Consider the following 71,712-nt stretch of genomic DNA (forward strand, 5'->3'; position numbering starts at 1 on the left):
GTGGAGAGCCACTAGAGAACGACATCTCATTAACTTACATTTTTTTTTAAATAAGTTCATAAGTTCCCAAAATTTGTTGTATCAAAATAAAAGTTTTAAATTTCCATAGCTTGTTTAAGTTCACAATACATTAACTTAAAATGTTTTATAATATTTTTTTTTTGGCAATTCTTCATACTTGATAGAAACCTTTTTTTCTCAAAAAGTAAATTATCGATACTATATATAATGCACCATATATGGGCAAATTAAGACACTTAATTTTAAATAATTCACAATTTTTTAAACACATGGTACAACTTAAAATAGGGGTATAGTAGTTATTTTAACACTAAATTTAATGTTTCTTTCATATTTCTTCAAATTATTTACAATATTGCCCCCTCAACTTTAATCAACATTTGGAAATTTAAAGAATAGTTACAACTTTGATCCCCCATCTTTTAACTATATATTATTTATAATTTCACTTTTAATCCAAATTTCCCCACAATTTTTAAACGGTCATAACTTTTTCATACGTTAATATTTTTTTAAAAAAATTGCACCATAAAAACGAGTATTTAATTCTCTTTAATTTGAGTATGATATTGTCATAGTTTGTTTTCAATTAAAAAAATATCTTACGTATAGGCATTTATGGTCCGGTTTTGATGGTTTTAAACTAAGCCATGAGCCAAGCCGTTTTTTGTCATCGAAAACTGAAACCAGACCGTTGAAAATTAAAACCCAACAAATACAAATTAACCATTAACAATGGTTAGATTTCGGTTTCATTTGTAATTCGCTACTAAATTGAGTTTAAAATAAGAATTCTTAATCCGCGGTTTCAAATGGAACGATGAGCATCCAAAAATCTCTTACGTAATTATTAAGGCTTGTATTTTCCGCTGCATCGCGTGGGCACTCGTCTAGTTGACAAAGATGGGTTGACACTGATAGCAAGTACTCATAATTAGAGAATGGCTTTTGTTACATCAAACTAAAGATATACATACATTAACCTCCCCATGTGCTTTTCTAAAGTAGTCACTCACCCTAGGGTTTCATATCACTTACTATTGGAGAAAAAGGTGAACTAAAATCACTTCTATCAAATCTTAAGTGGTTCCTTTAGTATCATTCTAACACGCTTTGGATTGAGGATAACTTATACTCAACTTTTTAAGTTTTTGTTTTCTTTTCAGAAACAATAAGAGTTAGGTTCATGATTTGAAAACAATTTTTATTAAATATTTCCAATCATTTTGATTATATTGTATTAAGCCTGATAAAACGGCCGGGCATGCCAAGGCATAGCGGGTTCAGGTTAAAGTGTACCTTTAAACAATAGTAGTTTATCAAAACAACTTCTAACTAATTAGAAAAAAAAAGTAGCAAATGACTTAATTTATTTGTTTGGTTGGGGGTGACAAAGGTGACTTTACGATTCGATCACTCTCTCATGTATGAGATCGACCACAATATGTCGATTCAAAGAGATGAAGCCTTCGTTAGTCAAAATGGGTATTACATTAGTGGAATTAAATTTCTTTGTTTGAGAAGCCTTGATGAGTTGATGAACAAAAAAACGATATTGAATCACTATCTAAAATAGGGGTCGTCGTTCTTTCAACCAAGTGTGTCCTTTGATACAGATCCATAAAATTTTGATCATCTTATAGCTAAATGTGACTTTGCCAAGCAGATACGGATTTTCATTTGTTCATGATGCAATCTTCCTACGGTCAAAGGCGTAATCAAGGTCCCAAATCTACCGGAAATTCCAAGATCTCACAAGGTGTTGCATGTTATTGTTACCTGTATGCTTGTTGGTTTATGTGCGTGGAATGATATATAAAGTTTTCACTGGGAAGGAATATTTCAATTGCAAGAACATGTGGGTAAAGAATAGGGCAAATGCTCCCACATCAGATTTGAACAACTAGGTGTAATTCTATTTTGTTCACTTTTATCATGAAAGTCTTTGTAATCCTTAATTTTAGATGGTCATATGGTATATGTCATATGTTTCGGAGGGACGCCAACTGATGCATCAAGAAACCACAAGGACTCAAACATAAATTCTCTCTAATGATTTATAACGTGCCAAAAAAGTTTAACTTTATCACTTTTAAAAAAATCAAATATCACACTTTCATATAATAGCAGTACAACTTATATAAAAAAAAAATAATAAACAGCATGTTCGCAAAACCATACCTTCCTCCTTTTTTTAAAAAAGAAAAATATATATGTTCGACTAGGAATAATACTTTTGACACAAATTAGGTCATAATCTTATATTAATTATTCAAGTGAAGCTAAATTTAGAATTTAGATCTTAAAATCAGAATATTTAGAAACGGATTTTAATTTATTAATATTTTTTCAATAAATATCTAAGTAAGTTTATTATATTTTAATAAGATCATCAATATCCAGTAAAACTGTGATTGAGCTTTCGCTCAACTGGTATTAAAGAGAAAATAAAGATTTAAGCTAGAGGTTGTACGTCTTAAAGTCATCCAACATATTATCTTAGTAGGCTTTCAGGATGTGGGTTTTTCTCAAAACATGATATGGTGGGTTTATACCACCCAACGCTGTCTATGATCGCCAACGTGTAAGATCACATTTTGTTATTGGGTTGAGATGTATGGGATAATTCCCAAAATGATCCAAAACAAGAAAGAGAAAAATAAAAAGATCCTAAATGGGTCCAAGTTCTTAAACTAACCCATCAAATATGTACTGAGGAGACGCTCTGGTAAAATAAACGACGGGATTTTAAAACCAATCAAAAGGTGACATGTGTAAAGGATCTGACACACCAGACGAGATTTTTAAAAATCTCGTCTGTTCCGACCATATTTTTTAGTTAAATCACTTTTTTTTAAAACAGTCTATTCAGACGGTTTTTTTTTATGTTTGTTGTCTAGTCTGTTCAAAATATTATTAATCCTACCTTCTTCTTCATCTTCATCTTCTTCTTCATCTTCATCTTCATCTTCATCTTCTCCGACACCCTCAACCTCACCACCGTCTGACAGCACCTCACCGCCACCCGACACAAACTCACCGCCACCTGCTGCCGCCGCATCATCACCGCCAACCACCAATTCCCCACCTTTGGCACCAATTCCCCACCAATTATCCACCGAACCGAAGGTGGGGAATTGGTGGTTGGCGGTGGTGATGCGGCGACAGCGGGTGGCGGTGAGTTGGTGTCGGGTGGCGGTGAGGTGGTGAGGTTGAGGGTGTCGGAGAAGATGAAGATGAAGAAGAAGAAGATGTAGATGAAGAAGAAGGTAGGATTAATAATAATTTGAACGGACTAGACAACAAACATAAAAAAACCGTATAGATAAACTGTTTTTTAAAAAGTGAATTAACTAAAAAATATGGTCGAAACAGACGAGATTTTTAAAAATCCCGTCTGGTGTGTCAGATCCTTTACACATGTCACCTTTTGATTGGTTTTAAAATCCCGTCATTTATTTTACCAAAGCGTCTCATCAGTACATATTTGATGGGTTAGTTTGAGAACTTGGACGCATTTAAGATCTTTTTATTTTTCTCTCTCTTGTTTTGAATATTTTGAGAATTATCCCGAGATTTATTCGTATGTCATTATAAAAATCAATATTCCAGTAAGGCCATCGGGAAGTGTATTCAGAAAATGATGATCAGGATGGCTTTAGATTCAAATATTGCGGCTGTTGTCCTTTTAGATCCCTTTTGTCTCTCTTTCACTTTCACTTTCACATTAGTTATTTATCACTCACTCATTTTTGGCATGCTACTTCGACAGTGTTTTCACTTTCTGTTTTTTTTTTTAACGGTCAACTAAGTAACGTCGGGTATTTCGTACTAGGCCCCCATTGGTTAAAGGTAGCCCGAGCTGGCCACTAGTCCGGACGGACGGAGCCCCTAGTGGTCCACCTGTTGAGGGATTCACCGGATAAAACCCGACCCCCTCGCCCGCCAAACGGCACGATAGCGAGGAGCCGGTAAACCCGGGTGAGATCAGGACTCGAACCCTGGCAAGCCATGGTCATCCCTCATATCTTCTATATAAGTTGGTGGTAGTGAGGTTTGATCCCCTACCTCTCACTTGTAAATGTAAAGTGAGTGTTCTACCATTGAGCCACAACCAACTTATTGTTTTCACTTTTCGTAAGGCCTCAATTTATAGCATCAATTCGGGTTTGGATTTAAATTAAAAAAAAACAAAGAAAAAAAAAGAAGAAAAAAGGTTCGATTTTGGGTCAAATATACGAACACGTTTTGCTGAGTGGCTGTTCGCATTTAATTGGTTTGTTTATTATTTTTAATATTATAAAAAGAATTTGCTAACGGGTTAGTATGGTTCATATGAAACTCGTTCGCACCCAAACAAAAAATTAGTGTATATGTGATTTAATCCAAGCGACCCCAAGAAACTTTGAAATAGCGCTTTATGACTTTAAATTCATAAAGTCATTTAATTGGGTCAGTTTGGGTTAAATTTAAAACCTTTTGGGTTGAAATGGGTTGGGTAATTTAATTGTAAGGGTTGAAATGGGTTAAATATGAAAAATCGTTTAAGAATGACGGGTCAAATTGGGTTGATAGTTTTATTAGAATGGGTTGTTTAGGGTTAGGGAATAGATCTCCAGTGAAAACCATGGGTTCGTGACTTCATCAGTTCATCAGTTCATCTTCGCCTCAGCAGATTCAATCACCGTCAGCCCCGCCGTCGCCGCCATTCGACGTCCAATCACCACCGCCGTGGGTAAATTCTTCCGGTATGGATTCATGTTCGGCAGAGAAACCTCACGGAAGGAATTAGGCGATCTTATCGCAGATCTTCGCCGATCAAATCCTGATTCATCGTCTTCTAATCCTCCACACTCCTGATTCGGTAACCTTTTCGATTTCAATTCGGTAACTTATAATATCCTATTGTTATACTAAAGCAGCAGGTGCAACTGCTCATTTATTGAATTAGATTAGTAGTATTTAACTTACTAATTGATTTATTTAATTGCAATGTACCTTTATAACTGTATTATTGTGGTCTACTTTAACTTAGATTGTTCAAATTGCCACTTTTTTTTTCTGTCAGGGATTAGAGCACACATGAAAACCGAACCAAAAACCGAAATGTTGACTTTTGTTAATATTTTTTACATGACTTTTGGTAGGTCAAGATTCAAGAATATTTGGCGATATGTCAAGCAACACTGGTTTTGATCAACATAGTATAGGTGAGGAACGAGATGATGAAGTTAATTCAAATGATTCAAGTAAACGTTCTTATGTTTGGGACTACTTTGGTTGCGTAATGGTTGAACCTGATGGGACGAAGAAAGTAAGTTGTAAAGCGTGTGGACAGAAGTACAAGGTTGGTTCAAATTTGGGAACATCGAACTTAAAACGACATATCCCTAAGTGTTTTGATATTGATGAGCTAGGTCCACCAATAAAGCGCGCCCCTTTAGATCTAGAAATGTATAAAGAGAAGATAGCAATTTCAATCATCAAACATAACTACCCTTTTAGTTATGTTGAACATGAGGGAACACGAGATTTGCATAAATTCTTACATCCTGATGTGAAGGACATGACAAGAAACACTGCAAAGTCGCATATCTTAAGAGTATATGATCGGGAGAAGATGATTCTTAAAGATAAATTACAAAGCATAACTAGTAGGATATGTTTGACTTCTGACTTATGGACTTCTCTCACGACGGACGGATATATGGCATTGACAGCTCATTATGTTGATGAGGATTGGGTTCTAAGAAAAAAGGTACTAAATTTTAGATTTATACCTCCTCCACACACTGGTTTCATCATAGCAGAGCACATGATCAACTTTTTAGCAGAATGGGGTATTGAGAAAAAGATTTTCACAGTAACACTAGATAATGCAAAGTATAATGATGTTTTGGTATCTTCTTTGAAAAGTCATTTGCGTTTGAATAACGTATTAGTGTGTGATGGTGATTATACTCATGTGCGTTGTTCTGCCCATGTATTAAATCTTGTTGTTCAAGCTGGAATTAAAGTAATTGAAGGAGCCATTGAAAAGGTTCGAGATTCGGTTAAGTATGTGAGAGGAAGTGCTGCTAGGAAGTGTAAGTTCGCAGAATGCATCGAATTACTTTCATTACGGTGCGGTAAACATGTTCGTCAAGATATCGTAACGAGATGGAATTCTACGTATCTTATGCTTGATTGTGCATTGGCTTATCGTCGGGCTTATTCTCAGTTAGCACTAGTTGATTCCAATTTTAAGAGTAATCCATCAGAAGAGGAATGGGAAAGGGTGGAAGTAATCACAAAATTTTTGAAACCTTTCTATGATATCACTACTTTGTTTTCTGGAAGCTTATATCCGACTTCCAACTTATATTTTCATCAAGTGTGGAAAATTCAATTGCATATTGAAGAAGCAATTCGCAATACAAATGATATTATTAGTAACATGGCAAAAGACATGAAAAAAAAGTTTGATAAATATTGGGAAAGTTATAGTATGGTGTTATCTTTTGCGGTTATTTTAGATCCACGGTACAAGGTTAAGCTTGTTGAGTATTGTTTCTCAAAACTTGACATGAAAGTTGAAGAGCGAAAAACGAAATTGAAGAGTATCGTTGATGGCATTCATAAGCTATTTATGGAGTATGATATTCAATCGGAGACAATGCCCGATTCTTCAAGACCCGAGAGTTCAAATGTTGGTGACAACACGTTGGACGAGTTGGAGGGATTTGACTCATTTGAAAGCCAATATAGAAATGATGTTAACGAAAAGTCTCAGTTAACATTGTACTTAGATGAACCTCAACTAGACAGAAAACAACCACTTGATGTTTTACGGTATTGGAAGGATAATCAAGGAAGGTATCCAAAAGTGGCTCTAATGGCTCGTGATCTATTGAGCATCCCAATTACTACCGTCGCTTCCGAATCATCTTTTAGTATTGGAGGTCGGGTTTTGAGCAAGTATCGAACTTCACTTCTACCATCCAATGTCGAGGCGTTGCTATGCGCTCAAGATTGGTTGGATGTTTTACAAGGTATTAAAAGTTCATTCTTTTGCAACTAAATTTTATGAAATATCTTTATTAATATAGCACCTTTCATTTTTCACATATTTAGATGAAAACGAGATCGAGATGGAGGAACAACTTGCTGAAGACATTGAAGCGTTGATTCCGAGTTATAATAGTAGCAATTTTAGATTGACCGAGAGGTATTAAAAACTGAATTCTCTTTGCAATTTAATTTTATATTTGTATATGTTTATTAATATAACAACTTTCCTTTTTTACATATTTAGATGAAACGAGATCGAGATGGAGGAACAACTTGTGTTGACCAAGAATGCAACTTGTAGTAGGGTTTCTAGTTGTTTTGAATTGTTTAATGTCATCATTGTTATTTTGGATAAAGACATTGTGCAAATATGTGATCTTAAAGTACTTAAATGATGTTTTGATTAGGAAATGTCATCATTGTTTACCTTGTTTGAAGTATTGGTTATGTAACTTGATATGCGAGCTGTTACGCGCTGAAACGAGCTGAAAAATCGCTTAAACAAACTGTTACGCGCTGAAACGAGCTGAAAAACCGCTTAAACGAACTGTTACGCGCTGAAACGAGCTGAAAAACCGCTTAAACGAGCTGTTACGCGCTGAAACGAACTAAAAAACCGCTTAAACGAACTGTTACACCGCTTAAGCGAGCTGTTACGCGCTGAAACGAACTGAAAAACCGCTTAAGCGAGCTGTTACGCGCTGAAACGAACTGAAAAAACCGCTTAAACGAGCTGTTACGCGCTGAAACGAACTGAAAAACCGCTTAAGCGAGCTGTTACGCGCTGAAACGAACTGAAAAACCGCTTAAGCGAGCTGTTACGCGCTGAAACGAACTGAAAACCGCTTAAGCGAGCTCTTACGCGCTGAAACGAACTGAAAAACCGCTTAAACGAGCTGTTACGCGCTGAAACGACTGAAAAACCGCTTAAGCGAGCTGTTACGCGCTGAAACGAACTGAAAAACCGATTAAACGAGCTGTTACGCGCTGAAACGAACTGAAAAACCGCTTAAGCGAGCTGTTACGCGCTGAAACGAACTGAAAAACCGCTTAAACGAGCTGTTACGCGCTGAAACGACTGAAAAACCGCTTAAGCGAGCTGTTACGCGCTGAAACGAACTGAAAAACCGATTAAACGAGCTGTTACGCGCTGAAACGAACTGAAAAAACCGCTTAAGCGAGCTGTTACGCGCTGAAACGAACTGAAAAACCGCTTAAACGAGCTGTTACGCGCTGAAACGAACTGAAAAACCGCTTAAGCGAGCTGTTACGCGCTGAAACGAACTGAAAAACCGCTTAAGCGAGCTGTTACGCGCTGAAACGAACTGAAAAACCGCTTAAGCGAGCTGTTACGCGCTGAAACGAACTGAAAAACCGCTTAAGCGAGCTGTTACGCGCTGAAACGAACTGAAAAACCGCTTAAGCGAGCTGTTACGCGCTGAAACGAACTGAAAAACCGCTTAAACGAGCTGTTACGCGCTGAAACGAACTGAAAAACCGCTTAAGCGAGCTGTTACGCGCTGAAACGAACTGAAAAACCGATTAAACGAGCTGTTACGCGCTGAAACGAACTGAAAAACCGCTTAAGCGAGCTGTTACGCGCTGAAACGAACTGAAAAACCGCTTAAACGAGCTGTTACGCGCTGAAACGAACTGAAAAACCGCTTAAGCGAGCTCTTACGCGCTGAAACGAACTGAAAAACCGCTTAAGCGAGCTGTTACGCGCTGAAACGAACTGAAAAACCGCTTAAGCGAGCTGTTACGCGCTGAAACGAACTGAAAAACCGCTTAAACGAGCTTTTGCTGTTAAAAAGATCTGTAACGTGTTGGAAACACGCTTATTCGTTGGTAAAAAAAAAATTAAGCGAAACCCGTTTTGACCTGTTCATACATTGACTCGTTCTAACCCGAACCTGTTGACCCTAACCCGTTCCGACCCGAACCGAAACAACCCTTCTTTTAAGTGACCCGTTTCGACCCTAACCCGTTTCGACCCTAACCCGTTTCAACCCTAACCCGTTCCGACCCATGACCCGTTTCGACCCAACCCAACCCAATTGCCACCTCTACCTTTTAAAGTGAATGAGAAAAAATGGAGATGGAAGAAATTGTTCTGTTAAGAAATCCTAACTTAAATTTCTTAAATGTGCATACTTGTTGCTTTTCAAATCCGCATGTGTGGGTGTTTAGAGAAACCGGTCAAGGAGAAATCGATCGTCTCGTGACGTTCATAAATTACAGAACACTATTAGTTTTGCCAAGGAGTGACAATAATAAGTATAAGTGGCGGATTGAAGACCAGCCCAGCAGGGGTTAGTCACCTACTCAAATTTAGTGAACCTATGTAACAATTAAGTTTTGTAGTGGTAATTTGGATTAAAAAATCAATTAAGAACCCTTCTGTTTTTTTTTTAATTAGCCTCATATTATGTATTTCTTCCAACCCAATAAAGTGATAAACAAGCCCTTTCTTACTTTTTTAATTGATCAATTAAAAAAGATGTTAATTGTTATATGAAGAAGAGTTAGAAGACAGACATGCAGACGATTCATGAATATCAAGTTCCTTTGGAGAATTAGTTTTACCCGTTAGAATTGCAATGGTGAAAGTTTTTTTTCAGCGATGAAAATGTTAACGAAAAATTTGCATAATCGAATTGGCAATGACTTTTTGAATGCTTGTGTAATTATATAATAAAAAAGAAGCACTTTAAAGTGTTTTAAATTAAGCAGTATCTGACCGTTTTCAAACAATGAAATCACGTATAGAACGACTATAATATGTATTTTGTTTTGCTATATTTAATGTAGTTCGCTTTATATTTTTATGTAGTTCATTTTTATTGATTATTTTTTTCCCCACTGAATTAAATGTCCGGATCCGTCGCTGAATTAAGTATCTATACAGGAAGAGGCTTAAAGATAAGAGTAATTGGAGAAGATTTAAGTTCTTGAAGGAGAATGAATTTAAAGTCTATGGAATGGAGCTTATATAACTAAAAATGCATTTGTGAATTTAATTATTTTCATTATGGTGTTTTGGTTGTTTATGCTTCCTTAGAGCATGTCTATATCATTATTGTTGGACATATGTCTTATTCGGAGGCGGTTTGGGTGTTATCCTTTTGGATAACGAGCGTAGAAGAGGATTTCCCTGTGCCTAAGATGTCTTAGTGGCACATTCATTAAATGTTAGTCGTATTGCATTAGTTGTGATGCATACTTGGACGAGTCTTATATGTGAAAAATACTTTGTCCCATGGATCAATATCCATAGAAGTATGGTTGATATATTATGAACTAAATGCATTTGACTAACGAGGCATGCTGCATTAATTACGAAGTCTGTCAACAATTAAAGTTTTCCCTTGCATTGGAACTATGAAAGTTGGGTCGTAATTGGATCCTCTTAGTTAGGCTGAGGGGTGCGGAGCGCTAGTCAGGGCGCGAGAGGACGTTCGCTCGCGCCCCGGGGCGCGAGAGCCACACCACCGGGGCGCGAGAGGGGCGCGAGAGGGGCGCGAGAGCGGAAAACGAGGCAGGCGCCAGGAGGCTCGCGCGCGTGAATGGACTGTGGGAAATGGGAAAGAGCCGTTGGAGGCTTTAATAATGAATAAAAAAATTTCTGATGGATTAATAAACAACTTTCGAAAGGATTAAAACCCTAACCAACTTTCTGATGGATTAATAAACAACTTGGTAAAGAGAGAAAAGAAAACCTGAATTATTGGTCGCCATGGCAGTTAAGGGAGAGATGATTCCGGTGAAGAAACAAACCCCACCACCAGATTATTATTAAGATATAAAAGGTTAGGTTCGGAGGCTGCTTTGAAAATATTATTATTAAAATCCTGGTTATCATGTAACAATTATTGATGTTCAAAGTTCGTTTGAAATCTTGAAAACGTTTAAACCAATCGCCACTTTTGATTAGCTGGTTTATGAATGTTCAAACCATAGAAAACAGTTCGGTTTATGGTTTATATCAAAAATAGGCCATATAAAACCGGACCGGACTGTAAACTTATTATTGAAACTCAATGCGTGAAACCAAACCATTAATTTTTTTTTATATATTAATGTGTTTTTTTAATTAATGTGTGTTTGTTTAAATAATTACTTGTTTTTTTAATAATACGTTTTTTAATACATTTATAAAAAAATAAAAAAATAAACCGCTCGCGCCCCCTCTCGCGCCCCTCCACACCATGCCCCGGGGCGCTATCACCACTACCAATACCCATCTTATCAAGTTTCTCTCTCTGCCACACGTCACAATATTATTGGATGGCGCCCCCACTCACGCCCCCTCTCGCGCCCCCCACACCCCTCAGCCTTATTTGTTCTTAGAGTGGAGGGGCGTCGTTTGGGTATCCCTTTAGTACTTGTTCATTAGTGAGTACACCACCCGCACTACTTAGGGTAGTGCTTGAAAGTAAGGGTTGGCAATAACTGAAACCAATAAAACTGAAGTGAAATTAGCTGATATATACCAATATAATATCTTCTTTAATGAGATTTGTGAAGGTTTGGTATTGTGAAAAAAAGTTGAGGTTTTCGAAAATATTTTGAAATATAATGTGACGGTTTATGGAAGTTTAGCGTTGTAGACACTCTAAGTATAGCTGAGACCTTTTTATTAGAGGTGCACAAATAGGGTTTTTCAAATACCCGGGTCCGGGTATGACCGGGTATTGGAAAATCAGGTATTGGTAATACCAGGGTCGGGTTCGGATCCGGGTATTGTCTCTAAAAACATACCCTATGCATCGTATTCGGGTCGGGTATAGAACCAGGTATTCGAATACCCTATTTTCCAGGTATTGAAAAAACCCTATTTTTGGGTTTTTTCGGGCTTTTTTCCGGGTATTTTTCGGGTATAGATTGAATTTTTTAAAAGTTTGCACTTTTTATGGGTATTTTTAAGGTATTTTCAAGGTATTTTCCGGGTATACATCGGGTATTTGAAAAAACCCGGTTTCAGGTATTAGAAAAACCCAGTTCCTGATATGGAACCGGTTCGGGTTTTCAGGTATTACCCGATACAAATCGGGTCCGGTTCGGGTTTTAGTACCGAAATGCATATCCTATTCGTATCCTATGGGTAGGGTCGGATACGGGTTCGCGTATTATAAACCCAGGTATTAATAAAATCGGCTCCGGGTTTTTATTTCGGGTTCGGTTTTTTTTTTCACCTCTACTTATTATTCACTTATTTGCCCGAATAATCATATTGGGTCGAAGAGTGGGTTACCTCTTTAATACTTATTGGGTGGCAAAAGTGAGAGCCCATCTGAGCTCATCTTTTTCACAAGTAAAATGGACTTTTAGATTTTCAAAAGTGTGTGTGTTGCTTACTTGCTTACTATTTTCCAACTAATTTTGTAGTATTTTTTATTTACAAAGTTTCAAATTTAAAGTAGTTTTTTTTTAATATTTATTAATATCAAGAAACGCAACTAAAGTTATTAATTTAGATAATATATAACATAATTTGAAACGGTGTAACTTTTACTAATATTATTTCAATATTTTTTCTAATTTAGTATTAGTAAATATTGTTTTCAGTAAAACTGTAAAAAAACCGGAGAGATTATTTTCATGATAAGAATTTGAGCGATATTTGTATTTTTGTTATATTAAAAAACAGGTTTTTATAAATGTGTCTCATAGTGATAAATTGACTTGGTTTTAAAAGGTTAAAACTCAGTAAAAAGCAACTATAGAAATATGGTATTTATATTTTAGATTTTTAATGGCGATTGAAGTCTTTTTAACATGCATTTGAAGTTTAATATAGTTTTACTTTTTGTTATGCAACCCGACACATATCAGAAAATAATTATTATTTAATAATAGACAATATCCCCAAATAACTTCCGGCCCCCATAAAAAACTCATGGGTTCGCCACTTGCGTCCAGGCGTTCCACATGTTAACGTTTAATACAATATCTTTTTTTTTTCATTAGTAAATTCGTAAACTTCAAAGTATTTTATTTCTGTCAACCCGTGAATATTTGTTTCGTGTCTAGATTAACATGCCTGACATGATCTTTGGGCTCATAACATATTCAGCTCATGTCAAGTTCAACCAGCCAACTCAAAAACCTTTTATTATTAACTATTCTTCAAACAATATTGTAAACTTTTATTCTATATAGACATCACTTAAGAAATGTAGATGACCCTTTTTCATACTTTTGTTCAATTTCTATTTCATATACACAAGTATAAATGTATAATGTCAAGAAATAGTTCAAAGCTAAAATTACAAACCTCTGGCTCTAGATGAAATGAATGCCATTTAAGTTGTATTAAAGTTAAATAAATCCTATTTGTATAAAAAAAATAAATCAAGTCAAAATGGACTCCACCCAATCAGATGTATATTCATAAGCAACAAATGTTACAGCACCAGCAGGTGCAGCCTTCACAATAGATGGCACAATCCCCTTATAAAGCCCGGCCCAACCCTCGGTTTGTGAGATGCGCTTAAGTGCATCATACATGTTCCTATAAGCACGCGTCTCAACCCGGGCCCCGTATCTTGGGTGTCTTTGCAACCCTTCAATCTGTATACAATTTCGTTATATCAGAACAAACTGAAACAAGATTTGACAACATGAAGATGTAACAATTAAAACTACAAAAGTTTTACCTGAAACCGCTTCTTCACGACATCAAGTGGATGACAAACAGCCTTTGCACATGATCCAGCAGCAAGCCCGCAAACCAAAAGCTGAAAACTTGATAAAGATTCTTCAGTTGGTGTTAAATCTGAAGACCAGCGTGCATTCCAGGCCTAAAAGATGTATAATTTCATAGTCAATCTAAGGTGTGTAACGGATAAAAACGGGAAGATGATGTAATACCATGGTCCAGCGTTTGAAGGTGTCGTAAGTACCAAACTGCAAGCCAGCATAAGGAATAATTTCAACTAGAGTGGGCGATAATCCAGCATACAGCCCGCGAAAACCACGGGTTTTCATAATGTCAACAAACGCAGACCTCATGTTTGGATATATCTACATGTATAAGATATCTCTGGTAAGAAAAAGATTATAAAAGAAATTCAATATCTTGAGAAAGATGTAACTGCAAAAGATATGATGAGATTCAATTAGTTGGAGGCTCGTTAACTGTACGAAAAACATGTTCATTTGATTAAAAGAACAAACATGAATACATGTTTCGTTCATTCATTTACGTAACATTCAGTTATGTTCGTTCATACATGGTCGTTTAACCCATTTAACTATGTAAGTTTATAACTTGTTTAAAATAACTAAAAAGATTAGTGATCCCAGCAGCATCTTCCAGACTTGCACCTCATTCCAATTGGCAACTTCCATCGACGATTCGAATCAGCTCTCGCTCGTTCCATCCATGTTTCATGCTTCATTTAATGGATTAAACCCTGGGTAATCAAACTTCAGCCGTTGGTGTATAATCAAACGTATATGTTTTCAAACTGCTACTCTAATTATGTTCATGAATAGCAGGTGTATAATTAATTAATTATGAATCATGATGTGTTTGTTAGCTACTTAGCCATTGACATTATTGAATACTTAGTGTATTAGACTTGTTTGTTTGTGTTTATTGACGTTTGTTCAATAATGTTGATTAAAGTTTGCTTATGTTCGTTTACGTTCATTAAATGTTCATTTAATTTTTTTACAAATTAACATGAAGACAAACATTTGTTCATTTAATTGTTCGTGTTCGTGTTTGATTAAAATTAAATGAACGAACATGAACATATCACCGTTCGTGTTCGCTCGGTTCGATATCAAAAAATATATAATGTTCATGCTTTGAGTTTGAGCTTAAACAAATGTGAATCAAACAAAGCTACAATACAAAAGGCTCAAAACTATACTGCATATAACTGGCAACTTATGTTTTATAAGTGAATATCGGAATTTACTAAAGTGCATATGCCATGCCCATTAATAGTTGACTAAAACTGACTATTCCACATCCAATCTATATGACCTTTAGCAGTAAATAGACTCAAAATTATATCAACGTGTTTCTCATATAAAGTTCTCATATGTTCTTTAATCAAACACTAAAATCTGAGCAGGCAATACATTGCAATGCAAGGTTAAACAAAGCATGAAAGTGTGCCCTGTCAACTAGTAAAAAGATCAAAGTAACATAACAAAAATATAAAGAAATTATTTAGATATTACTAAAAAAGAGCATATACTAATAAATCCATTGAACTCATGAGTTTCAGTCTCGTATGCACCTTGAGCACATTCATTATGCTAATTGCTAAAAGTAATGAAACATGTCATAAAAAGTTTCAGAAGTCGGTGTAAATGTATTATTTCTATGATCATACCTTTGGTTCCCCTTGTGAAGCTAAAATGGTCCGTATTAAGTCAAACGGGTAAGACCCAACTGTAGCAGCACACCCAGCAAGGGCCCCACTCATGAAGGATAAATATGGACTTAAATGGATATGATCTTCTGCATCACACACAGATCCAAAATTGAGAAGTGTGAAATATAAAATAGATCTAAAACATGTGCACTATTATAAAGATCCAAATTCATACAGACCCGACTTGGACGACCCGGAAGCAAAAGTCTTCACTTTATGCAACACCATAAACTGTATAGCTGTGTATGGCATGACCATAAGAAGTGCAGGGACATTACCACGCCAAAAGCCCTAAAATATAAATAATATTATAATAAACACAAGTAAGAATGACATAAATGATTAAAAAACCTCCCTGTAAGATACAAAAAGTAGAACTCAAAAATGAGTGGCATGAGCTATGGCCTTTATCTAGCTAGGGTCATTGATGGTCAAAATAAAGTCCAGTGCATGTAAGTGGGCACAGTCGAATGAACAATTGGAAGTCGTGTTGTAAACAATCATATAACACCAAACTTCCTAAAAATAAATGTTAACTATAAAACTATGTATATGAAAAAAGCATCAAATATTAGATATCATGGCATTCATAGCGTAACTATATGTTGGCTGGTGTAACCAGTAACAAATAATAAGAGAGAATATATTACTTGACAAATAAAAAAAATCAAACCCACCAAGAGAGAAATATTAATTTCAAAAAATATTATTTTTTGGAGTTCCCATCAGATAATACAGGCCCCAAAATTGTGGTTTCTGAAGAACTATACTTAAAAAAAGTATTCAGAATATTAGTTGATGAACTCATACGGAAAGGCCTTCTTCTCAGTTAATAAAATTGTTAACTACTCTGTACTAACTAGATTATTCTAAATGCTAATTATGTTAAGTTTTATTTAAAATTGTCATGTACAATTCAATTACAAGTAATTTTTCAATATTAGGCATCTCCCTAGGGGTGCAAATGAGCCGAGCTGCTCGCGAGCTACTCGAGATCGGCTCGTTAAAAAGCTCGTTCGAGCCGATCTTATCGAGCCCGGGCCCGAGCTCAAGCCTAAAAATAAGCTCGTTTAATAAACGAGCCTAAGCCCGAGCTTTACTTATCTAGCTCAAGCCGGCTCGCGAGCCTAAACGAGCCTGTCATTTGTATAAACTTTTTTAAATATAAATTTAATAATTATTAATTAATAAATATAATGTTATGAAAAAATAAATAAAAATAACTAAATAATATATATTCTTTTATACATAAAATTATAATAGAAAAAAATATATAAAATAATTATAATTATATAAAAAAATAATTTATAAATTGTAAACAAGCCGAGCCCGAGCCGAGCACGAGCTTCAAAATCCACTCATGAGCTGAGCTCGAGCTTTGAAAATAGAGCTCGAAACGAGCCGAGCTCGAGCTCTGTGTAAGTTAAACGAGCCGATCTCGAGCCTAGTCGAGCTCGGCTCGTTTGCACCCCTACTGATCTCCCTTACAAGTAACTAGCATCTTCGCACCTCAATTATAAGTATATTTCAATTGTCATATAGATTTCTATTATAAGTAATTTTCTAAACGACTCGTGCCTTCAAAAACCAAGGTCTCATATTAATGTACAGAAACCCTCTAGCCTCCATCCAACCATTAGTACCAACCAAAAAAATCTCTCCTTGCTAAGAATCAAGCAAAATCAAACTATTTCACTAGAAATGAAGCATTTAAGTTAAATAATAAACTTCATAATGCTAGTAGACGACTCATACCGAAAGGCCTTCTTCTCTAAGAATGTCTTTAGATGCTTGAAACATGCCAGTATATTTTGGGGTGCCATATACATTTTTGGTAAGCAATGCAAACCTAGTAGTCGGTTCCAGTTGAACCTGCAAACACAACCAACAACTTTATGTTCCAAGCTCGGCTTCATCTCATAAATCAACTAAAACTCATATAACACACATTTTTCATAAGATGTAAAACTCAACCATCAAAATACATATAATTAGAATTCGCAAATGGGTCTGGTTGGGCAGGTTCGGGACACAGGTCAAAAAGAGTTGAGGCCGGAACGGATCGATTCAAAGAGGGTTAAATTTGGTTTTGGTCAAAGGGGTCAGGCCATAGTTATTAAAAGCCCTTGTTTCTTGCTCATAAGCCCAATATGCGCGCTTCTAGTTCCTAGGCCTTAACTTCTTGAAGTTGATGACACCTCTATTGCTATTGATTACGGGTAAAAAACAATGATCATTTGAACATTTACTATATGTCTACTTATTACTTTTGAAATTTTGGTTTTCATGTTTTAAACATTTTGGCAATTCACATTGAACATTTTGTTATTCAAGTTTAGGAATTACATTTGAATCTTGACTCTTTTACAACTTTTAATATTAATTAGATGCTATTAAATGTTATACAATAGCTTTTGTTTATTTTATTTAAAGAATAGTGCTATATTCAAAATTCAAATACATAATATATTATTTATTTTTTCATTAAGTGTGCTTTTTTTTTCACAGGCCCTCGCTTATTTATGTGCCTCGCACCTAGGTCCCAGGCGAGGCCTATGCGCCTAGCGTATTTGATAACTATGCAAAACAGGTTGATTAAAAAAACCATTTTTTTAATTACTGTACATTTTACATTTTATTATTTTAACTTTGCTTCTGGTTTACGGCACCGGTTACACATACCAAAGCGGCGAAACGTGCGTCCAGCGCCACGTAACACGAGTAACAACTAGGGTTCTACAAACAAACTACTTGTTGCTGATAAACTAATAAAGCAAGGGGCTTTACAATTAGAGTTCTACAAGAAAATAAATAAATAAACTAACCTGGAAGCGGATTTTTATAACATCTAAGGGCGACGTAACGGTTCGAGATATAGCCCCGGAAATCGAACCGGCCGCGGCATCAATAACCGCCCGTTTAAGCTGACCCGGTTCTTCCATCTACCAAGACAGCACAGCTTATGCTAAACCCTAAATCTATAAAATTGATTAATAGGGTAAACAACAACGTGTAACGCATGAATGAATTAAACAGGTTCGATAATACGTATGAAGTTAAAGTTGTGTGTAAATGCAAAAGGAATGAAATGAATACCTGAAGACGACTAGAGTCTATAGTAATAATAAGTTGAGCGCCGACATTGATAATTGAAAACTCGGTGAAAATGGGAAGCTGCCGGTGTAAACGGAAAGGCGTCAATTGGGTTGCGGTATTTTAAGGAAAAAGAGTGAAAAAGAGTACTGATTGGTTGTCTTCGCGTGCCTACCATAAAATTATTATTATTATTATTATTTTTAATAGCAGACGGAAGGCCGACGATAGCTTGTCCAACCCAGTCATATAAAACCCTTAAGTGCCTCGAGTTATCTTTACCCGTCTGATGGCTCATTAACACTGTGTTTTAGAGTTTCATTTAACTGAGGAAAGGGAAGAAAAAGAAGGGATGAAAAAAATATGTTGTGTTACCGAGTTTCATTTAAGAAAAGAAAAGGAAGGAAAATTTAAAAGAGGTGTTTCCGAGTTTCATTTAAAGAAAGAAAATGATAAGTAAAATAAAAGAATTTGTATCTTTCCAAATTGGAAAGATTAGGAAGAAAAATAAGTTTAAGCAAAAGGGGAGATACCAAAAGAAAATATAAGAAGAGAAAATTTTCCTTGCCTTTCTTTTCTTAAATGAACTCGGGAACACAGCATAAGGGTAAAACCCGAACGTCTCAGGATCGAATCGAATATCACAAAGATTCTGGTCTTCCTTCATAGAGCCACCCATGTTCTCCCAAAAGAATTAATGTGGGAATCAAACCTGATTTTATATTAAAAACACACTTTTTATCACCACACCACATTAAATTTATGACTGTATTGTTATTAGCTTAACAGGAAATTATATGAGTAAGATTTTAGTTTGATGATATTGCGCGTTTTTTTATTGTTGATCATGAGTTTCTTCATGAGTTTCTTTTTTATTAAAAGTCAATTTGAGTAATTTACTTTTATTTTAGGATGTAGACTAATTTGAATAAGTAGGTGACATAGCTGGCTATGACTTATTTTACCTAACATCTTTTTGTAGAGAATTTGTGTGTTTTTGACTAAGAGCATTCTTAATGCTAAACCAAACCATTTCTCTATCATTTTTTTACTTTTTACTTTTCTCTCTCTATCTTTTTATCAATCCCTCACTTACAAACTTATACAAACTTTTCACTTTTCTCTCTCTAAACATCATACACTCTCTCTCATCCATTTCTCTCTCATTTCTCATCCAACTCATTTGCCACATAAACTGGATGACAAACTAAATATATGGTTGAAGATGCTCTAACACTATTTAGAGGACATGTTGTATGTAAAACACGTTATTTGAAAAAAGAAAACAAAAGATAGTATAGATGAAATATATTTCATGTATAAATGTTGATAGATAATTCACTTGTTAAAACGCGTCTTCCATTGATTTATTATTACACAGATGCTATTTAGACTTAACCAGATAAGTTTTAATCAAATTTGTTTAATTTATGTGTGATTTCAATGAATAAACGGAAATCTTATAGTGAATATGATTAGACGGATATGATAGTTTTGCAAATAATGTTATAGGCAACAAGAAGTTGAATAAATGGTCATAGCTGCGATCACTAAAACTTGATATATCCGCCAATTGTAAAATAGTAATTGTTTATATTCAAGTTGGGTCGCATTATGAAAAGATAAAACCGTATTAAATTTCAAATACATAACAAAAATAAACAATCATCATTATAAACCTATAATATTAATACAATATTCATATAGTTGTTATTTATAAGTTTTTATTTTTTGAAACCTAGTCAATAAATCACCATGAAAAACATATATAAACTACTTTTCGTCAAATAATAACAAAGATTCAACCGACCATAACACAGACAATTAATGAGTCATGTTTTTGTAAGCTGAGCAGCTAACGATTGGCAACAACGATGTCTATGGCTATGGTTACACTTACTTACACTTCATCTACTCTCCAACATTCCAGACTACTGACTTCATCTTCTACATACAACCGAACCCATCTTTTCAAGCTCCAAACATCCACACACAGGACACCACAACCTTCATTCAACCTTAAATGTCAAGCCGCTGGAAACGATAGTTTATTGCAACCCCCAACAGTTTATCAAGGCGTTTACGGCCCTTGGTCCGTTGATTCCTCTGATATCCGTGAGGTATTAATAATTTATAACTTCCCGGTATTCGTTAATCGGTTCGGTTTATTCGGTTACTTTTTACTTAGAAATACATGAAATTGAGATTTAAAAACATAATACGGAGGTATAAAAGATAGAAATATATGAAACTGTGCGTGATTCGGTTAAGTTAATTTCGGTTAACCAAGGGTATGAAAATAATAATCGATAACCGCTTTTCGGTTAATTCGGATTTTGGTTAATTTCGTATACAATTATTGTTAATTTCTTACCGTTTCTGTGTGCCCGGTTCGGTTTGGTTAAGAGCTTTAGCCAAATTAAACAATCGGGTTTTCGGTTAATCGGTTCGGTTTATTCGGTTTTCAGTTCGGTTTGGTTAATAACCAAATCAAAATTTAGGCTAAAATTATTACTTTGGAATGATGTTGTAAAAGTGCTAGGCGGACCCTAGGCGGCTGACTGGGGAGTTGGGTGTACTCGGAGTACTTGAAGAGTACTCGGGCATGGTATATATAAAGAAAATTAATTCTTGGATATTATATGTATGTCATATATCATGAGTTTACTGATATTTATAACAAAATATGTGAATATCAATATAAATATTAGAAATGCATTTTTAAATAATTAATTATACCAAAAGTTGTTAATCATTAATTAAAAAAATAATATTTCTTTTTTTGAATATTATAGAAATAGGAGTTATGTTTTTGTTTTTTTTAAGTCAAAATAGGCCCAAATTCGCCGACTAGATGTAATACTTGATGAGGTTGACCAACTTTGATCGGCTCTTAGTAACTAGGCGGAGTTAAAGAAACTAGCCAAGGCGATATATGTTGTACTCTTGTAGCGAGTACTCGGCCTTGTAAACCTACTTTTACAACATTGCTTAGAAATACATGAAATGAAACGGATGCATAAATACATGAAACGAATATATTAATACACGAAATTGTGATATAAATACATGAAATGTAGGTATAAAAGCTAGAAATATATGAAACGATGAATGACTCGATTCGCTTAATTTCGGTCAACCGAGGGTACAAAAAGTAACTGATCACCGCTTTTCATTTCATCAGTTTTCGGTTCGGTTCGGTTATTGTACACCTCTTCTGTTACAGGTAATATCATACAGATCTGGATTAGTGACAGCTGCAACATCTTTTGTCCTCGCCTCTTCAACAGTTTTCTTGCCTGCTGATTTCGTGTTAACTGATTTGTTGAAGCAAAATTTCGATATACTGTACTCAATCGGGGCGGCTGGATTGGGGTTATCATTGGTGCTGATTCATATTTATGTGACCGAGATTAAAAGAACTCTTCAAGCACTTTGGCTTCTTGGTGTTGTTGGATCAGTTGCAGCTAAAATATGTCTGGCTCAACCCGCAGACGTGAGTTTAGTGCAGTATGTTGTGGACATTCCGGTTGCGGTTTGGTTTGTTGGTCCTTTGTTTGCAGCATTAACTGGGCTTGTATTCAAAGAAGGTAATATTAATATAAGGATCGTATATTCAGACACCAGTCTCTGTAAGGGCCTATATGATTCGTATGCCGTGCTTAGGTGTCAAACCTACTATGTTACCTACGCCTATGCTAAGCAAATAGCCTTATACAAGGCGTATAGGCCCCAATGTCTCGTATATAGCCTCAGGTCCATACAAGTCGTATAGGGAGGATTGTATGACTTGTATATGTGCATTTTGTACGGGCGCCTACATGACTCGTATAGGCCTATACGGGCGTATATTTTACTGGTCAAGATATCCTGACACACTGCCATCTATATGACTGATATATGCTTATATGAGTCGTATATATGCCAAACAGTGTATGGATATAAGATCCTAGTGTCTGAATATCGCATGCCTTGATATATTATACATATAAGTAGGGCTGTTCACGAGCCAAGCGAAGGCTTGGCTCGTTTACAACCGAACCGAACGACTGAAATTCGAACCAGGTGAAAACCAAAACGAGCCAAAATCGAATCAAGCATTTTTCGATCGAACATCAACCGATTTCGAGCATTATTTATTTCTTTTTCACTTTAAAACTTTCAATAAGAAACAAGTTTGAAGGTTGTAATTTATATATTTTATAAATAAAATTAGTAGTTTTTAGACAAACGTGTAATAGATTGTAAATTTTTATTAAAAATAAGTTTGAACTGAGATATAATGATCATGTAAACAAACTTATAGTATTCTAAAAACTTGAAGCGAACAGATAAAACTATAAAATTGACGAAATAGGAAAAAGTTAAAAAGGTTAAAATAATTGTAAGCTTATATTTATGTGTTTTGTCTCTATATTTATATGTATGTTCATATATAATTATATAAAAAATAAATTAAAAATATTCGAGCCGAACCGAACCGAGCAGACCTTTGCTCGTTGCTTGGCTCGTTTACAAACCGAACCGAGCAGAGCGGCTCGTTTATAATCGAGGGAAAAAACGAGCGAGCATTTTCCGAGCGAGTGGCGAGTGAGTTCGAGCGACGAGCGGTTTGGACGGCCCTACATATAAGTAATTGTAGTATTTAAATGATCAATCTATTCGAATGTTTGTTGGTGAATAATGGAACAGGACTTTGTTATGGCAAGTTGGAAGCTGGTATTTTGACGTTTATCATTCCTTCGGTTCTTCTCGGGCACTTGGTACATGAGTTTTAATCCTTTAACTCAAGACAGTAATTATAAAGTATTAGTTTTCGTCATGATAATGTTTTAAACGTTATTAAGTTGTTTGTTTACTTGTGGACTAGAGTGGTTTAATGGACGATGGAGCAAAGACCGGTCTGCTTGGGGTTTGGATGGCGCTCTTTGTAATATTTGCAGCAAGAAAGTTTACTCAGCCGATTAAGGTGAGTTTTAGATGAAATTTGTAACTTAAATGTAGCGTGTTTGTGATTAGACTTATATGCGTGTCCAGGATGATATCGGAGACAAATCTGTTTTTATATTCAATGCTCTGCCTGAGGAAGAAAAGACGGCTTTGATACAGAAACTAGAGCAGCAAAATATGTAATGTATGATTGTATATCCTCAAAATTGTTACACCTACTGTATAGATATATTTGAGCTATAAATGTAGTAAAACTTGTTGCATTTGGTGTTCACATTTGAACATATTTTTGTTTTATGCGTTTAGTTAACGGGTTAGTTGTTTTTTCACTTTGGTGTAATTTTGTATCGATATAAACACTACTTTTTAATTAAATGTATAAATACTAACCCCAGTCAAAAGGTCCTTGGATAGTGATGCTGATTCACGGCTATACTCAAATGGCTCACGAAACTCATAGTTTATTCATAGACTTCATCTAACAAAAGGTTAGAGACGAACCGAAAAGTTCAAGAACAACGATCTTCACAATCTTTTAAACTCAAAAACCAACTTAACAAGAGACCTAGCAACCATATTTATAGATAACACTAAACATAACATTTTGGTTGGGCCAACTTAATGGGTCGGATGCTCCAGCATCATATAGTAGCTTTCGCTTTCAGCACCGTGTATGACTGGTTGTTTCTGCGGGAACTGGCTAATCACTTTGGCTGCCTACTGATTACCTTCAATCTTTGGTGTCTGACCATTTTTTGCTTGCATTTTATGTTTCTGCACAAGCCAAGTAGTTAATATGATTATCAGACTTTTTTGTTAAGCGCTTTAACTTGTGACTTCGAGTATACCTGATTACCTTCAATCTCTGTTCTGTTCGGTTATTGTTAATTCTGGTTAATATTTTGGTATATCGTTCGGTTTTTGCTCACCCCTGGTTCATACTTTCGTTTCATGTAGTTCTAAGTAAAAATGTTAGCCCGAGTTTGATTTTTAGTTATTAACCGAACTGAAAAAACGGCAAATTAAACGAATAAACCGAACCGAGTAGCAGAAAATCAGTAAAAACCGAGAAACTAAGCAAATAACCCAAACCGATGTAATGAAAGCCGTAAAAAGGTAAAAAATATTCGGACCATTTCTCAATTTGTGCGTGCATCCTTGCACAAGGGGGGCCATGCTAATAAACTCCCAATCGTTCCAATTTTATCGGATGTCCACGAACGAATGATGATGTACTCCAAGAAGCACTATTTAAACCAAATTGAGTTTTATATTTTGGTCGATGTGGGACGAGCTGATTTGCACAGCTTGTTACTTAACTAATTGACTATTTTAATTCTTTTATCCTCCTAATTGTTTGGAATCTGTAGATCTTTCTACATACACGTATGCCTCTATTAATTACTAAATAACCACTTGTCCTTCGGTTAATTTATATTTTATGAGCTTTAGAACTATATCAAAAGTATAGGTGAAGGTTATATATTAAGAATGGTTTTAATAAACAAATGGTAAATATAAACTTATGGATGACCTTAAGTATTGCATTCTATTGCACATGATTCTGTTTTTTTTTTATCACTACAAAACTGGTTTGCATTCAGCATGAACAATCACAACTTCAACCTGTTGTGTAGCATATAAGTTCAAGTATAGCTTCTTTAGTCGTTCTTCTATAGAACTTAAAGCACGAGACTGATCAGCTTTTGCAAGATAGAAATCCCGCTCCTTTTTAGCTGCCGACAGTTTCAGTGCTAGTTTTTGCTCTCTTGTTGCATTCTTATAAGCTGTATTACAAGTAGTCGAGTTAATATTACAAATTCTTACAAGATTTGAGTGATTGTCATTGAGAATTTGTAACAACTTCATACCAATCTCTTCAGTGAGATGATCCCATTTGAATTTACTCAAGTGTTTAATGTTCCAAAGGGACTTCTTTTTCCCACCTAAACATGCAATCAATGCAACATCATATGACAATTGGTTGTGTATTGCTTATAGGGGCGTGCAAAGTCACTTCGGTTATGGGGGGCCATAACTTAATGGTCATTTAACTATAGATCTTTTAGAATCGTCAAGGTTCATATACAAATTTGAAAACTGATCCATAGTTTTAAAAATGCAAAAAACAAAATAGGGGATGCATAAGCAGAATTGGGTGTGAAATTTTATTACAGTACAATACACTATATATAGAAAAAGATATCACAAGTTTTTAACTTCTTTTACATTTTTCTTGAATAAGTTAAATTTGAAATTTTTTGGATTATTAAAAAAATCTAAAAAGTAATAAATTGACATACGATATATTGTGATAAGATAAGATAATAAAAAATATTAAATTAAAAAACAATCTAGATAATACAAAATAATAAAATATATATTTAAAGTATATTTTTAAAAAGTAATAGATTGACATAGGGTACATTCCGCATATCACAATCATTTGCAAACTCAAGTTGTTGGATCGAACTAGTTGTTGGATTAAATTGAATTTCACATTTTTTATTGAAAACTGCTTTTGTTTTTTCACTTGAGTGTTACGAGCGTTAAAACTTAAAACCCACTCCACATCAAGCTATCCACTATCATGACTTAACGCCACAACTAGTTTGTAAGTCACGATAGTGGATAGCCTAATATAGAGTGAATTAAGTTTTAACACTCATAACACGCAATCTTATCGAAGCAGCCAAAAACACAAAGAAGTTCAGTAGTTAACCCAAAAGTAGCTACAAACACAACAATTAAGTTCATGCACTTTGGTTAGGACAAATATGAGATTTGACACCAAAATAATAATATATAACATAATCATCATGTAGTCATAACAACCATCATATAGCAATGCAATGTATCAAGAGGCACCCAAAAAACATCACAAATTCAACATCATATTGAAATATCATATGGAACAGTTTTCCAAAATTGCAACCATTAGTCTGCAACCAATCAAAACACTCCGCGTGCCTCAAGTCATCACCGCCAGCTAGCTTTAGTTAAGCCTTCCTGCTTCTAGTCCTGGCACCTGCACCTGCAGGTGAAACGCATTTCCCATCATCTTTCTTCTTCTTTGAACCTTTCTTACCTCTTTTCGCCACTTTGTCAGCCTTCAATTCTTCACTTTCAACCAATCCTGAATTTACACCAGTGTCCGTGATGGTTTGCTTGTCAGAATCATTAACAGTCTCTTCGAGCAGCTTCTCACCAGGGGCATTTTCGGTAACATCTGTCGCCTTCCTTTTCTTGTTAGCTTTAGGGGAGGAGCATTTCCCGTCATCTTTCTTCGTTGAACCTTTCTTACCTCTTTTCGCCACTTCGTCAACCTTTAATTCTTCACTTTCAACAAATCCAGAATTTACACCTATGTCCTTGATGGTTTGCTTGTCAGAATCATTAACAGTCTCTTCGAGCAGATTCTCACCAGGGGCATTTTCGGTAACATCTGCAGCCTTCCTTTTCTTGTTAGCTTTAGGTGAAGTCTTTGCAATAACAACTTCATCTTCATCGCTTTCTTTAGTATCCTCATCAGCTTCAGAACACACATCTTTAACCTCAACCTCAGACTTGTCGTCTTTCTCTTCCTCTTTAACATCAACATCGTTTTTCTCATCTTCATTCACCTTTTCCTCTTCCGAAACTGCATTTTCCTCTGATTCTTTTATCTGTCGCTGAAGTGTTTCAATCACACTCATCAATTCTCTATTCACCTGTCAAAAAAAAAACAAATTATTATGCTTATATAACTACTTAAGTCTGCTAATATTCTGTTTACCTGTGGATTCTGCAAGTATTCTGAAATGTCATTGGTACATGAAGGACATTTCATAACATTCTTTTGCGCCCTTAACGAACGTCTACCTTCACAGTTTCTCTCCCTTATAAAAGTTTGACCAGCAAAAGTATCCTGCAAACATGACTTGCAGAAATTGTGTGCACATGGAGTAGTAAGCGGGAGATTCATCACTTTATGGCAGATATGACAACAGAACTCTGCAGCATAAACACTTCATTAGACTTGATTTTTACATTAAAGTTTATGAAACTGATTTTCTTCAAAAAAAACACTCAATTTTTTTAAATAACTAACCTTTGAGAAGCCGTTCACTAACTGACATCATTTGCGTCTTGCGACGAACCACCCTTGTTTCTGTACCATCCCCGGCATCTCTTTGGTTATTTTGTTTTTTGCTTACAGGTGGAGGAATTTTCCATAACCAACAAGCCTTTTCCTCCTGCACATAAAAATTATATATTATAATTTATAAAATGCAGTGAACAGTTTCTAAAAAGTTTAATATAATAAAAAGTCGGATAATATTACATCATAATCCCAAGAAGGGGATCCCTTTCTCTCGGTTACATCACTTGCATCTTTCAGCTCTTTAATAACAGGCAAAGGCCTAGGACAGTCTCCAATTTCATCACTGCAAAATTAAAATAAAAAATGTAAATGAATGAAAATTATTAAAAAAAAAACAATTTTACAGATTTCACATGCTAAAAAATGTAACAGTTATGAGAGCAAATTGGTATACCTTGTCCAAGGAGCAGGATCATTATCACAACGAACAAACAGATACCGACACACTTTGTAACCCTATTAGGAGTGAATTATTAGTCAACAAACACTTTTAAAAATGAGTCAAACCAATATCATGTCAAAACTGAGAATATCATACTTGAATTCCAGGTTTCCTCCAGCATTTCTCAATTCTATATACACCATCATATCGGACTCCTTGCTCAGGTGCATAAGCCGATCGCTTTTCCTTGTGGGACCTACCCAAAGAAAAAAAGAAATTACTGAAACAGTGCTGCTTATTTTGACAAATAAATATCTTTCAAATAAACTGCATGTAACCATTTCATTGAAATCAAATATAATAAAGTGCAAAAAAATGAGATTATTTGTGAAATTGCGTAACTAAAATGATGTGTGTAAATACTAAATAGACTCACAATAAGATAAACATGTATAAATGTCATAAGTGCATACCTCACAACACGGACCGGGTAGCCCTTTTTACAACTAACCCGTAGAGCTTCGTTAGATTTGTTAAACTTCTGATCAAAAGACTGTGTCTTGTTAGTCCTTTTGTTTCCACTCAAATCCCTTCCACCACTGTTAAGTAAGACAAAAAAACACAAAACAACGTCAAATAAAACGCACAAAATACAGTTTTTTTATTACTTCCAATAAAAAAATACGCATATCATACCTTCCAGTGTAAAGAAACCACTCTCCATGATCTTCATCATCTTCATACCCTCCAGATAACGCAACAGATTGTGCACCATAATCAGACTGCCCACAGATCCCAGCAACATGAGGAAGATGAGCCCCCCACTGCCGACATTCCAAACGATCCTCCCATGTTTCACCAACCATAACACCCATTCCTCTTTCGGGATCATTCTCAGCAAGAATGGGCCCAAAATGATCAGGTGGGACAGTTACAAATATCTTCCCACTGCAAGCATTAGCTTTTCCAGTCTTCTTTGCTCTTTCAGTCGTGTACGCTTTGTCTGGTTTATTCTGGTTTAAAACAGAATAGTAAGGTTTCGGTGGCCCAGAAGCAGCATTTGATTTCGTCATCTTTGCCATTCTGATGGCAATGACGAGAGACGAGTTGATTCTGGGGTTGCTAGCCATTTTAGCGGGAATTGTAGTTCTACATATGGCACACGTTTTCTTCCCCTGACCGACCCATTTCTCAAAGCATTTGAGGCAAAAGTTGTGACCGCATGGAGTCTGCACCATAAACAGAAAAACTATATATTAAGCTAACTGGATTAATATGAACTAATTACTATTTAGAAGTCATTACGAAGTAAACACATTGATTCATATACATCTTTTGTACCAGTTTATAAAACAAGTGAAATATTGCCTATCAAAAATGACTCTGTTTATTTCTTCTAAAATAAGCAATTTATTAGAATTAAAAACTTCAAGGTGTTCATTAAAAACTGCTTAACATGCCTGTAAACATATGAATAACAAAACAAGCAGTTTGATTCTGCAACTTCATACACTCTTAAAAACCGTTTGTGCTCAACCTGTTCAGATTAAGCATGGGATGAGCAATAACCAAACAGGTAACCGAAAACCAACTAAACTGATACAAAATTAGCCAAAACCCAAATTAGCCCAAATCAGTTCAGTTTTATATTTATTTATTTTTTTCACTACCCTTGGTTAACTGAACCGAACTATTCATATTTTCATATATTTCTAGCTTTTATATCTCTATTTTATGTATTTATGCCTCCATTTCATTAATCTCAACTCAAATTAACAAAATTTTACCAACTAAGCCAAAAAAAACCAACAAACTAACCAAATAACCCGAACCATTAAACCAAAAACCAATCGGTTAATAACATACACTAACCAATGACTTCAGTTTAGGTTAAGACTAAATGCAAGAAACATATAAAAATATGATTTTTACCGTAACAGGCAATGCAATAAACGATATGTTTAAATGTTTAACTATTATATGCACTTAACAACCTAAAACATAAAACAACCAAATTGAAATTTGCAGTCAGAATAAAAGAACCAAACTCCAAACACTGCAAAAAAATATAAAAATTCGATTTTTACCGTAACAGGCCTCTCGGGTAACTGCATACAAAAAGAACAGTTAAAGCTTCCACTAAGAAGCTTCAACACATCATTACCACTCCCACTCTCCTTTTTCTCACCAGATCCGAGTCCGGATCCGGATCCACTCATCAACTGCTGACGTCGTCTAGCCTTGTCCACGTCAGACAATGACGTGTCAGACTCAATCGCCCTAATCGCCGCCACAAGCCCATCCGACGGCTCAGATCCAGACGCCGACGCGCCGGTGACCGACGGCGCGTTGGCGGGTACGAGATTAGTACAGTCTGGACACTCCCATTGTGCGGCGTCAGCTAGGGTTTGTGGACGAGAGGATGATGATAAGCAGTCGAGGTGCCATGGAGTGACACATGTTTTGCATGTTATCTTTTCTTCTTCCGGTGGGTTGAGTTTGCAGATCATGCACCCGCCGTCGCCGTCGCAGGGGAGGTTGCTGCTGGTATTGTTCGCCATTGGAATAATAATAATATTATTATTATTAAAATTAATGTGTGTAGTGGTGGTGATGATGATGAATGAGGAGTGTGTTGTGTTGTTATTATTATAAAGAGATTTGAAATATTTCGTTTGTTGGGGAAAATGAAAATTGAAATTTGTGAAATGGGTTTTGTTTTGGTTTTGGATTTGATTTGAATTTTTCCCTCTTTTTGAGTTTTTACTCTATTTGAGTAGTTTCAAACTCTTCATGGTTTGATTTGTCAAAACTTTTTGTATGAGCTTTTTTTTTGTTAAACTATGGATTTGGTAAGTAGTAAAGAGATATCTGGTTTGAGGATGATGTGTTGGTTAAAAGGCTTATTAAATATGTTGGCGTTAATGATTAAAAGTAGTAGATGGCATGATCAACGTTGTAATTTGAATAGACTGTGATATTATTAGTTAGTGATGGACACACGTGTTTATTTATTGATAACGGATGTGTCACGTGGTTGGTTGTTTATCTGTAAGACAATGTGACCATTGATCAATGATCATCCAACTCTACAACGAAACAACAAATGCCACAATTGTTTATTATAAATCAAGATTTGAATAGTATCATCAAAGTATATCATGGAGATCAAGAATTCAGTCCGAAACAACAAAGTATAATACGAGAGTCAATGCAAAACCAGTATGCGCACAACAATAATGGGGGGTTTGGTGTGAAAATTGAAAGCAAGGCAACAAGTGACAAAGCCATAAATCAACAAAGTCTAAAATGCTAGTAGATATAAAAGTATTACTTTAAGAAATAGATAAAGGTTGTCATAACATGGATATGTTGTAAATCAATGAAGATTAAATAAAGCAACATGTAAAATTTATAAACCTGAAAAGTTTTTTCTTATGAAAAATCATTTAATTAAATGATTTAATCTTATACTATTTGAAATTCAAATAAGTATGGAAGTTATACTTAGAGCATGTATTTTATTCAAATCATGCATACAAACTTTGACGAAACGAGATAACCCGGTTGCGGCGGTGGTGTTCAAAAACAGCAGCGGCTGAGCGGGATGATAATGACTAGTGGCCGGCTTTGGTTCCTTCGGCGGCTAGGTTCATATGCCGTAAACAATAATAATAATAATAATAATTAGGCTGTGCAACGGTTCAGAACCGCGAGAATCGAACCGGAACCGGAAACGAACCGGAACCGAAAATGAGTGAAAAATAGAACCGAAACCGGAACCTATTATAGTAAACCGGTTCGGTTCCAGAACCGCTAAAGCCGGTTCTCGCTAATCGGTTCTGGCTAGAACCGGTTCGATCATTTATTTATCAAATGAGTTATGAAAACTTTGCAAATTGCAAAATAAGTTTATACAATTGTATGTTTCCCTTTCATGGTAAAACTAATTTAGATTACAACATGAACATCCGTTATATTTTTTATTAAAACCTAAGTGTTGAAGTTAAATAAATCATTAGCAACGATAGATTAATGGAATATCATATCATTTTATATTAAATTACCTTAACAACTTCAATCAAAATTGATCATGGTTGCTAGTTCTTGAACGTTAAGAAAAAAGATTTGAATTGAAAATAATTGAATGGATGCCGGTTAATAAATTACTCTATATAAAATGGAGATTGGTAAATTTATTTAAAACGTTTTGAATATTCCGGTTTTTCGGTTCCAAGTCTAGAACCGTCGGTTTTACCCGGAACCGAACCGGGAACCGTTTAAGGCAAATTCTGAGAACCGAGAACCGGACCGGTACACACATTAGAGGTTCTGAGGCACCGGTTCGGTTCCAGTTCTAACAGTTCCGAACCGTTTTTTCTCACCCCTAATAATAATCACAGAATGTCACGAGATGTTAATATATGTTGCACGAGATGTTAATATATGTTGGCTATGGGGGCGGCTCCAATAAACTTGGAGTGTGCTCCAAGTTTTTTATTTTAAAATCTGTTAATATATGTCACGAGATCTTAATATATATTTAGTAATCTTATAATATATTACTAAACATTATTCAGGTCCATAGTCCAACTCGTTTCAACTCTTATTTAAAGCCTGAACCAGTTTATTTATCTAATAAATAAACTTAAAGATATTATTTATATTTAGTATAGATAATAATCAGTTTAGTCATTCGTCAATATCGGTTAACTAATTAAGCGGATTTTATGCTCGTTACCCAATGTGTAACTCTCACGGGTCACAACCTGGTAGGCCACGTTGACTTATCCGAACCGGTCCATAATTCCAACAGTCTCCCACTTGGACGGATTCGGTTAAGTTTCTCAACGCTGACAACCAGCGATGCTCTAGCTACACATGGCTGCCCCCAACAGGTTATGACATTTTAAATTCATTAACCAAAAGATCTTGGAATACATTATTGCAAGATAATGAAAATATAGTAATCGTTGTCATCTATCATTTCCGTATAAGACACCAACTGAACAATGAGACATGGATCAGATCAATCTCATATGGAGTTCAATCATTATCGTTTTCGTTATCGAGTCAAAGTGGTCCAATCAAACACACAATAATTTTGGGTGAGGCCTCACACTTTACCAATTTAAATTAACGACGGCGCCAAGATGTCTAACTGTTACATATCATGTAAGAGTACGGAATCCCATCTTGATTACATACAACTCCCACTGAACTTCAGAATACTCCCAACCAATGCCTTTATGACTGGCAGTTACGCGACAACGGGTGACATCGATCAAAGAATGCCTTTAGTAAACGAAAGTTCTAATATGTATCTCATGTCTAAGGATACTAAATGAGCATACCAATATCAAATGCATCTTATGACTAAGATCCATGAAGACGATTTGATGCGAGTTACATCCAACGTCATTCATAATGAGGTCTGTGAGTTTGGAAGTCAACCCTTGAGTCCAAAGACAGAATAGTCTTAATTCAGAATCGCTCCCACGAGTCTGACCGACTACGGATAATTTAGAATACAATATTCATGGATTAAACGTATTAAAATGAACACAGTTATAATATTCAACGTTTGCATTTAACCATTAAATCAAAAGTGAACTCAAAAGTATAACTGTTTAAATGTTCATACATCTAAATACTAAATCAAAACAAATTACTAGCTAATCTAAGACCGACAGCATCCCTGTGATAGTCATGCTTGTCCTGAGCCATCGGCTTAGTGAACGGGTCTGCTAGGTTTTGATCTGTGTCTACTTTGCTTATTATGATGTCACCTCGTTCCAGTATCTCCCGTATGAGGTGGAACTTCCTTAGAATGTGCTTGGCTCTGTGATGAGATATGGGCTCTTTGGCCTGAGCAATAGCACCTGTGTTATCACAGAACACCTCGATTGGTTTGCGAATACTCGGAACCACATCGAGATCGGTGATGAACTTCTTCATCCAAGCAGCCTCTTTAGCAGCATCCGATGCAGCTATGTATTCGGATTCGGTGATAGAATCCGCCACTACACTCTATTTGGAGCTCTTCCAATAAATAGCTCCTCCATTTAGAGTGAAAACGAAACCTGACTGTGAGCGAGAATCATCTTGGTCATTCTGGAAGCTAGCATCAGTGTAACACCTTATAGTGAGCTCCTCTTCCACTCCCCCAAACACCAAGAACATATATTTGGTCCTATTCAAGTACCTTAAAATGTCCTTCACAGCAGTCCAATGGGCAATGCCAGGACTCTGTTGAAAACGACTGGTCATGCTCAAGGCATACGAGACGTCTGGTCTAGTACATAACATAGTATACATGATAGAACCAACCGCTGAAGCATATGGAATTGCTTGTATATGTTTAGATTCAATGTCCGTTGCCGGAGATTGCGATTGCTTAACACGGTTCCTTTAGTCATTGGAACAGCTACTTTCTTGGAGTTTTCCATTATGAAGCGTGCCATTACTTTGTCTATGTAAGTACTTTGACTTAGCCCTAGAATCCGCTTAGATCTATCTCTATAGATCTTTATTCCCAGAATATATGCAGCTTCTCCAAGATCTTTCATTGCAAAACAAGATTCCAACCAGTGTTTAACTTCCTTAAGCATAGGAATGTTGTTTCCAATATATCATCCACATACAAGATGAGGAATGATATAGTGCTCCCACTAGCCTTTCTGTAAACACAAGGCTCATCTTCATTTTTGACAAAACCAAACTCTTTGATTTTCTCATCAAAGTGAAGATTCCAGCTTCGAGATGCTTGCTTAAGTCCATAAATGGACTTGTTCAATTTGCAAACCCTAGTAGGATACTTTTGATCGACAAAGCCTTCAGGCTGAACCATATAAACATCTTCAGAAAGACGTCCATTAAGAAAAGCGGTTTTGACATCCATTTGCCATATCTCATAGTCATAGTATGCAGCAATGGCAAGCAATATCCTTATTGACTTAGTCATAGCAACGGGCGAAAATGTTTCATCATAGTCAACACCTTGAGTTTGAGTAAAGCCTTTCGCGACTAGCCGTGCTTTATAGGTTTGCACATTTCCATGCATGTCGGTTTTTCTCTTGAAAATCCATTTGCTCCCTACTGCCCGACTATCGAGGGGTAGCTCAACCAAGTTCCAAACTTGGTTATCCTGCATGGATTGCATCTCGGCGTTCATGGCATCTTGCCATTTCTCGGATTCCGGATCCAAGATAGCAGATTTGTAGTTAGTAGGCTCTTCACCAGACTCGGCTACTAATAAGACTTCATATAGATGCCATAAGTATCTAGAATTTGGTATGGGGGTCCTACTACTTCTGCGAACGCTCGTGTTCACGTCTGATGTATCAACAACAACAACTTGTTGATCAGACGCTCCAACTTCCTCAGCGGTTGTTTGTGGTTCTTGAATTTCTTCAAGATCGACAATGTTATCTCTAGTTCCTCGATTGAGAAATTTCTTCTCAAGGAAGTGGCATTTCCTCTTGATAGAAATCGTATTTGTATCAGGATGAAAGAGGTAATAACCGCTTTGGTTATAGTATCCGACGAAAACAACTTTTACGCCACTGGGATCAAGTTTGTCATCCGACTCACTTGAGATGCAAGCATCACATCCTCATACTCTAAGGTAAGACAATTTGGGCTTATTTCCCTTATGTCATATCTCATATGGGGTTTTGTCTATCTTCTTAGTTGGAGCTAGATTGACAATGCGGGCGGCGGTCATAAGGGCATAACCCCAAAAGGAGTGAGGCAAGTTAGTTATACACATCATCAATCGAACCATGTTTAGCAAAGTTCGATTTCTCCTCTCGCTCATGCCATTATGTTTGGGTGTGCCAGGTGGAGTGAGCTGTGAAACAATTCCATGCTCTTTTAGATGAGTGAGAACTCTGAGCTGAGATATTCTCCACCTCGATCTGATCGAAGCATTTTAATGGTTTTACCAAGTTGTTTTTCCACTTCGTTTTGAAACTCTTTGAACCTTTCAAAAGTTTCGTGCTTGTGTTTCATAAGATACACATAAGCGTATCGACTATAATCGTCGATAAAAGAAACAAAGTATCTTTCATGGTTTCTAGTCATGGTTCTGAAGGGTCCACATACATCAGTATGTATGAGTCCTAACAGATCACTTGCTCGTTCACTTTTTATGAGTGAAGGAGTCTTTGGCGAGTTTGCCAGCTAAGCAAGATTCGCAATCGTCAAACGAGTCCGGTCCTGTGGATTCAATAATCCCTTCGGATTGGAGTCTTTTAAATCTTGCCTTACTTATGTAGCCAAGTCGGCAATGCCATAGAAAAGTATCATTGATGTTAGTCTTGATACGTTTTGAAATATAATATACGTTATTGTCAGTTTGAACATCAGTCTCATAAATACCATTTCGAGGTTTAGCCTCAAAATAAAAGATATCATTTAAGTAAGCAGAAAAACATACTTAAAACCTTGTTCAAGCAACAATGAAAATGAAATGATGTTTCTGGTCAAACCAGGAGCATACAAACAATTATTCAAAGGAAAAACTAGGCCGGATGGACAAGTAAAATGAAAAACTCCAGTTGCCAGAACTGGTACTCTCTTCCCATCTCCAACGATGAGTTCTATGCTGCCTTCATTCAGTTTCTTCCACTTCTCAAGCTACTGCAAGACATTAAGAATGTGGAAATCATATCCGGTATCAAATACCCATGTGTTGCTAGAGACAGTGAAAAGTTCAATAACGTATATGGAAATACCTCGAGAAGAGCCTTCACCATTGGCCTTCCTCTTTGCTAGCTCAGCTAGATGCTCGGGGCAGTTACACATCCAGTGCCCCATCTTGTTGCACTTGTAGCACTGGCGCTCCTCAGGAGGCGGCAGTGGTGCCTTTGCAACTTTCTTGTTAGTGTGGTGGCAGATTTGGCAGCAACAATAACTTTCTTCTTGCCTTTTCCCTTATAACCATGATTCTTGGTTTTAGGCTTCTTTACACCAGCAGATTGGATAATCAAAACTTGATTGATCCTAGAATGAATGTTCATCTCAGCCGTTTTGAGCATGTTGTGCAGCTCCGGCACTGTCTTTACCCAGCCATTCATGTTGAAATTCATTACGAACTGGTCGTAAGAGCTGGGGAGAGAGTTGAGGATGAAATCCGATGCCATCTCATCAAGCATGGGATAATCAAGTTTTTTAAGCTGATCGATGTGCCCATTCATCTTAAGAACATGTGCACTGACGGGAGACCCTTCTACCATCTTGCAACTTATGAGTTGTTTCATGATATCGAACCGTTCCTGACGGGCTTGTTTCTGGAACATGCCCTTGAGTTGTTCCAGCATCTCATAGGCACCAAAGTCTTCTAAGCCTTTAGCAAGCTCAGAAGTCATGGTGGCTAGCATAATACAGGAGACCTTAGCCGAGTCATCCCTATGCTTGTCAAGAGCTTTTCGAGCAACGACTGTGTTGTTTTCAGGCTCGTTTGGAACAGGTCCATCGAGAACATACAGACGCTTTGTCATTGTAAGAACTAGTCTTAAGTTGCGGTGTCATTCGATGAAGTTGGTACCGTTTAGCTTATCCTTCTCAAGGATAGTCTTAAGTGTGTAGGGTGTGTTATCGTTTGATGACATCTGATTAATAAAGCAAAAGTAAATTTAATTAGTATTTTCGATGTTGTAATCCTATTATTAATGACCCAATAACATTAATGAATTAGGAGCATGAGAATCTGGCTTCCAGTTATTAAAGGCAGCTGTAGCACACAACATTAATAAGTGGTTAGGCAAACTGACAACAATTGTCAATTGTAAATAGAGCACAACTCTCGGTTATGAGGCCTATAGGGACAACGATTGTTTGTATAGATACGTTTAGCCTCATCTTTGCCCACTTTAAGTCTCCAGACATGCTTTAGCACGTAACAGGAGAGTAAAGTAATAGTTGTCCTAGTACAGTGACGTGTGAAAGTGCCGGATGTGTCAACGAAACGCTTTCACCTTGATGGGATATGCTAGAAAACAAGTGCGGTGCTTTAGCTCCAAACACTCGAAATTTTGCAGTATGCCTCAAGTGTGACTTCTAGTAGGATTGACACAAACTATTGGTTTTAAATTGGGATTAATTTTATAACTACCAAATAGAGTAAAAGTCAAATTTTACTGTATTTATTATCGGGACAATAAATGATGAACCCTTTCATCTCTCAGGACGCTTAGTTTTAAATAACATATTAAAAACTAAGTTTGTCGCGATACGTCTAACCAATTTTAAGTTAATAGAGAACTATTAAGTTATAAGGTTTTGGAAAATCAAATTTAGTTTAATTTTGCAAAAACTTTATTGGTTAATTAAAATTTATTTTAATATATTTGATATTAGGTCGGTGGTATTATAACCTATTATAATAAAACAAGCAACCACAATAGCAAACAAGAATATGTAAATCTTAAATGACCAAAAAGGTTATTGGTCTTGCTAGAGCCTATTAGCAAGACCAATCGGGTCATAAGGTCACAACACAAACAACCACACGGATGGACTCCTGGTGCATCCGGTCATATTTGCTAACTCCCACTGACTTCAAGAACTCCACGAGCTCGTCCTCGGTTTTCCTTCGGGTCTTCTTCATTACAATTTTAAAAATACATATAATGAAAAACCAAACCCTAACTATTACAATTTTGAACCATTAAAAGTGGCCAAAAACTATAAAATAAAACCGAAAAATAAATACAACTTTTGAACTATCCATATGGCCAAAAACCAAAAACCATTCAACCAAACAAACAAGGTCGGACCAGATTTACATATTCGATAAAAATAAAATTGAACAATATTTTGGTCAAATAAAATAAATAAAAATTGACCAAACCAAGATTGCTCAAAAACTTGTCTAGATCAAAAACTTCAACTAGTTTGAAGTTTATGATGTAGATCTGGTGAAAAGACCGGATTCGACTCGTATGTTGTAACCAAGGCTCTGATACCACTGTTGGGTTCCAGTGGTGATCAGTCAACGGTTTAACCTTTAAACCCGGTTTTAATTATAAAGGTTTCATAGTTATTAATCCTATTAATAAAATATTACGCAGCGGAATATGAAACGAGTAATCACCAAAAACGGAACCATACAGGATCCGGTTACATACGATACGAGTACCTTTAAACGGTTTAACCTTTAAACCCGGTTTTAATTATAAAGGTTTCATAGTTATTAATCCTATTAATAAAATATTACGCAGCGGAATATGAAACGAGTAATCACCAAAAACGGAACCATACAGGATCCGGTTACATACGATACGAGTACAAGTCTAAACAACCAAAGTAAATAATAATATTCACGACACTATTTAATTTTACCTCGGGTAATGAATAACCGGTTGAGACACCGAGAGTTAACGAGCGACGCTAGTTGATGAAACGAGATAACCCGGTTGCAGCGGTGGTGTTCAAAAACAGCAGCGGCTGAGCGAGATGATAATGACTAGTGGCCGGCTTTGGTTCCTTCGGCGGCTAGGTTCATACACCGTAAACAATAATAATAATAATAATAATAATAATAATCATCATCACAGAATGTCACGAGATGTTAATATATGTTGCACGAGATGTTAATATATGTTGGCTATGGGGGCGGCTCCAATAAAATTGGAGTGTGCTCCAAGTTTTTTTATTTTAAAATCTGTTAATATATGTCACGAGATCTTAATATATATTTAGTAATCTTATAATATATTACTAAACATTAATCGGGCCCGTAGTCCAACTCATTTTAACTCTTGTTTAAAGCCTGAACCAGTTTATTTATCTAATAAATAAACTTAAAGATATTATTTATATTTAGTATAGATAATAATCAGTTTAGTCATTCGTTAAATCGGTTAACTAATTAAGCGGAATTTATGCTCGTTACCCAAGGTGTAACTTTCACGGGTCACAACCCGGTCGGCCACGTTGACTTATCCGAACCGGTCCATAATTCCAACAGGATCTACAGCTTGCCTACAGGGGTCGGCCGACCCCTGTGATAAAAAAAAAGAATTGGTGTTATATATACGAAAAAACTCTTATCGACCCTTGTAAAATTTTGACATCAACCCTTGTAAAACATTGAGAAGAGGAGAAAAGAAAAAACAAAAGAAAAAAGAATAAATATTATCATAAAGTTTTCCGGCGAGCTTAAGGTTGCAGGTGAAGGTAGAGAGGATATGGAGGTAGATAAGTTAATCTGTATTTTATATGTTATTGGATGCGTGTCATAATCACTTTTCATTCTTACTATTTTTCAATTTTTTTCCCATTACTAGTACATAAATAATAAATAATTTATTAAAGTATCATTTTAGTTTTACCCAAGTTACTACATTTTCTTTTTTGTTTACTTTTCCTGATTGAACTAAATAGTTTTTTTTACTTTGTTTTGTATTTTTTAACTTTATGTTTTTATTAAAATATTTTATATATATAGTTTAGGCTTTGTCGTTGTGTTTGTATAAAAACATATATAAGTTTACTAGTTTTTATTCTCCATATTACGGGGGTTGTTTTATATTATTTGTTTCTAATATTTTTTTATTTTTGAATTTTTTATTTTTTTTTATTTTATGAAAGTTAATAATATACTTATGGTTTTATGATAAATTGTTTCACAAATAAATGAGATGATATAACCCGGTTTAAAAGCTATATGGGTTTGATGAGACCCAAGACCCGTTTATTTTCTGACGATAAAATTGGTTTTTCAATTATAAATAATATATATATTTTTTCAAATAAATCAGATTTTAATTTTTAGTATATATATTTTTATAGGATTTTTATATCAAATATTTGGTGAGATTAGTTTTTAATTTAATGGGATGTTATAACCCGTTTAATAAATATTAGGGTTTGATAAGACCCTATACTCGTGAATTCGGGTCAAATGCATGAGAAGTCTCCATTTAAAAATCAAAAAAATCTGGTGACTCTAAAAAAAAGAGGAGCGACCACATCGCGACACATAAGATTTTTATATTACGGGGTTGTTTTATATTGTTTGCTCTAATATTTATTTATTTATTTTTTGAAATTATTTTTTTTTATTGTATGAAAGTTAATAATATACTTATCGTTTGATGATAAATTGTTTCACAAATAAATGAGATGTTATAACCCGGTTTAAAAACTATATGGTTTTGATGAGACCCAAGAACCGTTTATTTTTTTACTATATAATTGGTATTTTTAATTATAAATAATATTTATGAAAGTTAATAATATATCTATGGTTTGATGAGACCCAAAACCCGTTTATTTTTTTTTACTATAAAATAGGTTTTTAATTTAAATAATATATATATTTTTTAAAATAAATAAGATATTAATTTTTAGTATATCCTATTTTATAGGATTTTTACATCAATAATTTGGTGAGAATACTTTTTTATTTAATGAGATGCTATAACCCATTTAAGGAATATCTGGGTTTGGTAAGACCCATACCCATGAATTCGGGTCAAATGCATGAGAAGCCTTCATTTAAAAATCAAGCAAATCTGGTTACTCCAGAAAAAGGGGGAGCGACCACACCGCGACACGTAGGATTTTTATGTCTTCGTTTATATATATTATAGATTCATACATACGTAAACAGGTGCACGTTTGCTCATCGACTCAAGGCTTTGTTGCCTTCAATGAGTCTAGTGATTGACGTAATTTTATTTTTATATTTATAATTTAATATCTTTTTTTATGTGACCCGACTCGACCGGAAGATACGGTAAAAATTTAATATTTAGTGATTGACAAATGATCCCCAAAATTTCCGACCCATGTGGAAAAATTTTCTGGATCCGCCACTAAATCACATTGTTTGGTTCACATGAGTCAGAGCGTTGTTTGGGTGAGCATAGTTTGCTATTGATGCGACATAACACATGTTCTAGCCGAATCAAATACTGCAGGATGGGTTGGTCGAAATAAAGTTTGCAATTGAATCGGACAAGAACCGGTATTGAGTTAAATTAGGAGTATAAGTTTTAAAGAGTTAATGGTCATTTTCGTCCCTATGGTTTGCTACTTTCAACACTTCAGTCCAAAGTTTGAAATTTTGTCAATTTAGTCCTCATAGTTTTAAATATTAGCCAATTACGTCCCATTCGTCTAACGGCATCCAACTATGCCGTTAGTTTAAGGGTATTTTGGTCTTTCTTCTTTTTATTTTGAGTTAATGATCATTTATCGTCCTTGTGGTTTGATATTTTTGCCACTTCGGTCCAAAGTTTGAAAATTTATCAATTTAGTTTTCAATTTAATTCGGTTTTTTTTCTAGAACCCTGAAGAGTATAATCCAAGCCCAAAACCATCGAGCAACCTCCAATAAAGGTATGCATTTACTATGCTGACAACAATAATCATACCCCATCGAATTTAGTTTCTAGACATTTCCTAAACTCTCCTCCATGGTAGAATTCAATGGTAAAGTGGCCAAGGTAATTCCCTTAAACCGAATTGTACATAAAAAACTAAAAATCGTTTCTTTGATTAATGTATAATAGTTGATTTCGACCCATATGCTGATTTCGACCCAGATTTTCGTTACGATATGTTAATCTCTAGACCTTAACTAGTATGCATTCATCAAATAAACGATTTTTAGTTTTTTCTGTACAATTCGGTTTCAGGGAATTGCTTTGACCACTTTACTATTGAATTCCACCATGGGGGAGAGTTTAAGAACCGTATAGAAACTAAATACGAAGGGAGAGGATATGAATACTGTCGCACCCCGACCAAAGGCGCCGGAACATGCCGAGGTGCAATCGATTGCTCAAAAACACAAGACACTATTAAAGTGACAATATTTAATCAACTCATTTAAATTCATAAAATCATAAAGAGTCACGTAACTTGTTCATACAATAACCAATTTCAATCATAGCAAATCATATATTGTTCGTTTTGCTAATATCCTAATAGTCTTGATAACGTTTTTCTTCAAGTCCTCGAGTCAACCTAAAGTCAAACCTGTAATATTGCATAAAATAGAATTCGTCAACACAAAGGTTGGTGAGCAATTTCATAATTTTGATCAAGAAGTATATAATAGGAATTCCACAACTCGTATACAAAACAATAAATCATAGCAACAATTTAGATAATAAAATCATTAATAAGAATACATTAACGACACCTTTCTATAAGGGGATGCCAAATAGACTCGGATTTATATGATATCGTTAATAAGAATACATTAACGACACCTTTCTATAAGGGGATGCCAAATAGACTCGGATTTATATGAAATCGTTAATAAGAATACATTAACCACACCTTATGATAAAGGGATGCCAAATATACTCAAATTTATGAATCAACCAACCAAAAGCGGTAAACACATTAGCAAATAAGCATGTACGCATATAACACCAAATCGAGCATTTATTTAAGTAAGGTGTAAAATAAAGTTTGTGGTTTAAGACCCAAGTATAAAACATTTAGTTTGAATAGGTATGCAATATCACCCCCAAAACGAAAGATGGAAACGGGGAATGAAAGTACTCACATTCAGGTAATAAACTTGATCGATAAAAATGACGAGTAACCTGAAGGATGAGGTTTAACGAGCAGAGCCTAGATGAAAATAAATCTTGTGTTAGAAAGGTTGTATAAGAAGTCTTTAAATAATAATTTGATAAGAAATGCAAACAATTTAAAGTTTAAGGTTTAAAATGTAAATATTTAAGAAATTATCATAATAGTCCTTTAAAAATATAAGTTTGATCGAAACCGGGTTAAAGTATCTAGCCCTTAACTTTACTTAACCTATGCTAAGTAATAAGGTGGGTAAAAAAAAATACAAGAATGCAAATCCCTTTATAATATAGACACTAAAACAAGTTTTAACGAGGGTTCGGGTTTTTGGTTCGGGTCTTGGTAATTGGTCAAACCCAAAGTCAACTTTCCAAAACAATGAATGCTATGAGATAACTCAATAAGATTTGAGAAGACTTAACCAAGTATGTAGTTCTATTGTTTTAGAACTAACAACGTCCGTTAAGCGAATGTTTGGTTTTGTCGGTCCAAACTTTGTTATAATATAAAGTTGGATTCAACATTCCAAGTACTTTAAGAGAATAATTAAAATAAGTTTATAAATGATTTTTAAAGAAATATAAAAGTCTTGATAGCTAGAAACACACTTGTGTGTCTTAAGCGAGTGAACTCGGTTTAGTTCGGTTTGGTTCGGTTTCCAACTCGAAATAAGATCACGAATGGTTACCACATGCCCAAACATCAAAGAACTTGTATAGAAATTTATAAATGATGATGCTTAAGTTTTATATTCAAAAAGTCAACAACAAAGTCTTTAAACGAAAGTTGGTTTCGGTTCAGATCTTGTTTCGAGGTAAGACTGAGGTTAAATTCTACAAATCCATAACCATGGAACTCATAAAAATGATTTTAGAAACTTAAATCTAACATAAAGCATATTTATACAATTATTTAACAAAACTAGTAAACAAAGTTTGGTTTACGATTTGGAGCTATTTACGGTTAAACCGAGGCTAGTCTCTACAAACCCATAACCATGGAACTCAATAAATAAGCAAGATGAGCAGAAGTTAAGTGTAACACCCCGACCAAAGGCGGATTATACATCGGGGCGCCACATATTGCTTCATTACTCGCGACACTATTGGTGTCAATATTTATTAATACACATTTTATCGCGCACGCGCAGCGGGGAAAATAAAGAACATAAATCAAACATAAATCAATATATTATAAATTATTCAAACAACATTAACTTGTCTTGATACATTTTAATTCTAGGTCCAAAAGTAAAAACGTCCTACGTGTCCACAAGCTCCAAAACAGCTACTGCAAACCTGAACATGTGTTAAAATAAACGTCAAACACTTGCGTGTTGGTGAGAAATCAAGTTTAATAGATAATCATAGATAATCACAGTAAATCTGCGCGCAACACGTGTATGTCTAGAGTTTAACAAGGGTGTAATCAGATTGTGATCAAGCCTAAGATAGTTCATAGATCATAGTTCAATCCATGCTCCCAATTGAGCATAAAAACGAGAAAACATCTGTGCAAGTGTAAACAAAGAAAACCGTAAACGATAGGTCTCCCGTGTTCAACTAATGGTACCAACGGAACTGCGGAATAGGCCGAACAAAGCGGTTAATGATACACACATACAAATAAACAGCCAAGTAAACGTCCTCAACACATGGGATACTGCGCGACTAAAGTTCATAAACAAGTTTAAGACTCAAGTTTTGTATGAACACATGAACATCCCAAAGCATTTAAAATAAAAAGGGATTAGATACGAGATAACTCACTTGATAAACGATGCGGTGTAAGATAAAGCAAGAACCAACTTTAAACAAGCACAAGTTAACCTATAAATAAGATTATTGTTTTAATGATCTGTTTTAAGTCTTGATTATAAGTTAGCATAATTAATAAGTAAATTATTATATATAATATATATATATTACCGGAAAAGCAGGGAAGAACAAGGAGGAAGACGGAGGCAAGAGAGGAAGACGGCAGAGAGAGCAAGGAGCAAGAGAACAGGAGAGATTAAGTGTTTTGTGTGTGATGTGTTAGGAAAAATAATACTATTATTTATAGGAAAACCCTAGGAGACATAAATCCAGAAAAGGGGGAAAAGATCTCAAAAAGTAAAAGAAAAGATATCAACGGTAAAAAGTTCTGAAAAGTAAAGATATCAAAAGATATGGCAGCTGCAGGGGGCAAGATAAAGCTGACAGGGAACAGTAAAAAGCATGGGCGGATCAGATAAAGGTACTGGATAAAGCTTGGCAAAAGCAGATCTCAAAAGATAATGTCAGTCACTTTTTCTACCAACCAATGGGGGTTGGTACGCATGCTGCGCCGAAAGTAACTATTCAGACATAAAGCAGATTAGGTCAACAGCTCAAAAGATAAGACAACACAAAAGCAAACGGCTAGATTTAAACAGAAGATACAAGGGTTAAGCGCGGGAAGGCTGAGTGCGCGAGCGCGAAGGCTGGCACAACAATCCTTAGCGCACTGCGGGAAGAATCACAAATCCTTAGCGTGCTGCGTGAAGAACAAGAATTCTAAGCGCATCGCGGGAAGAACATATATTCTTAGCGCATTGCGGGAAGAACATGCATTCTTAGCGCGCTGCGAGAAGAGTTCTCTTCACGCATCGCAGGAACAAGATGTCTTCACGCAGGCTTCCATGTAAGGAGTCTGGCGCGTGGAGCTGCAGACATCCTTAGGCGGAAAGAACCAAAGGACAAGAGGGAAGAGAAGGCGGAAAGAGAGAGGGAGAAAGAGGCGGGCAGGAAATATATATTATTATTAAAAATAAAATACAAGTATAAATATTAAATAATAAAAGAGAGATCGGGTCAGAGAAACGGGTACCTGGGTCGGGTCGGATCGGGGCAGATGTCACAGTCTCCCCTACTTTAAGAAATTTCGTCCCGAAATTTATCTCGAAGTAGGTTGCGCAGAGAACAGGTGCGGGTACTTGATCTTCATTTGATCTTCCCTTTCCCATGTAAACTCGGCTCCGCGCTTGGACTCCCAGCGAACTTTCACGATAGGGATACGACTGCGCTTGGTTTGCTTAACCTCGCGATCCATAATCTCAACAGGCTTCTCAATGAAATGCATGGATTCATCAACTTGAACTTCATCAAGTGGAATGTGAAGGTTCTCGTCAGCTAAACACTTCTTGAGATTGGAAACATGGAACGTTGGATGCACATTACTGAGCGCGAGCGGCAGGTCAAGTCTGTAGGCAACTTTTCCCACACGCGCGAGAATCTTGAATGGACCAACATAACGAGGAGCAAGCTTACCCTTCTTCCCAAAGCGGACAACACCTTTCCAAGGCGACACTTTGAGGAGAACAAGATCACCAACTTGAAATTCGAGAGGCTTTCGCCTACGATCTGCGTAACTCTTCTGTCGGCTTCTGGCAGTCAGCAAATGATCACGGATCTTGGCGATTTTATCGGTTGTCTCTTGAACAAGTTCGGGTCCTGTGATTTGAGTTTCACCCACTTCGCTCCAACAAATTGGGGAGCGGCATTTACGACCGTAAAGTGCTTCAAATGGGGCCATACCGATACTGGAATGATAGCTGTTGTTATAAGAAAACTCGATCAAAGGCAGGTGTGAATCCCAATTACCTCCAAAATCAAGAACACAAGATCGGAGCATATCCTCAAGAGTTTGAATAGTTCGCTCAGACTGACCGTCAGTCTGAGGATGATATGCCGTACTCATGTCCAAGCGAGTTCCTAGCGCAGATTGGAGAGATTTCCAAAAGCGAGATATAAAACGGCCATCGCGATCGGATATGATGCTCAAAGGAGTACCATGGCGGCAGACGATTTCCTTGACATACAGCTGCGCGAGATGCTCAACACGGTAGTTTTCACGAATGGGCAGAAAGTGAGCAGATTTAGTCAATCGATCCACTATTACCCAAATGCTATCATGTTTGCTTGCTGTCAAAGGTAACTTGGTAATAAAGTCCATCGCTATACCTTCCCATTTCCACGTAGGAATTTCTGGTTGTTCGAGCAAACCAGATGGGCGTTGGTGTTCAGCTTTAACTTTAGAACAAGTCAGGCACTTAGCTACGAACACAGCAATATCCTTTTTCATGCCAGGCCACCAATAAGTAATGCGCAAATCCTTGTACATCTTATCAGCGCCAGGATGAATAGAATACCGAGATTTGTGCGCTTCACTCAGGATATCAGCGCGAAGATTCACATCACAAGGGATCCAGATGCGACTGAGATAGCAGAGGATTCCACTCAGATTAGGGACAAAGAGTGCTTCCGCGCCACACGCTAACTCGGCGCGAAGGTTACCATTACTGATGGATGCGCGCTGCGCGTCACGAATACGCGATTCAAGGTTGCTTTGAATCGGCGCGAAGTGAAGCTGGGTGCGCGGCAAGATACAGTTAAGTTGGCAGGGTTTTCGGCTGAGCGCATCGGCTACCACATTAGCCTTACCAGGATGATACCGGATCTCACAATCGTAATCGCTGATGAGTTCGTTCCATCGGCGTTGCCTCATGTTAAGTTCCTTTTGATCAAAGATATGCTGAAGGCTTTTATGGTCAGTGTAGAGGATACACTTAGTACCATAAAGGTAGTGTCTCCAGATCTTCAAGGCAAAAACAACTGCACCAAGTTCGAGGTCGTGAGTTGTATAATTCTTTTCGTGAATCTTAAGTTGCCTCGATGCATAAGCGATAACCTTGCCTCGTTGCATAAGAACACAACCGAGACCTTGGTTGGATGCGTCGCAATACACGACAAAATCATCATTACCCTCAGGTAGCGCAAGAACAGGAGCTTCACACAACAAACGCTTGAGCGTCAGAAAGGCTTCTTCTTGCTTCGAGCCCCAAATATACGGTTTGCCTTTGTGCGTCAGAGCTGTTAAAGGCAAAGCGATCTTCGAGAAGTTCGAAATAAAGCGCCGGTAATAACCAGCTAAGCCTAGAAAGGAACGGATCTCAGAAGGAGAGGATGGCGTAATCCAGTTCTTGATTGCTTCAATCTTGGATGGGTCGACATGAATACCCATCTTGTTTACAACATGACCAAGAAACTGTACTTCATCAGACCAGAATTCACACTTGGAAAGCTTAGCATAGAGTTGCTCGGCTCTAAGCTTTTGCAATACCAATCGGAGATGTTGCTCATGCTCGGCCTTGGTCTTAGAATACACCAGAACATCATCGATAAACACGATCACGAATTTATCCAAGAAAGGCCTACACACCCGATTCATTAGATCCATGAAAACGGCGGGTGCGTTGGTTAAACCGAAGGACATGACCAAGAATTCAAAATGGCCATAACGAGTACGAAAAGCAGTCTTCGGAACATCTTCATCGCGGATGCGCAACTGATGATAACCAGAACGGAGATCGATCTTCGAGAAACAGGAGGCACCTTGGAGTTGATCAAAGAGGTCGTCAATACGCGGTAAGGGATACCGGTTCTTAATGGTGAGTTTGTTCAACTCGCGGTAATCAATACACATGCGAAACGATCCATCTTTCTTTTTAACGAACAACACCGGAGCACCCCAGGGCGAAGAGCTAGGGCGAATGAATCCTTTAGCAGTCAACTCTTGAAGTTGGCTTGCCAATTCTTGCATCTCAGCGGGTGCAAGACGATAAGGAGATTTAGCCACGGGGGAAGCACCAGGGACAAGATCAATACGGAACTCGACTTCACGAGCGGGAGGGATACCAGGAAGATCATCAGGAAAAACTTCAGGAAAATCACGCACAACAGGGATATCGCGAAGCTTCTTTCCTTCATCGGGTTTAACCACATGGGCTAGAAATGCAATACACTTCTTCCGCATGAGTCTTTGGGCTTCGGCGCAAGACATAAGTTTAAGACCACTGGAGGGTTTTTCGCCGTAGATATGAAGATCACCATTTTCTCGAGGTATGCGAATCAATTTCTTGGCGCAAATAACTTCGGCGCGATTCTTCGAGAGCCAGTCCATACCAATGATAACATCAAAGCTTCCAAGAGGCATAGGGATGAGGTCGATCAGAAAATCGTTTTCGTTAAGATTAAGCGTACAATCTTTAATCACTGAGTTAATTAAAATAATTTCACCATTAGCCAATTCAACTGAAAAATCTTCTTTTAAGTCATCGCGCGGTCGCGCAAGCTTCTGCTCGAAGGCGCGAGAGATAAAACTTCGATCGGCGCCAGTATCAAAAAGCATAGATGCATAAAATCCGTTAAGCAAAAATGTACCATTAACTACGTCGTTATTCGCTTGCGCTTGGTGCGCGGTTATGTTAAAAGCTCGGCCACGCGTCACTTGGTTCGAAATTTGGTTCACCGGATTCGCTTGAGTAATCTGAACTTGTAGCCTTGGGCACGCGTTCCGGAAATGACTTGGATCACCGCAGTTAAAGCACGATCTGGGTCGTGGGTTTTGGTAAGTTGGCTGTGGGTTCTGCGGGTAAGCTGGTGGTGTTGGCGCAATCGGATTGGAGGGAGGGGTTCTACAGTACTCAACGGAGTGACCTACGCGGCCACATCGGTTACATTGTCGACACGGGACTTGAGGTGGGTGATGAAGTCTACAGGTTGGGCAAAAGGGTTGGTTTCCTGTGTAAGGTTTCTTAGTTGGCGGGGCAGGAAGTGCTGGATTGGTTAAGGCATAGTTGTGGACTACAGGAGGTGCTGGGTAGGTTGACAGAGGGTTAGGCGCGTAAACTGGAGGTTGGTATGCGGGTTGCTGGACAATGGGCGGGTTGGTAAGCGCATAGGCCTTGCGCCTACGTTTCTGGTTATGGTTTGAGGGTTCTGGTTTGGTTTCTGTTGGTTCAGGGACAGTCTTGGTGGGTTTGGTCTTCTCAGTTCCCCGCAGGAACAGGGTTCCTGCTCTGACATGGTTGTCGCTGAGCACAGCGGCCAATTCGATGGCGTCAGAGAGGGTAACTGGGTTTCTGGCCCATACAGAATCTTGAATTTCCATGGGGAGACCCCCAAGGAATTTCTCGATGGCTCGGCGGGAAGGGGTAACAAGGTGAGGGACCAGTAAGCTTAGCTCGTGGAAGCGCGTCGCGTACTCGCGCGCTTCACCGCTGTATTGCTTCAAGTTCCAGAATTCTTCCTCCAGGCGCTTAACTTCGTTGGGAGGGCAGAATTCTCGCGTAAGAATTTCCTTGAATTCCTCCCATGTCATGCTAGAAGCAGCCTCTGCGCCACGCGCATGAGCTACTCCATTCCACCATGTAAGCGCTCTGGATTCCAGGACACTGGAAGCATATAGGGTTCGTCTTTCTGAGGGGCATTGGGTATGGAGGAAAGTGTTTTCAATCTTTTCGAGCCATTGGAGCATCACGGTGGCTCCTTCAAGACCTGTGAACTTTGGAGGGTTACCCGCGTTAAAGGACTTGATGTTATAACTCGAGGTATTGTTTTGGCTCAAGGCTTGGGCTATCGCGGCGGCCATTTCCTGGGAACGTTGCTGTCTACGCATGCGCGAGGCTTCTCTTCTCTGAAATCGGCGAGATAGCGGAGGCATTCTATAAAAGTTTTAATTTTAGTTAATATCTTGGTTTTAGCGCAAAGTTTTAATCTTATAAAGCTTGGTTTCGCAGAGTTAGATACTATCAAAAGTTAAAGTAGATTAAATGACCCTAAATGCAGACTTAATAAAGGTAACAAATTCGAATCAAGAATCGTCAATTCATGTATCACCATGACTTTCCGAATTCCCAATTAAAATATACGAGCAAACGAGTATTGGAGATTGACGATTCATGTATCACCATGACTTTTCAATCCTCAGTATAAAACATACAAGAAAATGAGTATTGGAGGTTGACAATTCATGTATCACCATGACTTTTCAAGTCTCCAACCTTAGAACATAATCGTAAATGGAAATTGAAAATCAACTATTCATGTATCACCATGACTTTTCGGATTTTCAATCCCAACAAACGAATATGTAAGTAAAATCAATAAAAATCGAAATTCACAAAAATCGAAATATCGCGGAATAAAACATAAAACCATATACTGCGCAAGTGCGAGCATATTCATAAATAACGAGTAATTAACAATAAGCGCGCAAACATGAGATTTCTCTCATGCGCGAGAAGGGACTCTTAGGTATTCTAGGCCGTTACGTCTAACCACCTATCCTAAAGTCAACGAGCTCTGATACCAATCTGTAACACCCCGACCAAAGGCGGATTATACATCGGGGCGCCACATATTGCTTCATTACTCGCGACACTATTGGTGTCAATATTTATTAATACACATTTTATCGCGCACGCGCAGCGGGGAAAATAAAGAACATAAATCAAACATAAATCAATATATTATAAATTATTCAAACAACATTAACTTGTCTTGATACATTTTAATTCTAGGTCCAAAAGTAAAAACGTCCTACGTGTCCACAAGCTCCAAAACAGCTACTGCAAACCTGAACATGTGTTAAAATAAACGTCAAACACTTGCGTGTTGGTGAGAAATCAAGTTTAATAGATAATCACAGTAAATCTGCGCGCAACACGTGTATGTCTAGAGTTTAACAAGGGTGTAATCAGATTGTGATCAAGCCTAAGATAGTTCATAGATCATAGTTCAATCCATGCTCCCAATTGAGCATAAAAACGAGAAAACATCTGTGCAAGTGTAAACAAAGAAAACCGTAAACGATAGGTCTCCCGTGTTCAACTAATGGTACCAACGGAACTGCGGAATAGGCCGAACAAAGCGGTTAATGATACACACATACAAATAAACAGCCAAGTAAACGTCCTCAACACATGGGATACTGCGCGACTAAAGTTCATAAACAAGTTTAAGACTCAAGTTTTGTATGAACACATGAACATCCCAAAGCATTTAAAATAAAAAGGGATTAGATACGAGATAACTCACTTGATAAACGATGCGGTGTAAGATAAAGCAAGAACCAACTTTAAACAAGCACAAGTTAACCTATAAATAAGATTATTGTTTTAATGATCTGTTTTAAGTCTTGATTATAAGTTAGCATAATTAATAAGTAAATTATTATATATAATATATATATATTACCGGAAAAGCAGGGAAGAACAAGGAGGAAGACGGAGGCAAGAGAGGAAGACGGCAGAGAGAGCAAGGAGCAAGAGAACAGGAGAGATTAAGTGTTTTGTGTGTGATGTGTTAGGAAAAATAATACTATTATTTATAGGAAAACCCTAGGAGACATAAATCCAGAAAAGGGGGAAAAGATCTCAAAAAGTAAAAGAAAAGATATCAACGGTAAAAAGTTCTGAAAAGTAAAGATATCAAAAGATATGGCAGCTGCAGGGGGCAAGATAAAGCTGACAGGGAACAGTAAAAAGCATGGGCGGATCAGATAAAGGTACTGGATAAAGCTTGGCAAAAGCAGATCTCAAAAGATAATGTCAGTCACTTTTTCTACCAACCAATGGGGGTTGGTACGCATGCTGCGCCGAAAGTAACTATTCAGACATAAAGCAGATTAGGTCAACAGCTCAAAAGATAAGACAACACAAAAGCAAACGGCTAGATTTAAACAGAAGATACAAGGGTTAAGCGCGGGAAGGCTGAGTGCGCGAGCGCGAAGGCTGGCACAACAATCCTTAGCGCACTGCGGGAAGAATCACAAATCCTTAGCGTGCTGCGTGAAGAACAAGAATTCTAAGCGCATCGCGGGAAGAACATATATTCTTAGCGCATTGCGGGAAGAACATGCATTCTTAGCGCGCTGCGAGAAGAGTTCTCTTCACGCATCGCAGGAACAAGATGTCTTCACGCAGGCTTCCATGTAAGGAGTCTGGCGCGTGGAGCTGCAGACATCCTTAGGCGGAAAGAACCAAAGGACAAGAGGGAAGAGAAGGCGGAAAGAGAGAGGGAGAAAGAGGCGGGCAGGAAATATATATTATTATTAAAAATAAAATACAAGTATAAATATTAAATAATAAAAGAGAGATCGGGTCAGAGAAACTGGTACCTGGGTCGGGTCGGATCGGGGCAGATGTCACATTAAGCATGGTTAATAAACAATAAACAAGTTATATGATTATATATATATCAAGGACCACGTGAGTCCTCCATGAACTCTTGCCTTACGAGCAGTGGCGGATCTAGACTCAAAACCGAGTCGTAGCGCTAAAAAAAAAATTTCCTCATATTTAATACAATGTTAACGAAACAAATACAAAGAACACGACAACAAATAAATTAATTAACCGGATTAACGAACCAACAATGGCCGATCTAGGTTGGGTTGTAAATATCTCCTATTCGGTTTTTGATAGCTTGGAACCGAGCCATTACATCTTCTTCATTTACATTATCAAATGTTTCTCTTTCGACTGCACAAACTAAAGCACTGTTCAAATACTCATTACCCATTCAATTGCGCAAATCCGTCTTGATAAGCTTCATTTTAGAGAAACATCTTTCAACAACAAGTAAAACCAATGCTAGCTTCAATATTCGATATACCAAAGAAAAAAGTTGTGTGTTTTCCGGTTTCCACCATTACACGAGAAAGATCACCCATTCCACCCAGTTTTGCAAAATTAGCATCTCCCAGCAAATATTGACTCTTTTTTTGAAGATGTTTTGATAAAGCATTTGTGAGGCCTAAAATTTCGTCCAACAAGTATATATAAAACACAAAGTCAGGAGTCTTAAAATATGATAGAATACTTTTCGCATTAGATTTTTGTTGCACACTATCTCCATCTAATTTAATAAATTGAAGCACCTCAATAACTTCTGGGAATAATTTAGCAAACTTGTGATTGTTCTATGATGAGAACCCCATCGCGTGTCTCCGGCTCGTTGGGTTAATGAGTTTTTTGTTTAGGCTTTGGCTTTTGATAGGGTTTAAAACATATGTTTGGTTGGGCTTAAAATCTTAACGTAACGTTTTTTTTCCAGCCGTAACAAAACACGAAAATCGGAAGAAAAAAAAAAACAAATTTTACATTACCCGTAAAAAGTTAAGCCGTAGCGGAGGCTACGGCTCAACTATATATATGTCCGCCCTTGCTTACGAGGCCCGACACTCCACCGACCTAGACCGGAGAAGTGACCACCAAAGGTTACAAGGGGTGTATATGCTGTATAACAAGCTTCAAGTATCAATAAGAGCAAACAAGCTGATTAAAATGAAAGACTATGGTCAGTTTGACTTTGGCCAAGAACATGAAGAACAACCTTTAATCTTAAGAATTTGAGAGAGAAGATGAAGTATGAGCAGGGATTAATGAAGTACGAGGGTGTGTATAAATAGGATAAGCTTGAAAGGGTCTTGCATGAGGTCTAATGTATAAAAATTCGGTTTGGATAATAGGATGTAAAGCACAAACAACAAACAACAAGCTGCTACACCTGATGGTGGTTGCGATACGCGATGGGGCCAAGGCCACACCCATCACATATCGCGATGGGGTGCCGGGCAACCTCACCAAGTTTTTCTTTTTGATAGTTTTGGCCCCTGGAGTTGTTTTAAAGCGTTTTTAATGCATTTTAGGAACCGAAAAGGATGTTTTTGAGACTCGGCAAGTATAAAATAATATTGTAACATAAAATTCATCATTCTGATTATATCAAAGGTTTTTGATTTACAAAGCGGGTCGGTTTACATGATAAACAAATACAAAACGAATATACGATTGACCCGAAATTAACGAATGTCACAAATACTGTTGTCGACAGGGTAAATGCGGACCTGTTTTGGTTGATGCTTGATGGTTTTGGGCTTGGATTATGCTTTTCAGAGTTATAGACAAAAAAAACTGAATTAAATTGATAAATTTTCAAACTTTGGACCGAAGTGGCAAAAATATCAAACCGCATGGACGAAAATGACCATTAACTCAAAATAAAAAGAAGAAAGACCAAAATACCCTTAAACTAACGGCATAGCTGGATGCCGTTAGACGGATGGGACGTAATTGGTTAATATTTAAAACTACGAGGACTAAATTAACAAAATTTCAAACTTTGGACTGAAGTGACGAAAGTAGCAAACCATATGGACGAAAATGTCCATTGACTCAAGTTTAAAACTATGGATCTATGTTACAAACTACAACTGCAATTACCAACTTATCAACCATAGAAATAGATGCATAATTGCACATGAGTAAGTATATTTATATTAAAGATAGCTTTGATCTAATTAACTTCGTAATGATAGCAAAAGCTATTTGGTATTTCCAAGTTTAGTTTTCTTTTTTCTATTTCCTTTTAATTTAAGGTCTATTGGTTTTAAATACTCTTGTTATTCCAGGAGTGTCAGAATAAAATATGTTAAAAGTTGGGAGTGTTGGAGAACATTTCGTAAGTTAGGAGTGATATTTACCAATTGGTCAAAATTAAGAGTATTTAAAACCAATAAGCCTTAATTTAACTATGATATATCTTTTAACTATAAAGTTATTAGTTACATTATTCGGTTTATGAGACCAGTATGACACATCTTATCAACGAACAAGTAAAAAGACTTGCCTAATGAATGTTTTAAATTTTTAAAACTTACCTGTTTAACATTTTATTTTTTATTTGACTATGACCACCTGACATAGTAGACGTGTTGAATTTTGGAGTTCATTAGAGGTGTGCACGAAATAATAAAAACCAAACCAAATTAAAAACCGATAGTTTGGTTTTAGACTTTAGTAAAAACCAAAATATTGGTTTTGTGAATAACCGAAACAATCGAATCGAACCAAAATAACAAAAAAAAAACATGTAACCGAACCTTAACCATTAAATCGATCTACCGATGACTAAATGCCATTGATATATGAATTTATTACTAATTTTAAATGTAAGTATCTTTTATTAACTCTTGATATTTTAGGCACAAATGTTCAATATTCTGTTACCAACTAATTTTTTTTAAATGTATTACGCCCAATTAGGAAAACCGTAAAAGCAAAAAAATCGAAATTGAACATTTTTGAAAAGTCAAAAAACCACAAATTTAGTTTTCCGTTAGGTTTTAGTCCAAAACCGCACCGCATCCACCCCTAGTCGAGTATAATATATCAACATTATTTTTTCAACTTTTCATACACCGTATAAAATTTAACTCATTGTATCATTGAAAAAATTATGGAAGTCAACTTTTTAACCGATGGATCTAAAATTAGGGATAACGGTAAAACCTGAACCTGACATAATTGAGATGAGTGTTAGGATTTGGGATCAATTTTTAAATTTTTAATAGGTTTGAGGCGGGTTTGGGATTTCTAAAATACCTGATTATATGTTGAATATATATTCAACATTCTAGTTTGTTTTTTTTAAGTTCTGTAATGATCTTTGGCCACAGCTTGTATTTAACGACATTTGGAACTTATCAAGTAGATTTCACCAATTACAATCACAAATATTTATCATAGAGAAATAGAGAATACTAGTTTATAATACATATTTTATAAATTTTTTGCAAATGACATATAAAATCTGAAAAACGTTTTCATAAACGCTTATTTGAGAATTTTCATAAAGACTTGATAAGACTTGATATTTTATTTTTGAATTATTTAATTGTGAAAAAAATGCTTGTTATATATGAAAGTAATAGGGTTAGAGCAATAAGAAAAGACCATTAGTTCAAAAGCTCTATTATCGTAATAGTATAGATAAGTTAATAGTTCCTTTTTCTTTATGTGCAAACTTTATTGTTTTTATTTCCTTTGCATATATTGTTTATATTCAAAGTAGATTTTGAAAGTTTAAGTTTCATCTAATATCATAATCTTAGCGTTAAAATTAAATAATATTATCTTATACCATATGAGAAACCCGATAGGTATCCCTGCACCTGACGTGTAAGCATTCGATAAATATCGAACGAACTTTAATTATCAGGTATGGATTTGAAAATACCTGAATTGCCTAAAATCAGCCAAAATTAAATAAAAGAAAAACAAAAATAAACGGCATTTATATCGTTCTCTAATAACCAGACGACTTCCTCTTTTTCATTTCATTACATTACATCGCATCTCCGAATTCGGTACCATATAGATCTGAAATCAATCATGCTTCGAGTCGCCGGAAGAAGATGCTCTTCATGGTGGTCGTCTACACCGGCATCATCCGCCATCGTATCTCTCCATTCAATCAACGGACACGGCGTCGTTTCAACATCCGATGATTCCAGATCCGGTTTTAATTCCAACCCGTCCTACCTCAATTCCATGGTTCTGCAACATATCAGAGGTCAGCCGGTTCAACGCTATTTGTTATATTGTTATTGATTAGTTAATTATCGATTTGATTAGATGCGTATAAAGAACGTAGATTTTGTTGATCTTTTGACCTGATTATTTACTGTTTACACGTTTTAGGGCAACGTGTTATTTGCTCGTTTGGTGATTTAATATCATTTGAGCTAGAAATTGTATACCGATGGCTTGTTGCGGTTTTATCACGGTTAATGATGGAAGTTTGTGAGTTTCGGTTAATTCGAACAAGTATTTGTTCTTTTCTAGGAATTTAGGATTGTTTTTTTGGATTTTATTCACGCGGTTTATGATGTTTTTGGACGTTTTAGATGGCGTTGTTGCTTGTAAATGGACGTTTCGGTCGATATTTGTTTGTTTATCTGTTGTTATGCTGTGTTTCTGAGTTTGATTTAACGAGGGAAATGAAAGGGATTGGGAGGAAGTTAGAAAAAAATCGTGGTTTCATAGATTTTTTACGGAAAGAAATGTAGAGAAAAGAAGGAATATTAGTGTTTCTTCTTTTCTAGGAATTTAGGGTTGTTTTTTGAATTTTCTTCACGCGGTTTATGATGTTTTTGGACGTTTTAGATGCCGGTGTTGCTTGTCAAAAGATGTATCAGCTGATATTCATTTGTTTATCTGTTTTTATGCTGCGTTTTTGAGTTTAATTTAACGAGATATATGAAAGGAATTCGGAGGAAGCAAGAAAAAATTGTGGTTTCATAGTTTTTTTAGGGAAAGAAATGTAGAGAAAAGAAGGAAAATGAAGGATTTTGAACACAACTTTTATTTTTATTAAGCTCGAAAACACAGCGTTAGAGTTTTTACTGGCGTTTTGAAGATGTAACAAGACTGAAAGAAGATAAATTAAATACATGTCAAATATTCAGTTTGTGATGTCGTTTTTATTTTTTGTGTCTATATGAAGCTACTCATTAGCATATGTTTGTCTTGATAAAGAAGTTCATTTTCCATTTATTTGAAGAAGCATCTAGAACATATCTTCTATCTAAACTGTTAGTTCACATTCATGTTAGGTCAAGTGGTCACCACGAATTTGGATTTTTGGCGAATTTAGATGCTCTAGGTTGTGTAAGCTAGTGCAGGCTTGATATGTTGTTTCTTATGAATCATTTGGTTGATTGTTCTGTTTATCAACATTGTTTGCTTGTCAACAATATGCTGCCTAAATAACTTTTCATGCTTTGTGTTGATACTTGATGGTTGTACCTCATGTTCAAGTTCATAAACCAAACACTATAATGGCATTATGGTTTACTCCGTAATATTTTTTTTACTACAGGTCTGTCTACTGGTTCAGTTACTCCAACAAATGACCTAGGTTTTCAAGTACCTGCTACAGTTGCAGCGATTCAGAATCCAACTTCCAAAATCACTTATGATGAGTACAACCATGAACGTTTTCCACCTGGCGACCCCAGCAAACGTGCATTTGCATACTTCGTGTTGACTGGTGGGCGGTTCGTTTACGCATCACTAATCCGTCTCTTGGTACTCAAGTTTGTTCTAAGCATGTCTGCAAGTAAAGATGTTCTCGCTCTTGCTTCCCTTGAAGTTGACCTCTCAAGCATTGAGCCCGGGACCACTGTCACAGTCAAGTGGCGTGGGAAGCCGGTTTTCATCAGGCGTAGAACGGATGATGACATCAAGTTAGCCAACAGTGTTGATGTGAACTCACTTAGGGACCCACAGGAGGATGCAGTTAGAGTTAAGGACCCAGAGTGGCTCATTGTTGTTGGGGTGTGTACTCATCTGGGTTGCATTCCGTTGCCAAATGCAGGTGACTTTGGTGGTTGGTTTTGCCCGTGCCATGGTTCTCACTATGATATTTCTGGAAGAATCCGAAAGGGGCCGGCTCCTTATAACCTGGAAGTGCCTACTTATAGCTTCTTGGGTGACAATAAGTTGCTGATAGGGTGAAAATGTTATGAACAAGGTCTAGTATAAAGACTGCAAGAAAGCAGGTACTGTTGGTTTAATTTTGATTTCATTTCATTTTGTATCAGAATTTTGTATGTGCTGCTGCATTTGAGTTTTGAATAAGGCAACATGATTTGTTTGGAATAACTAATACATGTTGTGATTTCTAAATTATGGGGAAATTGTACAAAGCTTGGTCTAATGGGCCGGCTGTTGTTTTCTGTTAAATGTTCTTTTGAGATTTCGGGTTGGTTTGCTTATTGATATTTTTATTGCCACAATGATTCTTTTTTGGGGCTTCAACATAAAAATGATTTGTACAGTGTAATATTACAAGTTCTACAACAAATTAAATTTGGATATGAAGATATCAACTCTCAATATATGCTGTATATTATAGGTATATATCTTCTAAAGTTTTAAATTTTCTGATAGTGTAGTTTAAGTTACCAGCTTCCTGCTGATATTATTTTTTTAAGCCCGAGACCAACGTTGTATCTGCCATTTGCATAAACTTGATTGATACCACACAATTCATAGTTAACTGACATTTGCAACAAAACATACCAATTAAAGCTAACAAAAGGTACAAAAAACTTACACTTATTCTTGACAATACTCTCTTATCTATGAGCTTGAACTGAACTTGTGATGCTTCAAGATTGACAAAACAAATCCGAATTAAAACCGCAATAGGTTGACACATTGGTTGGTCAAACCATCATAGAAACTCGTAACTAGATGCATGCTATAATCATGTAGACACAGATGGGTGGTAGACCAACCATCATAGAAACTCGCTTTAAGTGGAGTTATAGAATCACAATGAACTTGTAGATGTCCATGATGTTCAAATGATCGTAAGTAATTCACATGAACACGTCACCATTTTTGCCCCTAGAGGGAAATAGACGAAAAATGTGACATAATGATTCATGTCGATAGTCTAATAAAATAATATGTTTATATAATTTGGATTAATTACATAGATATAATAATGTGTGTACAATAAAAGTTTGAAGAATATAACCGAACCATCGATTTCTCAATTAATTTGACTACTCGATTCTTCTGCACAGCCCTATCTTTACTCATTATTCTAGTAAGAGACTAGGAGTTGCACCTAGCATATTCTTTAACTTAATACTTATACATTACATAGTTAATTGCCATTGCAACAAACCATGCCGATTAAGAATAATATAAACAAACACTATATATGTATCTTTGAGCTTGAGCTGTTGTTTTACTGAGAGATGGTTCAATACACGTAATTCCTGAAAATAATATCCACAAAAGGACGACGAATTGGTTTGCCAATCTACTTGGAAACCGATGATTAGAATCCTGATATAATCCAAATGATTGAAGACAAATTAAGCAAGAACTAACATAGTAGTTAAACTTATTCTTTCGGCAAAGGTTTAAAACGGACAGTATGCATTTGTCCATATGACGATATCCATGATGTTTGAATGACTATCGGTAATTTGCATGAACACATTGTAGGAAAATCATCATAAATTTATAAATAAAATGCAATACAAAATGAAAAATGAACAGATTTTGAACGTTCGATTGTATGCGTGTAAGTTGTATATATACTGTGTATTAGGTGTATATAATAAAGGTTACAAGTAGTTAAACTAATTGAATACCCTCTAACAATAGTTAATTGTAAAATGATCTTTAAAACCATATGAGCTAGCTAGTTTTCATCGTATATATTATTTGTATTATATTATATGATACATCACACATCTCTGCATGCTATATATATATACATATATATCATTCCCACAAAAAAGATATACACAAAACTCCACCAACTTAATTAATTAATCAAGTCCATCCATGGCTTCCATCTCCTATCTAATTTCTTCTCCCGCCACAATTCTAAACTCTCCCCATTTTCTTCCACCCACCGCCGCCTTCCTTCCGTCAAAACTTGCACTTTCGTCCTCCCGCTCCACCGTCTCCTTGCTGTAAGCTGTCTTCTTCTCCACTTATATATATATATATATATATATATATATGTTTGTTTTGTTCTTATTTCAACCCTCCAAATCTTTGTTTTAATTTATACTTTCATTCAGGGCTGGCCTTGGGGTGAGGCAAGGTGGCCGACGGCCACAAGCTCAACACCCGCTAGGCCCAGAATTTTTATTTTTACTTTTAAATTATATTGTATTTTTATGAAATACAATATGTATATTTAATGTTTAAACCTAATTACATTTTTGTTAGATAACGCAACTGTTTCTTTCAAATAACTATTTCTTTCAAATTCAACCCTATAAAAGTGTTTCATTTGAAAGAAACAATTGCGTTATCTAACTAAAAGGTTGCACTAGATCTAATGCAACTTCACCTAATGCAGTTTTTTTTGTGAAATAAAGGTTGCCTTAGGTCAATGTTTTTGTAGTGAATTAAATCTTGATCAAATATATATATTTGATCGTCAAGGTTGAAAGTTGATCATCAAACACCCATTATAGCCATTACATATAGTTAATCGGTAAACCTCTAGATCACTCCAGCTTGTAGATTACTTAAAACACTCAAATCCATAAATTTGGTTCGGTTTTAATTACACGCAAAACACAACCAAACTTTTGATTTATGCACACTCAACACCTTGGTACCACTTGTTACAAGCCATTTGGTTGTTTGAAGACTATTTCTTAAATATAAAACATTGTATGTAACATAATAATTAAGTGTATATCATACTGTATTTAACATATTGTATGTATGCGTATGTTAAAAATAACTAAATAATACACGTATGTATATAAATAAGTAATAATAAACGAGTCGAATTCTAACATCCTTGCTAGGGGTATTTATAGTTTGTTTCAACCATTTTTGATGAAAATTTCGAGCCAAACTAGTTGAGTGCGAGTCACACTAACGAACTAATCGGTTTATAACAGTTTAACGGCTATGTTTAAACTTCTCATCCCTAAGTATGGATAAATAGTAATAATCATTATTATTTTTTTTTCACTTGCCACCCTTCTAAAACAAATGACTTACATAAATAGGTCTTTTTATTTTTATTTTTTTGGATTTTATTTAAGCTAAGGTTGTGATATACTAGAAGCATTTGTTTATTTATTCCCATTAGTATAATCTTTTACATAATGTAACTTGCAGGCATTATATGCAAGAGTCTTATATTCCTATTATTATTATTACTAGGTTAAAACTTAAAAACACGTATATTACACGAGTTTAATAAAAGAAATATAAAATAAAGGAATTATTCTTCAATATTTTAGCAATAATCATAACCGAAGTTCGGGTATGTAAAAGTGTGACATACACACTTCTGCTGAATTAATTCTGTTTTTGAAAGTGTGAAATGCAGCCAAACTGGCGAAAATGGAAGCCATGTTAAAAGAACAAGTCTTCATGATCTTTATGAAATGCAAGGGCAAAGCCCATGGTATGATAACATATGCCGCCCTGTTACCGATCTTCTTCCCCTTATCGAAAGTGGTGTTAGAGGCGTTACAAGCAACCCAACGGTAACTAATCTTTTATTTTGTGCTTATTTATTTTTGTAATGCAAGATTCCTCATTTATGATAATTATAGTGAGATGTTTAATATTTAATAACAGATATTTCAGAAAGCTATATCTACCTCAAATGCTTACAATCACCAGTTCAGGTATTCTCTTAAATATAATTTAGCGCGATGTCTTAATTAGTTAATTAGCACTTGGTACATAATTGATAATATGATGACAGTGAACTTTTAGAGCAAGGTAAAGACATTGAAACTGCATACTGGGAACTTGTAGTGAAAGATATTCAAGACGCTTGCAGCCTGTTCGAGCCAATTTACTATAAAACAGATGGTGGCGACGGTTATGTTTCTGTTGAGGTTTCGCCTTGGCTCGCTGATGATATACAAGGGACCGTTGATGCTGCAAAACGGTTGCATAATTTGGTGAATCGCCCAAACGTTCACATCAAAATTCCTGCAACTTTAGCTTGTGTTCCATCGGTTAAACAAGTTATTTCTTTGGGAATTAATGTTAATGCAACTGTAAGCTCACTCTTCGGTTAAACAGTTGGTTACTTTATGCAGATGTTTCTTACTAATAATTTTCATTTTTGGTTTTTTTATTTATTTATTTATTGCAGCTCATATTTTCTTTATCTAGATATGAGGCGGTTATTGATGCTTATTTAGAAGGGTTAGAAGCTTCAGGTCTAGATGACTTATCTAAAGTTACAAGTGTCGCATCTTTCTATGTTTGTCGAGTAGACACACTTATCGACAGTATGCTAGAGAAAATTGGAACAGTTGAAGCGCTTGACCTTCGAGGCAAGGTAAAAAAATTATCTAACTAATAAATAAAAGTTCACCTATGAAGTTTGGTGACCAGGATCAATAAACACAAAAACGAAGTTTTAGATCATAAGCTCGATCTTTGTAAATTCTCATTAGCTCGAAAATTACAATGCTTAAACTCATAATGATATAACCCACAAGTTTGGGTATATATACTAGTTTAAACATGAAAACCTAATTAGACTAGAATACAAACTCCTTATTATACTCAAACACTAATTAGTAAAAACATATTTAAACAATAATTAACAAATAAATTCCTTGTTGTCCAAGTCATTGGCTCGACTTGTTCACCAAGTAATTTATTCCATGTAAATTAAGTTACGTGCTCAAAGGCTCGATGAGTCAGCCCAACGGAAATTACGTCCAACAACCTATAAAACCTTTGGATATTTTTTTACTGTATGGTGATGATCAACTTTACAGGCTGCAAATGCTCAAGCTGCTCTAGCTTTCCAGCTTTACCAAAAGAAGTTTTCGGGCCCGAGATGGGAGGCCCTTGTGAAAAAAGGCGCTAAGAAGCAGCGCTTGTTATGGGCTTCGACTAATGTCAAGAATCCAGCCTACCCTGACACCCTTTATGTAGCTCCACTTGTTGGGCCCGACACGGTTAGTTAGCCATATGAACCCTTATTGTAAGATGGTCACACCAAACATTAACGGGCCTGCTTTGATCTTTCTGTTTAGGTGTCAACCATGCCTGATCAAGCTCTGCAAGCATTTATCGACCATGGGACGGTTGGACGAACGATTGATGCAAATGTATCCGAGGCTGAAGGAATATACAATGCACTAGAGAAGTTGGGGATTGACTGGAGTTATGTTGGGTCACAGTTGGAGGTTGAAGGATTGGTTTCTTTTAAGGAAAGCTTTGACAGCCTGCTTGATAACTTGCAAGAGAAGGCTAATTCTATGAAATTAGTCAGCCTGTAAACTTAAATGTTTGTTTGCAGTATTTGATTTGCATCAACAGAGTTAATAAAGATTGTATAATGGGAGTTATTAAGTAAAATAATTAATGTTGTTATTATGTGGTGGTTCTTTTGTCACTGTTTCTGTCCATTTTTTTTTCAAATTTTCTCTTTACATGTTATATGAAAGTATCCACTTGGTTTTTATTTTTACCTATTAAAACCCAAGCTTGGTGGACTGGCAAAATTGTAAGATATAAAGATACAATTACCATGATGATGTCTTTTTAACAAAAATATTAAAGGATAAAATTGGTTTTGTAAAAGGTAGAGCTTTTTAATTTATCTGGAGCCCATTATAACTATTACAAGTTTGCTACATGAATTTGACTAGTGTTTGCAAAAGTACCAGTACATTATTGTATTAGCTTTTATAAATAATAACCCCTTTAGCATTGCAATCCACCACGCCATTAATCGGATTGAAAGAATATTAAAAAGCTTCCAATATTCAAGTCATACCAAAGTTGAAAATCTTTCATCTTTACAACTAACTTCAAAATCTCTCATAAATTACCAAACACCACCAATTATGGCTTGAAGTTAATAGTGAAGAAAACAAAGATACATGTAAAAAGTAAAAGCAGTTCATTAATATCTAACACTGATAGTAAGAATTCTTATTATAACTAATGATTTTTATTTAATAGCTTTTAAAATTTCGAAGCCTATTTCAATTCTGTTCACCTAATATATAACATGTAAATATCCAAAGACCACTTTGGTAGAGTGGTCGTCAGGGAGGTTCTCCCATAAGGTTTCCTTCCTGGGGTGATCAACTTCAAGGGTTTGAGTCCTCGGAAGAAAAAAATTGTCAAAAGTATCTTTCAAGAAAAAGATGTATTTGTTTTAACAAAAAGTACAAAGATATTTTATGTTAACAAATATATATAGATTCCGGCGTCCACCAAGTAACCGGTTAACATAGGTAAATAGAGAGAGAGAGATCAATGATAATAATAATTAATAAAGAATTTGATGATGGTGATGATAACAGATTAACTGTAGAGAGAGAGAAATGTGATAATAAATTAATAACAATGCAGTGGGAGAGGTTGGGCCATACATGCAACACACGTTAGGTTTAGAAGATACAACTTCATGAATAGTAGAAATGTGAGACTGAAAATATGTTCCTTTTTGAGATATATATATATATATATAATTTATGTTATAAAAATAGATATGTAAAGTAATAAAGTAATAGTGTATAAATTTATTAACCAACAAAAGTCCACTTATTATCAAGACCCTCAAAAGTCCAAATTATTCAGTGGTCAAGTCTTTGACCCTTGACAAAATGCACGGTGGGAGAGACGGAATAGAATGGTAAATTCGTTAAAGTCGTTATCGTTCCCTTTCCCTCATAACCCACCCTTGATGTACTTCTCTCTATAAACCTCAACAGTCACAATGGTGCTCGAGCGAGATGGCAGTGGTGGTGGAGATAACGGTTTAAAAGAAGAAATTTTGAAGACATATACACATGTCTTACATGAAATTAATAAACAAGAAGTGGTTGGACAACTTTCATAAATTTGAAGACATATACACATGTCTTACGCGAAATTAATAAACAAAGAGTTATTGAACAACTTTCATAAAATTGGAGACATATGCATGTCTTTCACAAAAATGAAGTTAATAAACGAGAAGTTGTTGAACAACTTTCATAAAATTGGAGACATATACATGTCTTTCACAAATAATGAACTCCATAAACAAGAAATTGTTGAACGAGACATTTCTACATGCGGTTGTGCCAATAGTGTTTTCATCGCAAATAACAACGACCTTTTTTTAGAGAGAGAGAGAAAGAGAGACTTAAAACACTTGTGGAAGATGGTAGCAAACCTAAAACCAACGGTACAACTTGATTAAGCATGACATGAATTCATGAATAGTAAAATATGTGAGACAAAAGTAAGTTTCAAATTAATATATATATATATAACTAGGTTAAATACTCGTGTATACACGGGTTGGATAAATTATATAAACAAAAGAACAATACAATGTGAAACAGTGGCGAAGCTTGGGCTTAGTCACGGGGGTGACCGAAGTCACGGACTCAAAAATTTTTCGGGTCGACGATTCGGTTCGTGCCGGTGATTCGGGTCGGGTCGGATCAAACAATATAACATCTATATATCTATTTTTCTTCATTTATTCTAACGATTGTTCTTACAATAAAAAAACTAAATAATTTTTAACCAACAAAGAATTAAAATATTCATGATAATGCGAGAGGAATGGTGAGTAGGGATAAGCAAATTTAGTATTGTAACAACGTGAAAATTTCGAGTTCAAAGTATCAACTTTCCAAAGTATAGGGACTAAAATTGCCAAAATCCAAACTGGAGGGTTAAAAATGAAAATTCTGATTTCCTGACCCATCGCGCTACGCGATGAGTCAGAGGAGAGCCCCATCGTGTAGCGCGATAGGGTACCTGACACATTGTGACACGTGTGCCACGTGGCACTAGGTGCTGCCACGTGTCACCACATGGCAACACTGTCGCCACGTGTCGCCACATGTTGCCACATGTTGCCACGTGGAGCAGCGTCTGCCACGTGTCGACACGTGGCAGGCCTATACCTCTGCGTCATCAGGTCTATATCGCGGTACGCGATAGGCCTGCCCAGGGACCTATCGCGTAGCGCGATGGGACCCAATTTGAAGTCTATAAATAGCGGCCATGGGATCTCATTCCAGGCATCCCAAACCAGCTCTCTCACCTCTCTCTATAAATATCACTCTCTCTCTAAAAATCCTCGTAAAACATGCCACGATTTCCTTTATAAGCATGCCTCGAATCTCGTTTGTGTATCATTGTTTCCTTAAAGAAGTTGTGCCACCCTCCACCCACATACCAAGAAGGTGTTGTTGAAATGGCGATAAGTCTCGATAAGTGTATCAACGAGTATTGAAGTTTGGTGTACTCGTTTGACAATCGAGAAAAGTAAAGCGGCGTCGGAGTGCTGCTCATTTCTCTAGAATTTCTATACGCCACTAAGGTTAGGCATAATGATGAATTCAATATAATTTAATATTATATTCAAGGCTTAAGCCTTAAGTCGAGGTTATACTTGATACCTCGATAAAAGAAAAGAAAACATAACAAAGAAACGAATGAAAATATGATTGTTGAGTATTGTGGTAACATATATATGTGTGTAAGTATATATGATTATATGATCTTTGTTATGAAATATTATTTAATGAATAAAGAGTATTCTTAAATAATAAGAGAAAAGATTACGTTTCTTAGAGAAGAAGAAACGTCGGGTTTTCATATAAACTAAAGGTTTATAATTTACTTTTAAACAAGAGGTTTTTAAGTAAATAAAAATTGAACTAAAGGTTCAATCGAGGATTGAGATATAAGACTAAAGGTCTTAAGCCGGATCGTATATCCGACTAACAAATATTTATACTCGTAACTATAAGTTCGAGATAAAGAAAGGGAAAGACCCTTGGACGGTGAGTGAAGCCGATCCTAAAGAGATAAGGTGAATACGCCCCCAAAACTTTTAAACTTGTTTTCAAATGAGTCAAACTTGTTATGTGAAATTGTTTACAAGGAACTTTGTGTTCCTAAAACCGTTATAACTATGGGTATGAACCTAGCCCTCAGGCTGTGGTATACATATGTCTGAATCCCTACATAGGTGGTACTCTGCGATGTATGGGCATGATCGCACCACCCTTGGTCGTAGGACGCTCTCTTACAGGGAGTACGACCGTTGTGTATATTTACGGGTACTTAACTAAGTCGAACGCTGCGGTGTTTTTGAGGTGACCTAGTGTAGAGGCTCTAGTTTATAATGTGTTATTTGACTTGGTTATTCCTAAGCCACGTTGGGCCGAGGCAGGCGTAGTCTCGAGGGGTAATTAAGTAAAAGAAGTATTTTTGCGTCAGCGTGTTCACCAGCATTCGTTACTGACGTATTTTCTTATATTTTGCAGGTGAACAAGTTTAGCACTTGGAGTGTCGAAGTGCTACTAATATCGATGGCTCGGATTATTTTGTAAACTTAATATGGTGGTTTGTAAATTATAAACACATAAATATTTTGTTAACTTAAACGGGTGTTTTAATCCCGACTTTGATATATGTAAATATTACATTTTCGATCATTAAAGTTTATAAGTCTTCCGCAAACTAAACGCAACTCTGATATATTTACAATCACGATACCAACTTATGGGTCATGCTCCTAGGCCTTAGAAGGGGGTGTGACAAGTATTGCAACTGGTACCGAAATTGGTACAGATTTTGTACCGTTTGTACCGAATAGTTACCAAAGTTTTGAGTTTCGGCACCGGTATATCTCAAATTTTACATTCAATACCGGTATCGAACAAATATTTTGGTATCGGTACCGGCATGTACCGATTTCATCTCTATGGGTGAATACCTAGAAGAAGAATTGCAAAGACCTAAAACATTTATAAAAACATATCTTTTACTATTCGACTACTATTTTTTAACTTTTGTTAATAAATACTACGAAATTTTAGAAAAAAAAGAGCCAAATGATGGGGTATTATATTTATAAAAAAAATATCAGTGGTGACGGCAGCATTTTGGAAAACTACATCGGGGGTGACCGCGTTTAATACCTATAAAATTTCCAAGAAAAATCGTGAAATTTACCCTACCAACGGAGAAAACGGCAGTGGCCGGGGCCACCCCCGGTCCCCATTGAACTCCGCCCCTGATGTGAAATACTTATAAGTTACATAAAATATGAATATGTATTACGACGTTGAATAAAATAAAATTTCATAAATATAAAAAGAAAAGAAAATTAAATGGTAAATTTTCATTAACCTCTAAATTTCATCATATACAACATTTGTAGTTACCTTTTCATTGAGTATTTGAAGACTGACTCCATCTCTAGTATTAATTAGGAGTGTGCAAGAAACCGAAAAAATCGAATAATCCAAACCGAAAAACCGAACCGAAAAAAAAACTGATGGTTTGATTTTATGTTTTTTGTAAAAACCGAACTAATGGTTCAGTTTTGGTTTTGCATATAAAAAAAAATCAAAAAAACGAACTGAACCGAATTCCTAAATTTTTGTTTTTTTATATTTTATATTAAGTAATTTATTAGAATGTAATAGATATGTAACTCCAATGTTTTTAGCCAAAAACTGCACCACGCACACACCCCTAATATTAATCTAGAAAAATGTGACATAAATCCCTAAAAGATTTCCTTGTATATAATGTTTAAAAATTATTTAATAAACTTTTCTTACTAATAACACATGATTATTACTAAAAACATAAATCCTTTAATACTAATATTAATTTGATATAAGGTTTTATATTTTTAAGAATAATAGTGTTAAAAAAAAGGTTGATACAACTCATACAAATACTTAAATAAACAATACATAAAGTTTAAATAAGGGTGTGCTTGGGATTGCTTATTTAAGTGGAAAAAAACTTTTTGTAAAAAATAACTTATTAACTTATGATTTTTTTAAAAGAAGTTCTGAAAAAAATGTTTTGGATTAGCTTATTTGTAGGAAAAAACCAAAATGACTAAAAAAGACATTTTTTTTTAAAATGAGTGTAATGGGATTTGAGGGTTAGATGGGTGTAATAGGTAAATCAAACCCATTAAGTTCATAAGTTACATATTCCTACATTTTCAAAATCCATTTATTTTGTGTTCTCTATAAGTTAAAATTCATATGGCCTTATGGTTTGTCAAACACTTTATACACCTTATTAACTTTTTAAAAAGTTTATAAGTTATAAATTGATGAAAATAAGAAATCTCAAACACCCCCTAAATATATTATCTTATAAAGCAATATAAACTAATATTTGTGTTTAACATTCAAAAAAATATATAATCAAAATACGAGATACTAAGGTTTTAAAACAATACTAATCCACAACAACTGAATAATACTTTAAAACATAAAAAACATTATCTTAAATATAAAAAGTCGTTTCACTTTTTAAAGCAACAAAACATCTCAAACAATATGAAACCAATATAAGTTTTGGATAACAACGACCGTAAGATATTTTGGTCATATTCACATGTATTTTCCTGGAATGTATTTATCTAGATTTGATACACATGAGCATGTTGCATGGCCAACAATGAAAATTACCGTTGTTGGATGGCTGTTCAAAATTTGTAACATTTAAATATTTGTGATTTATGTGAAATAAACAAATGTTAATAAACACACGTAGGATAGTAAGATATATAAACATTAGTTTCTAAGTTTTTGACCATATTATTATTATAATTTTTTCTAAAATATAATAGAAGTTATAAATATTGTCAGATTGTTAAAGATTTTGAAAATCATGAATGGTTTTCAAAAATTAAAGTGTTAAATGTAGTTTATATTTTAAATTAATTATAAGATTAAGTATAAATTTAAAGCAATTACTTTTTAATCTGAAATTGTTAAGACTATTATTTTGTATAAATCATTAAATTGTAGAAATCAATGGAATGTTATATTCAAATTTTAAAACAAATATTGAAAAGGGAAATTATTAAGAAACATTTCATTTTGTTAAAATTAAATATTATGGGGGTAAACATGTTTTAGTTTTAGTGCTT

General features: G+C 35.8%; 6 protein-coding genes and 1 non-coding gene across 7 annotated transcripts; 4 read left to right on the forward strand and 3 right to left on the reverse strand.

The window, feature by feature from the left end:
* Window positions 1-5,194: 5,194 nt before the first annotated feature.
* LOC143535088 (zinc finger BED domain-containing protein RICESLEEPER 2-like) lies at window positions 5,195-7,474 on the forward strand. The gene is made up of 3 exons (XM_077029419.1): window positions 5,195-7,052; window positions 7,135-7,228; window positions 7,316-7,474. The coding sequence occupies exons 1-3, from the start codon at window positions 5,195-5,197 to the stop codon at window positions 7,317-7,319; spliced, it is 1,956 nt and encodes a 651-aa protein (XP_076885534.1). The 3' UTR covers window positions 7,320-7,474.
* Window positions 7,475-13,337: 5,863 nt separating this feature from the next.
* LOC143535089 (mitochondrial thiamine diphosphate carrier 2-like) lies at window positions 13,338-18,418 on the reverse strand. Its single transcript, XM_077029421.1, has 7 exons — window positions 18,293-18,418; window positions 17,223-17,339; window positions 15,647-15,758; window positions 15,426-15,553; window positions 13,945-14,097; window positions 13,731-13,874; window positions 13,338-13,644 (listed from the first exon to the last, which is right to left on the reverse strand). Exons 1-7 carry the CDS (start codon window positions 18,407-18,409, stop codon window positions 13,426-13,428), a joined length of 990 nt encoding a protein of 329 aa, XP_076885536.1. The 5' UTR covers window positions 18,410-18,418; the 3' UTR covers window positions 13,338-13,425.
* Window positions 18,419-20,434: 2,016 nt separating this feature from the next.
* On the forward strand, window positions 20,435-23,804 carry LOC143535136 (uncharacterized). Its single transcript, XM_077029481.1, has 5 exons — window positions 20,435-20,680; window positions 21,787-22,150; window positions 23,253-23,323; window positions 23,431-23,529; window positions 23,598-23,804. The coding sequence occupies exons 1-5, from the start codon at window positions 20,435-20,437 to the stop codon at window positions 23,691-23,693; spliced, it is 876 nt and encodes a 291-aa protein (XP_076885596.1). The 3' UTR covers window positions 23,694-23,804.
* Window positions 23,805-24,631: 827 nt separating this feature from the next.
* LOC143535145 (U6 spliceosomal RNA) lies at window positions 24,632-24,736 on the reverse strand. Its single transcript, XR_013135662.1, has one exon. It is a non-coding gene; the product is annotated as a U6 spliceosomal RNA (small nuclear RNA).
* A 1,455-nt stretch (window positions 24,737-26,191) lies between these two features.
* On the reverse strand, window positions 26,192-30,728 carry LOC143535106 (E3 ubiquitin-protein ligase ORTHRUS 2-like). The gene is made up of 9 exons (XM_077029443.1): window positions 30,124-30,728; window positions 28,733-29,265; window positions 28,510-28,635; window positions 28,193-28,292; window positions 28,049-28,110; window positions 27,835-27,937; window positions 27,601-27,745; window positions 27,286-27,503; window positions 26,192-27,220 (listed from the first exon to the last, which is right to left on the reverse strand). The coding sequence occupies exons 1-9, from the start codon at window positions 30,595-30,597 to the stop codon at window positions 26,510-26,512; spliced, it is 2,472 nt and encodes an 823-aa protein (XP_076885558.1). The 5' UTR covers window positions 30,598-30,728; the 3' UTR covers window positions 26,192-26,509.
* A 26,897-nt stretch (window positions 30,729-57,625) lies between these two features.
* Window positions 57,626-59,990, forward strand: LOC143535107 (cytochrome b-c1 complex subunit Rieske-4, mitochondrial-like). The gene is made up of 2 exons (XM_077029444.1): window positions 57,626-57,816; window positions 59,125-59,990. Exons 1-2 carry the CDS (start codon window positions 57,636-57,638, stop codon window positions 59,760-59,762), a joined length of 819 nt encoding a protein of 272 aa, XP_076885559.1. The 5' UTR covers window positions 57,626-57,635; the 3' UTR covers window positions 59,763-59,990.
* Window positions 59,991-61,616: 1,626 nt separating this feature from the next.
* On the forward strand, window positions 61,617-65,106 carry LOC143535090 (uncharacterized). Its single transcript, XM_077029422.1, has 7 exons — window positions 61,617-61,747; window positions 63,124-63,295; window positions 63,390-63,439; window positions 63,520-63,820; window positions 63,919-64,107; window positions 64,556-64,738; window positions 64,817-65,106. Exons 1-7 carry the CDS (start codon window positions 61,617-61,619, stop codon window positions 65,060-65,062), a joined length of 1,272 nt encoding a protein of 423 aa, XP_076885537.1. The 3' UTR covers window positions 65,063-65,106.
* The last annotated feature ends 6,606 nt before the right edge of the window (window positions 65,107-71,712 follow it).

This window comes from Bidens hawaiensis, unplaced genomic scaffold (assembly GCF_021521415.1).
Source record: "Bidens hawaiensis isolate Kalapana, Puna unplaced genomic scaffold, B.hawaiensis_p1.1 tig00010387_1, whole genome shotgun sequence".
Classification (NCBI taxonomy): Eukaryota; Viridiplantae; Streptophyta; class Magnoliopsida; order Asterales; family Asteraceae; genus Bidens; species Bidens hawaiensis.

What these genes read in the sequence shown, in the direction of transcription:
- LOC143535107 (XM_077029444.1), top strand. Translation starts at nt 57,636, where the DNA reads ATGCTTCGAGTCGCCGGAAGAAGATGCTCTTCATGGTGGTCGTCTACA. An exon ending in GGTTCTGCAACATATCAGAG is followed by an intron (nt 57,817 to 59,124) that starts GTCAGCCGGTTC and finishes TTTTTACTACAG; the next exon opens with GTCTGTCTACTGGTTCAGTT.
- LOC143535089 (XM_077029421.1), bottom strand. Translation starts at nt 18,409, where the DNA reads ATGGAAGAACCGGGTCAGCTTAAACGGGCGGTTATTGATGCCGCGGCC. An exon ending in TTCCGGGTCGTCCAAGTCGG is followed by an intron (nt 15,554 to 15,646) that starts GTCTGTATGAAT and finishes TGTGTGATGCAG; the next exon opens with AAGATCATATCCATTTAAGT. An exon ending in CCTTCAAACGCTGGACCATG is followed by an intron (nt 13,875 to 13,944) that starts GTATTACATCAT and finishes TACATCTTTTAG; the next exon opens with GCCTGGAATGCACGCTGGTC.
- LOC143535106 (XM_077029443.1), bottom strand. Translation starts at nt 30,597, where the DNA reads ATGGCGAACAATACCAGCAGCAACCTCCCCTGCGACGGCGACGGCGGG. An exon ending in GGAGGAAACCTGGAATTCAA is followed by an intron (nt 28,111 to 28,192) that starts GTATGATATTCT and finishes CACTCCTAATAG; the next exon opens with GGTTACAAAGTGTGTCGGTA. An exon ending in GATCCTGCTCCTTGGACAAG is followed by an intron (nt 27,938 to 28,048) that starts GTATACCAATTT and finishes TTAATTTTGCAG; the next exon opens with TGATGAAATTGGAGACTGTC.
- LOC143535088 (XM_077029419.1), top strand. Translation starts at nt 5,195, where the DNA reads ATGTCAAGCAACACTGGTTTTGATCAACATAGTATAGGTGAGGAACGA. An exon ending in TTGGTTGGATGTTTTACAAG is followed by an intron (nt 7,053 to 7,134) that starts GTATTAAAAGTT and finishes TCACATATTTAG; the next exon opens with ATGAAAACGAGATCGAGATG.
- LOC143535136 (XM_077029481.1), top strand. Translation starts at nt 20,435, where the DNA reads ATGTCTATGGCTATGGTTACACTTACTTACACTTCATCTACTCTCCAA. An exon ending in CGGTTCTTCTCGGGCACTTG is followed by an intron (nt 23,324 to 23,430) that starts GTACATGAGTTT and finishes CTTGTGGACTAG; the next exon opens with AGTGGTTTAATGGACGATGG. An exon ending in AGTTTACTCAGCCGATTAAG is followed by an intron (nt 23,530 to 23,597) that starts GTGAGTTTTAGA and finishes ATGCGTGTCCAG; the next exon opens with GATGATATCGGAGACAAATC.
- LOC143535090 (XM_077029422.1), top strand. Translation starts at nt 61,617, where the DNA reads ATGGCTTCCATCTCCTATCTAATTTCTTCTCCCGCCACAATTCTAAAC. An exon ending in CGCTTGACCTTCGAGGCAAG is followed by an intron (nt 64,108 to 64,555) that starts GTAAAAAAATTA and finishes TCAACTTTACAG; the next exon opens with GCTGCAAATGCTCAAGCTGC. An exon ending in CACTTGTTGGGCCCGACACG is followed by an intron (nt 64,739 to 64,816) that starts GTTAGTTAGCCA and finishes CTTTCTGTTTAG; the next exon opens with GTGTCAACCATGCCTGATCA.